This window comes from Mesoplodon mirus (assembly GCF_964341445.2).
Source record: "Mesoplodon mirus genome assembly, contig: HAP1_SCAFFOLD_34, whole genome shotgun sequence".
NCBI lineage: Eukaryota > Metazoa > Chordata > Mammalia > Artiodactyla > Ziphiidae > Mesoplodon > Mesoplodon mirus.
In genome coordinates this window covers 4044137-4116225 of record NW_028295813.1, presented here as the reverse complement: position 1 = coordinate 4116225, position 72089 = coordinate 4044137, and positions in this window count along the sequence as shown.

The window sequence follows — 72089 nt, the reverse complement described above, 5'->3', positions numbered from 1 at the left end:
CCAGAGACAAACACCTCCTCTGCTTTTTGTTCTGTTCCTCATTCTTGGGGTGTTGAGGGTGAAGACCCCTCTTCTGTAACTGCTTCATGCTGTGGTGGGAGCCCTGATACTTCGGGGAAGGGGCAAAACGTCTCCCCACCAGCCTCCAGGTGAGGTTGATTGTCCCAAGGCCTCCTGCCTCACTTCTCGTCCGCCTGAGCACCAGCATTGGAAGTGTTATAGATTCTAATGACCTTTAAGTGTCCAGGAGAGAGATGTGCAGAGATGCTGAGGTGGCAGGTTTCACCCCACCCCACATTTGTTCGGTGACCTTAGGCTGACGGTTTTTGCCAGCCTAGATGCTCTGACCAGTAGTCTGTGCTTTCTTTAATTAGGTCCCTGAATTAATGTACAAACAGCACCATGTGTCAGAACCCTGCCCACGCAACTCCCAGACAATCCAGGGTCAGTGGTGATCCAGGACCATGACGTCCACTGAGTCAACGGCCTTTAGAAGTAGCCAGCAGTCCAGGCGGTCATATTGGCGACCATCACCGCTGTGTCTGTAGGGTTTTCTATGGTGAAAGCGTGATATACGTTTCCCCCGCCAAGCTTATTAGCTCCCCTCTGGGTGCAGTAAGTCCTGCAAGCAGTAGTCTGCTCTTTTGCGGCACAGTCTTGTTGTTTTCTGAGAGAAACTCCAGGTCAAGTGATGGTCACACGAGTCATCTTGGGGGCCCGTTGCCCCCATTTGTCTCTCTGGAGGTTGGAGTTGGAGGGCCTCCTCACTCGAGGTCAGTGTGTCCACAGAGCGACCCCTGCAACTTCAGGGCATGATGGGTGGTTAGGATCACGACGTGGGGTCCTTTTCCCTTAGGAGGGAGCTGGCCTTGTGGGCTGCTGATTTCTAGCTTTTTAGATACCCCAGTATCCTGGCCTGATGAGTCGGTGGGCAAAGCCCTTGGTGACCATAGTTTATCATACCTGAAGGGCATTCTTGTGTTGCTCCATTTCAAGTGGTCCCAGTTTTTGCACTAAGGCTCCAAGGGCAATTAACCTTTGATCGGGTATGTAAAGGTCAAAGGGTTTAGCAAAATTAGGGAGTTCCTGGGCAAGGGTCTGAATTGACTGCTCTTTCCATTCTTGAAAGGCTGCTTCTGGATTCTATACAAAAGGATCATCATCTTTTCGTGTCAGTGTTTCATGTAGAGGCCCAGCTCTTAGACTGTAGTTAGGGATCCAGATGCAGAAAACCTTGGCCTCCCCAGGAACCCCTAAGCTGTCTTCTAGTTTTAGAAGAGGTAAGGCTGCAAATGGCTTCTTCCCTATCCTGGGATGCGTTTCTCTGAATATCTGTGAGAATGAAGCCCAGGCATGTCACCTGAGCCTGGTATATTTGAGCCTTTTTCTTGGACACCTTCTATCCTTTCTTGGCTAGGTAGTTCCGAGGCGTCTTTAGTAGGCCTGGCGATCAGAATGTCATCTGCATATTGAAGGAGGGTTCCCTTTTACAGAGGTAGAACTTTTAGGTCTTTAGAGGACATTTCCCCAATGATGGTGTGGGGATTTTTGAACCATTGGGGCAGGACGGCCCAGCATTATTGCTTGTGTTGCATGTTGTGTCCTGCCACTCACAAGCCAAAAATTCTTGTGACTCTGAGATGAATGGAATACAGAAGAAGGCATCATTGAAGTGTAATACAGAATGCCATGGCCTGGTCGATGGTAGAATCAGCAGCAGGGTGTAGGAAATAGGAGCTACTGGATGTATATCCTCGGTGGCTTCACTGACTGTCCTGATATCCTTTACCAGGTCTCCAGCAGCCCATGGGGCTCTCGTGGTCAGGCCAATCCCAGGATATGGAGCTCACCTGGGCTGCATCCCGCACCCCACAGCCCACGGGGCTCTCGTGGTCAAGTCCTTCCCAGTATATGGAGCACACCTGTGCAGCTACCCAGCAGCCCATGGGGCTCTCATAGTCAGGCCCTTCCCAGGATACAGAACTCCCCTGGGCAGGTACCCCAGCAGGGCTGGACACACAGGAACTGTGCACACAGCCCACCTTGCAGAGAACCCCCAGCTCACCTGTCGCTCACAGCTGACACAGAACACCTCAGAGCAGGACTTGAACTAACACACAGCAGCTCTGACAGGTCTGTGACCCTGGCTATCACTCTGTGCAGCCTCTCTCTGCCTGGTCTTCCAGACACTTCCACTGCAGCCAGGGCACCAGGCCTCTGTCTCCACCCACCATCACTCCTCTCCCTGACTCCTGGGTTCCTCTCATTAGGATACGGTCTTCTTGAAGTTGTTTTACACTCATGGACCAGATAAAATGATAAGAAAACAAGCCGCAGCTGCAGCCCCTTGTCTATCCTGACTCTCAAGAGCCCACACCTCTTCCTTGGGACTGGCCCATTTAACAAGTTACATTTTCTGAAACTGTGAGCCCCTGAGGGGTGAGGATTGGCTGATTTGGCAGCCTGACACTGCCTGCCAGCCCTCCCCATGTGTGCCTGTATTGAGGTCAATATAAACACCTCTCCAGTCAGCAAGAGCCCCTGTAGCTGTGCCTGATGCCATATTCTCTGCCCCGTCAGCAGTGTCGGGGCTGGGGTGGTGGTACGGAGGAAGAGGCTGTGGCTTTGTGGGTGGCCCAGTGTGAGTGGGGCTCTGCTGGACTTTCTGCAGGAGTTGCCAGGCTGCCACCTGCTAAAGAAGAGGATGTGTCATCCATACCTGCCGCTGGAATTTCTCCCCAGGCAGAGGTGAGGAAGTAAAAAAGCAGTGGGGGCCGTGGCAGGAGGGGTATCTCAGGCAGGGAAATGGAAAGATTCCAGAAGAGCATCTGGTGCCAGGACCATCCTGACTGGCCTGCAGGCACCAAGTCGGCCTGCGTGCTGTCGCTGGTGTGGCTCCACAGCCCTTCCTCTAGGCTTGCAAGTGCTTGTACATATTCAGGTGTTTTACCTGGAAAGGGTGGGAAGAGTTCAGCTGCAGCAGGACTGGCACTCAGCTCACATTTACTCACAGACGCCTCGACACAGTCCCCCAGCTTTGCAATGAGGATGCTCCTTGTGGGGGGGAGTGCGGCTGAGTGCATGGGAGACGATTTCCCACCTCTGACCAACTTAAGAATTTTTACCACCTGAGCAAGTGCCCTGATACGATTTTCCTCTGTATAACTGGTGGGTTCTGTTTTTTTTTTTTTTTTTTTTTTTTTTCTTTATTTTCTTTTTGGTTCAAGGTAGATTTTATTTATTCCTCTTTTTTTTTTTAATTTGGAGATATAAACATGGAAATAATGCATTAATATAAAGACATCTATGTGAAGGGAAAAACTTTTTTTCTGTTTTATTTGATTAAATGTTATTAATTTATTTTTAATTTTTTAAAATTTATTTCTTTTATACAGCAGGTTCTTATTGGATATCTATTTTATACATATAAGGGTGCACATGTGAATCCTAGTCTCCCAATTCATCCCACCACCACCCTCACATGGTGTTCCCCCCTTGGTGTCCATATGTTTGTTCTCTACATCTGTGTCTCTATCTCTGCCCTGCAAGCTGGTTCATCTGTACCATTTTTCTAGGTTCCACATATATGCATTAATATACAATATTTGTTTTTCTCTTTCTGACTTATTTCACTCTGTATGACAGTCTCTAGATCCATCAAGGTCTCTACAAATGACCCAATTTCATTCCTATGTATGGCTGAGTAATATTCCATTGTATATATGTGTCAGATCTTCTTTATCCATTCATCTGTTGATGGACACTTATGTTGCTTCCATGTACTGGCTATTGCAAATAGAGCTGCAATGAACATTTTTGTACATAACTATTTTTGAATTATGGTTTTCACAAGGCAAATATCCAGTAGTTGGATTGTTGTGTCGTATGGTACTTCTATTGTTAGTTATTTAAAGGAACCTCCGTAATGTTCTCCCTAGTGCCCATATCAATTTACATTCCCACCCACAGTGCAAGTGTGTGCCCTTTTCTCCAATAAAGGCCTCTCCAGCATTTATTGTTTTGTAGATTTTTTTGATGATTGCCACTCTGACTGCTGTGAGGTGATACCTCACGGTAGTTTTGATTTGCATTTCTCTAATGATTAGTGATGTTCGGCATCCTTTCATGTGTTTCTTGGTAATCTGTATATCTTCTTTGGGGAAATGTCTATTTAGGTCTTCTGCCCGTTTTTGGATTGGGTTGTTTGTTTTTGTGATATTGAGCTACATGCGGTGCTTGTAAAGTTAGGAGATTAATCCTTTGTCAATTGCTTCATTTGAAAATATTTTCTCCCATTCTGAAGGTTGTTTTTGCATCTTGTTTTTGTTTTCCTGTAATGTGTAAAAGCTTTTAAGTTTCATTAGGTCCCATTTGTTGATTTCTGTTTTTATTTCCATTTCTCTAAGTGGTGGGTCAAAAAGGATCTTGCTGTGATTTATGTCATAGAGTGTTCTGCCTATGGTTTCCTCTAAGTGTTTTATAGTGTCTGGTCTTATATTTAGATCTCTAATCAATTTAGAGTTTATTTTTGTGTATGGTGTTATGGAGCATTCTAATTTCATTCTTTTATGTGTAGGGGTCCAGTTTTACCAGCACCAATTACTGAAGAGACTGTCTTTTCTCCATTGTATATCCTTAGCTCCTTTGTCATAGATGAGATAGCCATAGGTATGTAGGTTTATCTCTGGGCTTTCTGTCCTGTTCCATTGATCTGTGTTTATGCCAATCTACATACACTTGATTCCATTATGGAGACATATAAATACATAGGTTTCAAGGTTATTACCAGTCAGATATATTCCTCTTCAGTAAATAGGGTGTTTTGTGTCCAGTTCATTGAGAAAGGAGTAGGTCTTGTCTATTACATATTTGGTATATGGAATGGGATCTGTGCTCATTTCAAACTCTGCTTTTACACATCACCCCACGTCACCTTTCCCCTTAAGGAGGCATAAGTGTGTTTTCTAAATGTGTAACTCTGTTCTCTTTTGAAATTCAGTTCATGCGTAACCATGTTTACATTCCCTCTATAAGTGATATAATACAATAAGTTTCTTTTACTTTGTGGCTCATTTCACTTAGCATCTTCATACCTAAAGCCACTCATTAAGCTGCTATTGGCCTTATGACATTGATTTTATGTCTGAGTGACATTCCATTGTATATAAGTACCACAACATCTATATCTATTTTTTTTTCCTTTCCTGGGATATTTAAAGTGTACTGAAGTCGAGGATCTTGTAAACAGAGCAGCCCTAAAGTTTGGGCTGGCTGTGTGTTATGGATTTTTAGTTTTCCCAAAATACACGCCCATGAGTGGAAGTGTGCTATGCTCTGTAGCTCTGTTTTAGAAAACAACATACAGTTCTCCAGAGAGGCTGTTGGCAATTTACATCCTGTCCATCGTCGTAACCAGGCTCCCTTTTCTCCATGGCCTGTCCTGCATTTGTGGTTTTTACACTATTTGTGGATGGCCCTTTTGACTGGAGGTAAGGGACACTTCTCTGTAGTGTGGATTTGCAATGCCTGATGGCTTGCTTGGACAAAAAGGGCATATGCATTTTTTCCCGAATATATTCAGGAAAATACACATAGTCCCTTTTCAGCCAAGGGCAACATTGTCGAAATTCTGTCGCTTTTCATGTGCTTTAAAGACGACTCCAATCTACCTCTTGAAATCTGTTTCCTTCAATTCTGCCTTGCATTCAAATCCTCTTCACTGCCTTTCCTCAATATATTTCTGGATGATAGTTGTCCTTTATAACTCTGCAAGTTTGTGAATTGCTGTGCCCCTGATTTCCATTTTTCAACTCGCCTCTTTGTGAGCTGGCTGCAGTACCGCAGGATGGCTTTAGGCATTAGTCTGGTTCCAGGGCTTCAGGCTGAGCCTTTGGTTAATTCTTCTTCCTGGTGGGAAACTAGAGTGACATGTGCCCATCCAAACACCTACAGCTAATCTCTCAGTTATTCCCCCTCTTCCTCTTCATCCTCTGCACAATTTGCAAACTGTGCATATCAGGAGGGTAAAGGCGCTGACACTCCAAGTGGGGAGATTTTGAGTAATGCAGATGGAATGGCGAAGCCGAGCACGACAAAAGGAAAAATGAGGTACCTTTTAGAAAACTTTCCCAATTACACAGTGTACCATCCACTGGGTTTCCCATGTATGTTTTAACTGTAGGAAGATTCCATTAAACCTGGAGAGTTGGGACCACTAGAATGGGTAGCACACAGTATTGCTCTAAGTGGTGTTCTTTTGCTCACAAAACCTCAGCAATCTTGTCAGCCCCAAGTGTCCTGTCTTATGTCTCATCCAGCTGTGGGTGTAAAGGTGGTCAATCCAGGTTGCATCACAGGCCCTGAACGAAATTTTTAAGACTTTCTCACTGTTTCGCTGTTTTTGCATTTTGCTTTTGAAATTTATTTTTATAAGTGGGTTTAACTGAATTTCAGTGCTCTGTTCATGCCGTTATACACACACATGATTCCTTTATGGAGACATGAGAATACATATGTATTAAAATACTGAAAGTCAGACATATTCCTTGCAATAAATAGGGGGTGTTGAGTCCAGTTCATTGTGGCGGGATTAGGTGTTGTCTATTACATACTTGGTTTATGTAACGGTATCTGTGCTAATTTAAAACTGTGATTTTATGCATCACCTCACCTCGCCTTTCCCATTAAGCAGGCAGAAGCTGGTTTTCTAAATTTGTGACTCCGTTGTGTTTGTAAATCAGTTCATGTGTAGCCATGTGTACATTCCCGCTATGAGTGATATATTTTGATAAGATTCGTTACTCTGGTATCTTTCCTAAATCAGTTCATGTGAGGCCATGTTTACAGGAACTTCATAAGTCATATCTTATGATAAGTTTCTTTTTCTGTGTGACTTATTTCACTTAGAATCATCGTACCTGAATCCACTCATTTTGCTGCTACTGGCCTTATGAAATTGATTTCATGGCTGAGGGATATACCATCGTACGTAAGTACCACAATTTCTTGAACCATTTTTGTCTTTCCTGGGATATTTAATGTATACCCAAGTTGAGGATCTTGTAAGCAGTGAAGCCCTAAATTTTGTGGTGGCTCTGTCTTATTGATTTTCAGTTTTCCCAAGGTATATTTCCTAGACTGGAAGTGCCCTTGACTCTGTAGCTCTGTTGTTTACTTGTTTTAGGGAACACAATGCACTCCTCCAGAGAGGCAGTTCTCAATTTAAATCCCGCCCATCAGCATAACAAGGCTCCCTGTTCTCCAGGGCCTGTCTTGCCTTTCTGGTTTTTACAAATTTTGCAGATGTCCCTTTCGACCAGTGGGAAGTGATACTTCTTTGTTGTGCAGATTTGCATTGCCCGCTTGCTTGCTTGGCCAAAAAGGGCGTATGCGTGTTCTCCTGCATATATTCAGGAGAAAACGCACACGCACTTTTTGGGCAAGTGCATCATTGTCGAAGTTTTGCCCCTCTTCCTGTGCTTTAAAGGGGATTCCAACGTACCTCTTGAAACCTGTTTCCTGTTATTCTGCCTCGCTTTCAATTCCACCTCGTTGCCTTCCGTCAACAGATTTTTGGACGATAGTTTTCCTTTATTACTCTGCCAGTTTGTGAATTGTTGTGCCCCTGAGCCCCATTATTTAACTCGTTTTTTTGTGAGCTGAACGCAAGTCTAATATTTTGGTTCAAGACATATACTGGTTCCCAGTGGGTTGCTGAGACATTGATTAATTCTTCTTCCTCACGGGAAAAAAGAGTGACATATGCCCGTCCAAATGCCTAACAGCTACTCTTTCATTGGTTCTCCCTCTTCCCTTTCATCGTCTACCAAATTGGGAACCTGTGCGTACCAGGAGGTTAAAGGTGCTGTCTCTCCAAGCTGGGAGATTGACAGTAAATCCATTGGAAAGTCAAACCGGAGCTCCAGTAGAGGGAATATTTGTTGAGTTTTAGAGACCTTTCGTATTCACTGTGTGTCCATTCTCTAGGATTCCCGTATATGTTATAGCTCTAGTAATATTCCCTTCAACCTGGAGACATGGGACCCATGGAATGGGTGCCATGCATTATTGCTTTAAAGGGTCTGCGTTTGCTCACCCAATCTCACCAATCCTCTCAGTCCCATATGTACAGCCTTATGCCACATCCAGCTGTCATTGTAGATAGGGTCATTCCAGGTTTCATTCAGAAACCCTGAAGGAATTGTAAAGAATTTCCCTTTTTTTGTTGTTTTTCAAATTCCTTTATATAGTGGGTTTGAGCTGATTCTCGCTGCCATGTTTATGCCAGTCTAGACACAATTGATTCCCTTACGGTGACATATCAATACATAGGTTTTAAGATTCTTATTAGTCAGATATATTCCTCGGAGGGAAATATGGGGTTTTGAGTCCCTTTCACTGAGGAAGGTGTAGGTATTGTCTATTCCATAGCTGGTTTTTGGAACGGTACCTGTGCTTATATCAAACTCTGGTTTTATGCATCACCCCACCTCTCCTTCCCCCTTAAGCAGGCATAAGAGTGTTTTCTAAATGTGAGACTCTCTTCTCTTTCCTAACTCAGTTCATGTGTAGCCATGTTTACAGGATCTTCATAAGTGATATCTTATGATAAGTTTCTTTTTCTGTGTGACTTATTTCACTTAGAATCATCGAACCTGAATCCACTCATTTTGCTGCTACTGGTCTTATGACATTGATTTCATGGCTGAGGGATATTCCATCGTACGTAAGTAGCACAAATTTTTGAACCATTTTTATCTTTCCTGGGATATTTATGGTGTACCCAAGTTGAGGTTCTTGTAAGCAGAGCAGCACTAAATTTGGGAATGGCACTGTCTTATTGATTTTCAGTTTTCCCAAGGTATATTCCCTAGACTGGAAGTGCCCTTGGCTCTGTAGCTCTGTTGTTTACTTGTTTTAGGGAACACAATGCACTCCTCCAGTGAGGCAGTTGGCAATTTACATCCCACCCAACCGCATAACAAGGCCCCCTGTTCTCCAGGGCGTGTCTTGCCTTTCTGGTTTTACACATTTTGTGGATGTCCCTTTTGACTGTTGGGAAGTGATACTTCTTTGTAGTGCAGATTTGCATTGCCCGCTTGTTTGCTTGGCCAAAAAGGTCGTATGCGTTTTCTCCTGCATATATTCAGGAGAAAATGCATACGCCCTTTTTGGCCAAGTGCATCATTGTCGAAGTTGTGCCCCTCTTCTTGTGCTTTACAGGTGTTTCCAACGTACCTCTTGAAATCTGTTTCCTGCTATTCTGCCTCGCATTCAAGTCTGCCTCGTTGCCTTCCCTCAACAGATTTTTGGATGATAGTTGTCCTTGATTACTCTTCCAGTTTGTGAGTTGCTGTGCCCCTGAGCTCCATTTTTCAACTCGTTTTTTTGTGAGCTGAACGCATGTCCAAAATTTTGATTCAGGAACTATACTGGTTCCCAGTGGGTGGCTGCAACTTTGGTTAATTCTTCTCCCTGCCGGGAAATTAGAATGACATATGCCCGTCCAAATGCCTAACAGCTAATCTCTCATTGGTTCTCCCTCTTCCCTTTCATCCTCTGCCAAATTGGCAACCTGTGAGAACCACGAGGTTAAAGGGGCTGTCTCTACAAGTTGGGAGATTGATAGTAAAGCAGTTGGAAAGTCAAACCGGAGCACAAGGAGAGGGAATATTCGTTGAGTTTTAGAAACCTTTCGTATTCACAGTGTGTCCATTCTCTAGGTTTCCCGTACATGTTATAGCTGTAGTAATATTCCCTTCAACCTGGAGAGTTGGGACCCATGGAAAGGGTGCCATGCATTATTGCATTAAAGGGTCTGCATTTGCTCACACAATCTCAACAATCCTCTCAATCCCAAGTGTCCAGCCTTATGCCACATCCAGCTGTCATTTTAGACATGGTCATTCCAGGTTTCATCAGAGACCCTGAAGGAATTGTAAAGAATTTCCCTGTTTTTGTGTTTTGTTTTTGAAATTCCTTTTTATAGTGGGTTTGAGCTGGTTCTCGCTGCCATGTTTATGCCAGTCTAGACACACTTGATTCCCTTACGGAGACATATCAATAAATAGGTTTTAAGATTCTTACTAGTCAGATATATTCCTCTGCGGGAAATATGGGGGTTTGAATCCCTTTCACTGAGGAAGGTATAGGTATGTCTTGTCTATTCCATAGTTGGTTTTTGGAACGGTATCTGTGCTTATATCAAACTCTGGTTTTATGCATCACCGCACCTCTCCTTCCCCCGTAAACAGGCATAAGAGTGTTTTCTAAATGTGAGACTCTGTTCTCTTTCCTAACTCAGTTCATGTGTAGCCATGTTTACAGGATCTTCATAAGAGATATCTTATGATAAGCTTCTTTTTCTGTGTGACTTATTTATTTAGAATCACCGTAACTGAATCCTCTCATATTGATGCTACTGGTCTTATGACATTGATTTCATGGCTGAGGGATATTCCATCGTACGTAAGTACCACAATTTTTGGAGCCATTTTTATATTTCCTGGGATATTTAAGGTGTACCCAAGTTGAGGTTCTTGTAAGCAGTGCAGCCCTAAATTTGGGGGTGGCTCTGTCTTATTGATTTTCAGTTTTCCCATGGTATATTTCATAGACTGGAAGTGCCCTTGGCTCTGTAGCTCTGTTGTTTACTTCTTTTACGCAACACAATGCACTCCTCCAGTGAGGCAGTTGGCAATTTACATCCCGCCCATCAGCATAACAAGGCTCCCTGTTCTCCAGGGACTGTCTTGCCTTTCTGGTATTTACACATTTTGTGGATGTCCCTTTTGACCGGTGGGGAGTGATACTTCTTTATAATGCAGATTAACATTGCCCCCTTGCTTGCTTGGCCAAAAATTGCGTATTCGTTTTGTCCTTAACATATTCAGGAGAAAACGCATACGCCATTTTTGGCCAAGTGCATCTTTGACGAAGTTGTGCCCCTCTTCATGTGCTTTACAGATGATTCCAACGTACCTCTTGAAATCTGTTTCCTGCTATTCTGCCTCGCCTTCAATTCCCCCTCATTGCCTTCCCTCAACAGATTTTTGGACGATAGTTGTCCTTTAATACTCTGCCAGTTTGTGAATTGCTGTGCCCCTTAGCTTCATTTTTCAACTCGTTTTTTGTGAGCTGAACGCAAGTCCACAATTTTGATTCAGGACGTAATCTGGATCCCGGGGGGTGGCTGAGACTTTGGTTAATTCTTCTTCTTGCCGGGAAATTAGAGTGACATATGCCCGTACAAATGCCTAACAGCTACTCTCTCATTGGTTCTCCCTCTTCCCTTTTATCCTCTGCCAAATTGGCAACCTGTGCGAACCAGGAGGATAAAGGGGCTGTCTCTCCAATTTGGGAGATTGATAGTAAAGCAGTTGGAAAGTAAAACCGGAGCACCAGGAGAGGGACTATTAGTTGAGTTTTACAAACCTTTCGTATTTACTGTGTGTCCATTCTCTAGGTTTCCCGTACATGTTATAGCTGTAGTAATATTGACTTCTACCTGGAGAGTTGGGACAAATGGAATGGGTGCCACACATTATTGCTTTAAAGGGTGTGCATTTGCTCAACCAATCTCACCAATCCTCTCAGTCCCAAGTGTCCAGCCTTATGCCATATCCAGCTGTCATTGTAGATAGGGTCATTCCAGGTTTCATTAGAGCCCCTAAAGGAATTGTAAAGAATTTCCATGTTTTTTGTTTTTTGTTTTTGAAATTACTTTTTATAGTGGGTTTGAGCTGATTCTCACTGCAATGATTATGCCAGTCTAGACACACTTGATTCCATTATGGAAACATATCAATACATAGGTTTTAAAATTCTTACTAGTCAGATATATTCCTCTGTGGGAAATATCGTGTTTTGAGTTCCTTTCACTGAGGAAGGTGTAGGTTTTGTGTATTCCGTAGTTGGTTTTTGAAATGGTACGTGTGGTTATATCAAACGCTGGTTTTCTGCAGCACACCACCTCATATTCCCCCTTAAGCAGGCATAAGAGTTTTTTCTAAATGTGAGTCTCTGTTCGCTTTCCTAACTCTGTTCATGTGTAGCCATGTTTAGAGGACCTTCATAAGTGATATCTTATGATAACTTTCTTTATCTGTGTGACTTATTTCAGTTAGAATCATCGTACCTGAATCCACTCATTTTGCTGCTACTGGTCTTATGACATTGATTTCATGGCTGAGGGATATTCCAATATATGTAACTACCAAAATATTTTAAACCATATTTATATTTCCTGGGATATTTATGCTGTACCCAAGTTGAGGTTCTTGTAATCAGTGCAGCCCTAAATTTTGGGGTGGCTCTGTCTTATTGATATTCTGCTTTCCCAAGGTATATTCCCCAGACTGAAAGTACCCTTGGCTCTGTAGCTCTGTTGTTTACTTGTTTTAGGGAACACAATGCACTCCTCCAGAAAGGCAGTTGGCAATTTACATCCCGCCCATCAGCATAACAAGGCTCCCTGTTCTCCAGGGCCTGTCTTGCCTTTTTGGTTTTTACCCATTTTGTGGATGTACCTTTTGACAAGTGTGAAGTGATACTTTGTAGTGCAGATTTGCATTGCCAGCATGCTTGCTTGGCCAAAAAGGGCGTATGCGTTTTCTCCTGAATATATTCAGGAGAAAACGCATACGCCCTTTTTGGCCAAGTGCATCATTGTCGATGTTGTGCCCCTCTTCCTGTGCCTTAAATGCGATTCCAACGTACCTCTTGAAATCTGTTTCCTGCTATTCTGCCTCGCTTTCAAGTCTGCCTCGTTGCCTTCCCTCAACAGATTTTTGGACGATAGTTGTCCTTTATTACTCTGCCTGTTTGTGAATTGTTGTGCACTGAGCTACATTATTTAACTCGTTTTTTTTGTGAGCTGAACGCACGTCTAATATTTTGGTTCAGGACCTATACTGATTCCCGGTGGGTGGCTGAGACTTTGGTTATTTCTTCTTCTTCCCGAGAAGTAAGAGTGACATGTGCCCGTACAAATGTCTAACAGCTACTCTCTCACTGGTCTCCCTCTTCCCTTTCATCCTCTGCCAAATTGGCAACCTGTGCGAACCAGGAGGTTAAAGGTGCTGTCTCTCCAAGTTGGGAGATTGATAGTAAAGCAGTTGGAAAGTCAAACGGGAGCACCAGGAGAGGGACTATTCATTGAGTTTTAGAAACCTTTCGTATTCACAATGTGACCATTCTCTAGGGTTCCCGTTCATATTATAGCTGTAGTAATATGACCTTAAACCTGGCCTGTTGGGACCCATGGAATGGGTGCCACACATTATTGCTTTAAAGGGTGTACATTTGCTCACCCAATCTCACCAATCCTCTCAGTCCCAAGTGTCCAGCCTTATGCCACTTCCAGATGTCGTTTTAGATAGGGTCATTCCAGGTTTCATCAGCGACCCTGAAGGTATTGTGTAAGAATTGTTCTGTTTTTATGTTTTGTTTTGAATTTCATTTTTATATTGGGTTTGAGCTGATTCTCCCTGCCATGTTTATGTCATACTAGACACACTTAGTTACCTTATGGAGACATATCAATACATAGGTTTTAAAATTCTTACTAGTCAGATATATTTCTCTGGGGGGAATAGGGATGTTGAGTTCCGTTAACTGAGGAAGGTGTAGGGCTTGTATCTTTTGTTTTTGGATTATGGAACGGTACATTTGCTAATATCAATCTTTTGTTTTGTGCATCTCCCCACCTGTCTTTCCCCTTAAGCAAGCGTTAGAGTGTTTTCTAAATCTGAGACTCTGTTCTCTTCCCTAAATCAGTTCATATGTAGCCATGATTACATTCCCTTCATAAGTGATATCTTATGTCAGAATGCACCATGGCCCTTGTCATAATAATGCTTCATGACCCCTGTCATCACAATGATCCATGCCCTGGTTATCAAAATGCTCCATGTCCCTTGTCATCAAAATTCTCCACATACTTGTCATCACAATGCTACATGACACTTCTCATCAAAATGTTACATGCTCTTGTCATCACAATTCTCCATTCTCTTGACATTGCAATGATCCATGCCCTTGTCATCACAATGCTCCATGCCTTTGTCATCACATTGCTCCATGACCCCTGTCATCACATTGCTCCCTGACAACTGTCATCACAATGCTTCATGCCCCTTGTCATTACAGTGCTCCATGATGCTCAACATCACAATTACCCAAGGTCTTCTCATCACAATGCTCCACGGTTTTGCCATCACCATGCTCCATGCCTTGTCATCTCAAATCTCAATGTCCCTTGTCCTCACAATTCTCCAAGTCCTTGTCATTACAATGCTCCATGGTATTTCACATCACAATGTTATATGCTCTTGTCATCACAATACTCCATGCACTTGTCATCGCAATGCACCATGACCCCTGTCATAGGAAGCTCCATGTGCTTTTCATCAAAATGTTTTACGACCAGGGCATTAAAATTCTCAATGGCCCTTGATATCACAATGCTCCATGCCCTTGTCATCACAATGCTCCTTTACTTTGTCACAACGATCCTCCATAACAATTGGCATCACAATGCTCCATGATATTGTCATCAAACTGGAACATGACATATTTCATCACAATGCTCCCTGACACCTTTCTTCACAATAATCCATGACCTTGTCATCACAGTGCTCCATGACCTTGTCATCACAATGTGCCATGCCCATTCTTATCACAATAATCCAAGAAACATGTCAGACCAATGCTCCATGACACTTTTCATCACAATGCTCCATGAACGCTGTCATCAAAATGCACCATGCCCATCATCATAATGCTTCATGCTATTGTCATCACAATGAAATCAAAAAGCTCCATGACATCTGTCACCACAATGCTGCAAACCCTTGTGATCACAATGTCCCATAACACTTGTCACCACAATGCCACATGACACTGGTCACCACAGTTATCCATGGGCTTCTCATCACAATGCACCATGAATTTTGTCAACACAATGTTCAATACCCTTGTCAACACAATGCTCTCTGACTATTGACCTCAGTATGCACCGTGCACTCTTTCATGGCAAGGCTCCATGCCTATTTCATCACAATGATCCATGCCCTTTTCATCAAAATGTTCCAAGACACCTCTGATCACAATGCTCCTTGCACTTGTCATCACAATGCTCCATGACGAATGTCATCAGAATGCTCCATGGCCTTCTCATCATAATGTTCCATGCCCTTGTCATCACAATGCTCCAAGATCCCTGTAATCAAAATGATCCCCGCGCCTTTTCATGAGAATGCTCCATGAGACTTGTCATCGCAAGGTTCCATGGTCTTCACATCACAGTGCTCCAGGACCTTGTCATCACAGTGCTCCATTCCCTTGTCATCACAATGCTCAATGACCCCTGTCATCACAATAATCCATGAACATTTTCAGCCCAATGCTCTACGAAATTCTCATCACAATGCTCCATAGCCCATATCACCACAATGCTCCATGACCACTGTCATCAGAACACTCCATGACACCTGACAACACAATGATCCGGGACACTTGTCATCACAATGCTACATTCCCTTGTCATCACAATGCTCCATGACCCCTGTCATCACAACACTCCATGAACATTTTCAGCCCAGTGCTCCTTGACTCTTGTCATCACAATGATCCATGCCCTTTTCATCCCAATGCTCCATGACCCCTGTATTCACAATGCTCAGTAACGCTTGTCATCAGAGTGCTTCTTGACACCTGTCATCACAATGCTCCATGCCTTTGTCAGCAAAATGCTACATGACCTTGTCATTACAATACTCTATGCACTTGTCATCACAATACTCCATTTCCATTGTCATCACAATCCTCCATGAACCTTGGGATCACATTGCTTCCTGTCATTGTCATCACAATGCTCCATGCTCCTTGAAATCAAAATGATCCATGACTTCTGTCATCACAATGCTCCAAAACCTTGTGATCACAATGTTCCATAACACTTGTCATCCCAACGCTCCATGATGCCTGTCATCACAATACTCCATGCCCTTTTCATCACAATGCTCCATGACCTTTGTCATCACAATTCTCAATACACTTGTCATCAAAATGCTCCCTGACACTTGTCATCAGAATGCTCCTTGAAACCTGTCACGAAAAGGCTCCATGCCGTTTTCATCACAATGCCCCATGCCGTTTTCATCACAATGGTCCAGGCCATTTTCATCAAAATCCTCCACAAGCTTGTCATCAGAATGCTCCATGACCCTTCTCATCACAATTCTCCATGCACTTGTCAGCACAATGCTCCCTGAACCTTGTCCTCACAATGCTCCAAGCCATTGTCATCACAATGCTCCATTACATTTGTCATCAGAATTCTCCATGACACTTGGCATCACAATGCTCCATGCCATTTTCATCACAATGGGCCATTCCAAATGTCATTGCAATAATCCATGAAACATATTAGACCAATGTTCCATGCCCTTGTCATCACAATGCTCCATGCCCTTGTTATCACAATGCTCCATGACCCCTGTCATCACAATGCTCCATGACTCCCGTCATCACAATGTTTCATGACCTTTGTCATCACAATGGTCCATCCCGTCGTCATCAACAGTCTCTGACAATTTTAACCACAATGCTCCATGAAATTTTCATCACAATGCTCTTTGACCCTTGTCATCACAATGCTCCATGCGCTTGTCAGCACAATGCCTCATGACACGTCATCACAGGGCACCATACGCTTGTCATCACAGTGCTCCACAATCTTGTCATCACAATGCTCTTTAAAATTTGTCATCACAATGCTCCATGCTCTTCTCATCAAAATGCTCTCTCACCACTGATATCACAATGCTACATCACTATTTGTCACAATACTCCCTCACCCCTGTCATCACAATGTTCCATGACTCCTGTCTTCCCAATGCTACATGCACTTATCATCACAGTGTTCGTTGACCCGTGGCATCACAATGTTCCATAACACCTGTCATCAAAATGATCCATGACACTTTTCATTAAATTGCTCCATGACCCTGTCATCAGAATGCTCCAAGCCTTTCTCATCACAATGCACAACGACCTTGTCATCAAAATGTTCCCTGACTGTTGTCATCACAAAGATCCATGACCCTTGGCATCACAATGCTCCATGTCATTGTCATCACAATGCCCAATGAACGCTCTCATCACATTGCTCCATGCCCTTGTCTTCACAAAGCTCCATGACACATGTCATCAGAATGCTCCATGTCCTTCTCATCACAATGCTCCATGCCCTTGCCATCACAATGCTCAATTACCCCAGACGTCACAATGCTCCATGACCCCTGCCATCACAATGTTTCATGGCCTTGTCATCACAAAGCTCCATGACACTTCTCATCTCAATGCTCCAAGAACCCTGTAATCACAATGCTCTTTGCCCCTTTTCATCTCAATTATCCATGAACACTGTCATCACAATGCACCATGCCCATCATCATAATGCTTCATGCTATTGTCATCACAATGAAATCAAAATGCTCCATGACCTCTGTCATAACAATGCTCCAAACCCTTGTGATCACAATATTCTCTATCACTTGTCATCACAATGCCCCATGTCACTCGTCATCACAATTATCAATGGTCTTCTCATCACAATGCTCAATACACTAGTCATCAAAATGCTCCCTGACACTTCTTGTCTCTATGCTCCTTGAACCCTCTCATGACAAGGCTCCATGCCTTTTTCATCACAATGATCCATGCCCTTTTCATCACAATGCTCCAAAACCCATGTAATCACAATGCTCCATGCCCTTGTCATGACAAAGCTCAATGACACATGCCATCAGAATGCTCCTTGGTCTTCTCCTCACAATGATCCATGCCCTTGTCATCACAATGTGCCAAGACCGCTCTAATCAAAATGCTCCATGCCCCTTTTCATCAGTATGCTCCATGAGACTTGTCATCACAAGGCTCCATGGTTTTGCCATCACAATGCTCCAGGACCTTGTCATCACAATGCTTCTCGACCTTGTCATGAAAATTTTCAATGGCCCTTGAAATCATAATGCTCCAATCCCTAATCATCAAAATGCTCCATTATTTTTGTCATCACAATTCTCCATTACATTTTGCATCACAATGCTCCATGCCAATGTAATCGCAATGAACCATGACATATGTCATCACAATGCTCCTTGACAACTGTCTTCACAATATTCCATGACGTTCTCATCAAAATGCTCCAGGCCCTGGTCATCACAATGCACCATGCCCAGTGTCATCACAATAATCTATGAAACTTGTCAGACCAATGCTCCGTGCCCCTGTCATCACAATGCTCCATGCCCTTGTCATCACAAAGCTACATGACCCCTGTCTTCACAATGCTCCGTGACTCCAGTCATCACAATGTTTCATAACGTTTGTCATCACAGTGGTCAAGCCCACGTCATCACAAGGCTCTGTGACCTTTGTAACCAAAATGCTCCCTGAAATTTTCATCACAATTCTCTGTGACACTTGTCATCATAATGCTCCATGTCTTTTTCAGAACAATTCTCCATGACCATTGCCATCACAATGTGCCACGTGCATTTCATCACAACGGTCCACAACTTTGCCATTGCAATGTTTCCTAAACCTTGTAATCACAATGCTCCATGCACTTCTCATCAAACTGCTCTCTCACACGAGATATCACAATGTTCCATCACTAGTAATCACAATACTCCCTCAGCACTGTAATCACAATGTTCCGTGAACCTGTCATCACAATGCTACATCCCCTTATCATCACAATGTTCCATGACCCCTGACATCACAATGTTCCATAACCCCTGTCATCAAAAGGCTCCATGACGCTTTTCATCCCAAAGCTCCAAGACCCCTGACGTCACAATGTTCTATAACCCCTGCCATCAAAAGGTTCCATTACACTCTTCATCAAATTGCTGCATGACAGGGTCATCAAAATGCTCCCTGCCCTTCTCATCACAATGCACCATGCCCTTTTCATCAAAATGCTCCATGACTTGTCATCACAAAGCTCCATGACCCTTGGCATCACAATGCTCCATGTCATTGTCATCACAATGCTCCATAAACCCTCTTATCACATTGCTCCATGCCCTTGTCATCACAAAGATCCCTGATACTTGTCATCACAATGCTCGATGCCCTTCTCATCATAATGCTCCATGCCCTTGTCATTACCATCCTGAATGACCCATGTATCACAGTGATCCGTGCCCTTGTCATCACAATGCTCCATGCCCACTCTCATCACAATAATCCATGAAATATTGCAGACCAATGATCCATGCACTTCTCATCAAAATGCTCCATTAACCCTGTCATAACAATGCACCATGACCCTTGCCATCAAAATGTTCCACGGCCTAGTCATCACAAGGTTCCATGACACTTGTCATCACAATGCTGAAGACCCCTGAAATCACAATGCTCCATGACGTTCTCATCACAAAGCTCCATGACACATGTCATCAGAAGGTTTCATGGCCTTTTCATCACAATGCTCCATGCCCTTGTCATCACAATGCTCCTTGACCCTTGTAATCACAATGCTCCATGACCCTTTTCATCTCAATGCTCCATGAACCCTGTCATCACAATGCACCATGCCCATCATCATAATGCTTCAGGCTATTGTCATCACAATGAAATCAATATTCTCCATGACCTCTGTCATCATAATGCTCCAAACACTTGTGATCACAATGTTCCATAACACTTATCATCACAACACCCCATGACGCTCATCATCACAATTATCCATGGTCTTCTCATCACAATGCTCCATGATCTTTGTCATCAAAATGCTCAATACACTTGTCGTCACAATGCTCCCTGACACTTGTCGTCAGTATGCTCCTTGAACCCTGTCATGACAAGGTTCCATCCCTTTTTCATAACAATGATCCATGCCCTTTTCATCACAATGCTCCAAGATCCCTGTAATCACAATGCTCCATGCACATATCATCAAAATGCTCTCTCAACAGAGATATCACAATGTTCCATCACTAGTCATCACAATACTCCCTCACCCCTGTAATCACAATGTTCCATTACCCTGTCATCACAATGCTACATCCCCTTATCATCACAATGTTCCATGACCCCTGGCATCACAATGTTCCATAACCCCTGTCATCAAAATGCTCCATGACCCTTTTCTTCCCAAAGTTCCAAGACCCCTGACATCACAATGTTTTATAACCCCTGCCATCAAAATATTCCTTTACACTTTTCATCAAATTGCTGCATGAACCGGCCATCAACATGCTCCCTGCCTTTCTCATCACAATGCACCATGCCCATGTCATCAAAATGCTCCATGACTGGTCATCACAAACTCCATGACCCTTGGCATCACAATGCTCCATGTCATTGTCATCACAATGCTCCATGAACCCTCTTTTCACATAGCTCCATGCCCTTGTCATCACAAAGCTCCCTGATACTTGTCATCACCATGCTCGATGCCCTTCTCATCACAATGCTCCATGCCTTTGTCATTACAATCCTGCATGACCCATGTATCACAGTGCTCCGGGCCCTTGTCATCAGAATGCTCCATGCCCACTTTCATCACAATAATCCATGACATATTTCAGACAAATGTTCCATGCGCTTCTCATCAAAATGCTCCATTAACCCTGTCATAACAATGCACCATGACCCTTGCCATCAAAATGTTCCACGGCCTAGTCATCACAAGGTTCCATGACACTTGTCATCACAATGCTGAAGACCCCTGAAATCACAATGCTCCATGAACTTGTCATCACAAAGCTCCATGACGCATGTCATCAGAAGGTTTCATGGGCTTTTCATCACAATGCTCCATGCCCTTGCCATCACAATGTTCCATGACCCTTGTAATCACAATGCTCCATGCCCCTTTTCAACTCAATGCTCCATGGACCCTGTCATCACAATGCACCATGCCCAACATCATAATGCTTCAGGCTATTGTCATCACAATGAAATCAGTATTCTCCATGAACTCTGTCATCATAATGCTCCAAACACTTGTGATCACAATGTTCCATAACACTTATCATCACAACACCCCATGACGCTCATCATCACAATTATCCATGGTCTTCTCATCACAATGCTCCATGATCTTTGTCATCACAATGCTCAATACACTTGTCGTCACAATGCTCCCTGACACTTGTCGTCAGTATGCTCATTGAACCCTCTCATGACAAGGTTCCATGCCTTTTTCATAACAATGATCCATGCCCTTTTCATCACAATGCTCCAAGATCCCTGTAATCACAATGCTCCATGCACATCTCATCAAAATGCTCTCTCAACAGAGATATCACAATGTTCCATCACTAGTCATCACAATACTCCCTCACCACTGTAATCACAATGTTCCATGACCCTGTCATCACAATGCTACATCCCCTTATCATCACAATGTTCCATGACCCCTGGCATCACAATGTTCCATAACCCCTGTCATCAAAATGCTCCATGACCCTTTTCTTCCCAAAGTTCCAAGACCCCTGGCATCACAATGTTTTATAACCCCTGCCATCAAAATATTCCTTTACACTTTTCATCAAATTGCTGCATGAACCGGCCATCAACATGCTCCCTGCCTTTCTCATCACAATGCACCATGTCCTTGTCATCAAAATGCTCCATGACTGGTCATCACAAACTCCATGACCCTTGGCATCACAATGCTCCATGTCATTGTCATCACAATGTTCCATGAACCCTCTTATCACATTCCTCCATGCCCTTGTCATCACAAAGCTCCCTGATACTTGTCATCACAATGCTCGATGCCCTTCTCATCACAATGCTCCATGCCTTTGTCATTACAATCCTGCATGACCCATGTATCACAGTGCTCCGGGCCCTTGTCATCACAATGCTCCATGCCCACTCTCATCACAATAATCCATGAAATATTTCAGACCAATGTTCCATGCCCTTCTCATCAAAATCTTGCATTACCCTGTCATAAAAATGCACCATGACCTTTGCCATCAAACTGTTCCAAGGCCTAGTCATCACAAGGTTCCATGACATTTGTCATCACAATGTTTAAGACCACTGAAATCACAATGCTCCATGCCCTTGTCATCACAAAGCTCCATGACACATGTCATCAGAATGTTCCATGGCCTTTTCATCACAATGCTCCATGCCCTTGTCATCACAATGTTACAAGACCCTTGTAATCACAATGCTCCATGCCCCTTTTCATCTCAATGCTCCATGAAACCTGTCATCTCAATTCACCATGCCCATCATCATAATGCTTCAGGCTATTGTAATCACAATGAAATCAATATTCTCCATGAACTCTGTCATCATAATGCTCCAAAACCTTGTGATCACAATGTTCCATAATACTTATCATCACAACACCCCATGATGCTCATCATCACAATTATCCATGGTTTTCTCATCACAATGCTCCATGATCTTTGTCATCACAATGCTCAATACACTTGTCATCACAATGCTCCCTGACACTTGTCTTCAGTATGCTCCTTGAACCCTGTCATGACAAGGCTCCATGCATTTTTCATAACAATGATCCATGCCCTTTTTATCACAATGCTCCAAGATGCCTGTAATCACAAGGCTCCATGCAGTTGTCATCACAAAACTCCATGACACATGTCATCAGAATGCTCCATGGCCTTCTCCTCACAATGCTCCATGCCCTAATCATCACAATGCTCCATGGCCAATATCATCACAATGCTGCATGACCACTGTCATCACAACACTCCATGACACTTGACAACACAATGATCTGGGACTCTTGTCATCACAATGCTCCATTCCCTAGTCATCACAATGCTTCATGACCCCTGTCATCACAATGATTCATGACCACTGTCATCACAACACTCCATGAACTTTTTCAGCCCAGTGCTCCATGACCCTTGTCATCACAATGCTCCATGACCCCTGTATTCACAATGCTCCGTGACGCTTGTCATCACAGTGCTCCATGACACATGTCATCACAATGCTCCATGTCTTTGTCAGCAAAATGCTACATGACATTGTCATTACAATGCTCTATGTGCTTGTCATCACAATACTCTATTTCCATTGTCATCACAATCCTCCATGAACCTTGGGATCACATTGCTTCATCCCTGTCATCAAAATTCTCCATGCTCCTTGAAATCAAAATGATCCATGACCTCTGTCATCACAATGCTCCAAACCCTTGTGATCACAATGTTCCATAACACTAGTCATCACAATGCTCCATGATGCCTGTCATCACAATACTCCATGCTCTTTTCATCCCAATGCTCCATGACCTTTTTCATCACAATTCTCAATACAATTGTCATCACAAAGCTCCCTGACACTAGTCATCAGAATGCTCCTTGAACCCTGTCACGAAAAGGCTCCATGCCTCTTTCATCACAATGCCACATGCCATTTTCATTTCAATGCTCCATGCCATTGTCATCCAAATACTCCACAAGCTTGTCATCAGAATGCTCCATGACCTTTGTCATCACAGTTCTACATGCACTTGTCAGCACAATGTTCCCTGACCCTTGTCATCACAATGCTCCAAGCCATTGTCATCACAATGCTCCATTACCTTTGTCATCAGAATCTTCCATGACACTTGGCATGACAATGCTCCATGCCATTGTCATCACATTGGGCCATTACATATGTCATCACAATGCTCCCTGACACCTGTCTTCACAATACTGCATGACCTGGTCATCACAATGCTCCATGCCCTTGTCATCACAATGTTCCATGCCCTTCTCATCACAAAACACCATGACGCATGTCATCAGAATGCTCCATGTCCTTCTCATCACATTGCTCCATGCCCTAGTCATCACATTGCTCCAAGAACACTGTAATCACAATGCTCCATGCCCCTTTTAATCACAATGCTCCATGAGATTTGTCATCAAAAGTCTCCATGGACTTTTCATCAAAATGCTCCAGGACATTGTCATCACCATGCTCCATTCCCTTGTCATCATAATGCTCCATGACCACTGTCATCACAACACTCCATGACACCTGACAACATAATGATCCTTGAAACTTGTCATCACAATTCTCCATTCCCTAGTCATCACAATGCTGCATGACACGTGTCATCACAACACTCCATGAACATTTTCAGCCCAGGGCTCCATGACCTTTGTCATGACAATATTCCATGCCCTTGTCATCCCAATGGTCCATGACCCCTATATTCACAAATCTCCGTGATGCTTGTCATCACAGTGCTCCATGACACATGTCATCACAATGTTCCATGCCATTGTCAGCAAAATGCTACATGACCTTGTCATTACAATGCTCTATGCGCTTGTCATCACAATACTCCATTTCCATTGTCATCACAATCCTCCATGAACATTGGGATCACATTGCTTCATGCTCTTGTCATTACAATGCTCCATGCTCCTTGAAATCAAAATGATCCATGACCTCTCTCATCACAATGCTCCAAACCCTTGTGATCACAGTGTTCCATAACACTTGTCATCAAAATGCTCCATGATGCGTGTCATCAAAATACACCATGCCCTTTTCATCACTATGCTCCATGCCATTGTCTTCAAAATACTCCACAAGCTTGTCATCAGAATGCTCCATGACCCTTGTCATCACAATTCCCATGCACTTTTCAGCACAATGCTCCCTGTCCCTTGTCATCACAATGATCCTAGCCATTGTCATCACAATGCTCCATTACCTTTGTCATCAGAATCCTCCATGACACTAGGCCTCACAATGCTCCATGCCATTGTCATCACAATGGGCCATTACATATTTCATCACAATGCTCCCTGACACCTCTCTTCACAATAGTGCATGACCTGGTCATCACAATGCTCCATGCCCTTGTCATCACAATGCACCATTCCAACAGTCATCGCAATAATCCATGAAACATATTAGACCAATGATCCATGCCCTTGCCTCACAATGCTCCATTACCACAGTCATAATAATGCTCCATGACCCCTGCCATCACGATGTTCCATGGCCTTGTCATCACAAAGCTCCATGAACCTTCTCATCACAATGCTCCAAGAACCCTGTAATCACAATGCTCTATGCCACTTTTCATCTCAATGATCCATGAACCCTGTCATCACAATGCACCATGCCCATCATCATAATGCTTCATGCTATTGTCATCACAATGAAATCAAAATGCTCCATGACCTCTGCAATAACAATGCTCCAAACCCTTGTGATCACAGTATTCCATAACACTTGTCATCACAATGCCCCATGACGCTCGTCATCACAATTATCAATGGTCTTCTCATCACAGTGCTCCATGACCTTTGTCATCACAATGCTCAATTCACTTGTCATCAAAATGCTCCCTGACACTTGTTGTCTGTATGCTCCTTGAATCCTGTCATGACAAGGCTCCATGCCTTTTTCATCACAATGATCGATGTCCTTTTCTTCACAATGCCCCAAGAACCATGTAATCTCAATGCTCCATGCCCTTGCCATCAGAAAACTCAATGATATATGCCATCAGAATGCTCCTTGGTCTTCTCCTCACAATGCTCCATGCCCTTGTCATCACAATGTTCCAAGACACCTGTAATCACAATGCTCCATGCCCTTGTCATCAAAAAACTCCAGGACGCATGTCATCAGAATGCTCCATGGCATCTCATCACAATGTTCCATGCCCTATTCATCAGAGTGCTCCAAGACCCCTGTAATCACAATGCTCCATGCCCCCTTTTCATCAGAATTCTCCATGAGCCTTGTATTTACAACTCTCCATGGTCTTCTCATCACAATGCTCCAGGACCTTGTCATCACCATGCTCTGTTCCCTTGTCATCAATATGCTCAATGAACCCTGTCATCACAATAATCCATGAACAATTTCAGACCAATGCTCCACGACCTACTCATCAGAATGCTCCATGGCCAATATCATCACAATGCTCCATGACCACTGTCATCACATCACTCCATGAACATTTTCAGCCCAGTGTTCCATGACCCTTGTCATCACAATGATCCATGCCCTTGTCATCCCAATGCTCCATGACCCCTGTATTCACAATGCTCCGTGACGCTTGTCATCACAGTGCTCCATGACACATGTCATCACAATGCTCCATGCCTTTGTCAGCAAAATGCTACATGACCGTATCATTACAATGCTCTATGTGCTTGTCATTACAATACTCCATTTCCATTGTTATCACAATCCTCCATGAACATTGGGATCACATTGCTTCATAACATTGTCATCACAATGCTCCATGCTCCTTGAAATCAAAATGATCCATGACCTCTGTCATCACAATGCTCCAAACCCTTGTGATCACAATGTTCCATAACACTTGTCATAACAATGCTCCATGATGCCTGTCATCACAATACTCCATGCATTTTTCATCCCCATGCTCCATGACATTTGTCATCACAATGCTCAATACACTTGTCATCACAAAGCTCCCTGACACTTGTCATCAGAATGCTCCTTGAACCCTGTCATGAAAAGGCTCCATGCCTTTTTCATCACAATGTCCCATGCCGTTTTCATCACAATGCTCCATGCCATTGTCATCAAAATACTCCACAAGCTGGTCATCAGAATGCTCCATGACCCTTGTCATCACACTTCTCCATGCACTTGTCAGCACAATGCTCCCTGACCCTTTTCATCACAATGCTCCAAGCCATTGTCATCACAATGCTCCATTAACTTTGTCATCAGAATCCTCCATGACACTAGGCCTCACAATGCTCCATGCCATTGTCATCACAATGGGCCATTACATATTTCATCACAATGCTCCCTGACACCTCTCTTCACAATAGTGCATGACCTGGTCATCACAATGCTCCATGCCCTTGTCATCACAATGCACCATTCCAACAGTCATCGCAATAATCCATGAAATATATTAGACCAATGAGCCATGCCCTTGCCTCACAATGCTCCATTACCCCAGTCATAATAATGCTCCATGACCCCTGCCATCACGATGTTCCATGGCCTTGTCATCACAAAGCTCCATGAACCTTCTCATCACAATGCTCCAAGAACCCTGTAATCACAATGCTCTATGCCACTTTTCATCTCAATGATCCATGAACCCTGTCATCACAATGCACCATGCCCATCATCATAATGCTTCATGCTATTGTCATCACAATGAAATCAAAATGCTCCATGACCTCTGCAATAACAATGCTCCAAACCCTTGTGATCACAGTATTCCATAACACTTGTCATCACAATGCCCCATGACACTCGTCATCACAATTATCAATGGTCTTCTCATCACAGTGCTCCATGACCTTTGTCATCACAATGCTCAATTCACTTGTCATCAAAATGCTCCCTGACACTTGTTGTCTGTATGCTCCTTGAATCCTGTCATGACAAGGCTCCATGCCTTTTTCATCACAATGATCGATGTCCTTTTCTTCACAATGCCCCAAGAACCATGTAATCTCAATGCTCCATGCCCTTGCCATCAGAAAACTCAATGATATATGCCATCAGAATGCTCCTTGGTCTTCTCCTCACAATGCTCCATGCCCTTGTCATCACAATGTTCCAAGACACCTGTAATCACAATGCTCCATGCCCTTGTCATCAAAAAACTCCAGGACGCATGTCATCAGAATGCTCCATGGCATCTCATCACAATGTTCCATGCCCTATTCATCAGAGTGCTCCAAGACCCCTGTAATCACAATGCTCCATGCCCCCTTTTCATCAGAATTCTCCATGAGCCTTGTATTTACAACTCTCCATGGTCTTCTCATCACAATGCTCCAGGACCTTGTCATCACCATGCTCTGTTCCCTTGTCATCAATATGCTCAATGAACCCTGTCATCACAATAATCCATGAACAATTTCAGACCAATGCTCCACGACCTACTCATCAGAATGCTCCATGGCCAATATCATCACAATGCTCCATGACCACTGTCATCACATCACTCCATGAACATTTTCAGCCCAGTGTTCCATGACCCTTGTCATCACAATGATCCATGCCCTTGTCATCCCAATGCTCCATGACCCCTGTATTCACAATGCTCCGTGACGCTTGTCATCACAGTGCTCCATGACACATGTCATCACAATGCTCCATGCCTTTGTCAGCAAAATGCTACATGACCGTATCATTACAATGCTCTATGTGCTTGTCATTACAATACTCCATTTCCATTGTTATCACAATCCTCCATGAACATTGGGATCACATTGCTTCATAACATTGTCATCACAATGCTCCATGCTCCTTGAAATCAAAATGATCCATGACCTCTGTCATCACAATGCTCCAAACCCTTGTGATCACAATGTTCCATAACACTTGTCATAACAATGCTCCATGATGCCTGTCATCACAATACTCCATGCATTTTTCATCCCCATGCTCCATGACATTTGTCATCACAATGCTCAATACACTTGTCATCACAAAGCTCCCTGACACTTGTCATCAGAATGCTCCTTGAACCCTGTCATGAAAAGGCTCCATGCCTTTTTCATCACAATGTCCCATGCCGTTTTCATCACAATGCTCCATGCCATTGTCATCAAAATACTCCACAAGCTGGTCATCAGAATGCTCCATGACCCTTGTCATCACACTTCTCCATGCACTTGTCAGCACAATGCTCCCTGACCCTTTTCATCACAATGCTCCAAGCCATTGTCATCACAATGCTCCATTAACTTTGTCATCAGAATCCTCCATGACACTAGGCCTCACAATGCTCCATGCCATTGTCATCACAATGGGCCATTACATATTTCATCACAATGCTCCCTGACACCTCTCTTCACAATAGTGCATGACCTGGTCATCACAATGCTCCATGCCCTTGTCATCACAATGCACCATTCCAACAGTCATCGCAATAATCCATGAAATATATTAGACCAATGAGCCATGCCCTTGCCTCACAATGCTCCATTACCCCAGTCATAATAATGCTCCATGACCCCTGCCATCACGATGTTCCATGGCCTTGTCATCACAAAGCTCCATGAACCTTCTCATCACAATGCTCCAAGAACCCTGTAATCACAATGCTCTATGCCACTTTTCATCTCAATGATCCATGAACCCTGTCATCACAATGCACCATGCCCATCATCATAATGCTTCATGCTATTGTCATCACAATGAAATCAAAATGCTCCATGACCTCTGCAATAACAATGCTCCAAACCCTTGTGATCACAGTATTCCATAACACTTGTCATCACAATGCCCCATGACACTCGTCATCACAATTATCAATGGTCTTCTCATCACAGTGCTCCATGACCTTTGTCATCACAATGCTCAATTCACTTGTCATCAAAATGCTCCCTGACACTTGTTGTCTGTATGCTCCTTGAATCCTGTCATGACAAGGCTCCATGCCTTTTTCATCACAATGATCGATGTCCTTTTCTTCACAATGCCCCAAGAACCATGTAATCTCAATGCTCCATGCCCTTGCCATCAGAAAACTCAATGATATATGCCATCAGAATGCTCCTTGGTCTTCTCCTCACAATGCTCCATGCCCTTGTCATCACAATGTTCCAAGACACCTGTAATCACAATGCTCCATGCCCTTGTCATCAAAAAACTCCAGGACGCATGTCATCAGAATGCTCCATGGCATCTCATCACAATGTTCCATGCCCTATTCATCAGAGTGCTCCAAGACCCCTGTAATCACAATGCTCCATGCCCCCTTTTCATCAGAATTCTCCATGAGCCTTGTATTTACAACTCTCCATGGTCTTCTCATCACAATGCTCCAGGACCTTGTCATCACCATGCTCTGTTCCCTTGTCATCAATATGCTCAATGAACCCTGTCATCACAATAATCCATGAACAATTTCAGACCAATGCTCCACGACCTACTCATCAGAATGCTCCATGGCCAATATCATCACAATGCTCCATGACCACTGTCATCACATCACTCCATGAACATTTTCAGCCCAGTGTTCCATGACCCTTGTCATCACAATGATCCATGCCCTTGTCATCCCAATGCTCCATGACCCCTGTATTCACAATGCTCCGTGACGCTTGTCATCACAGTGCTCCATGACACATGTCATCACAATGCTCCATGCCTTTGTCAGCAAAATGCTACATGACCGTATCATTACAATGCTCTATGTGCTTGTCATTACAATACTCCATTTCCATTGTTATCACAATCCTCCATGAACATTGGGATCACATTGCTTCATAACATTGTCATCACAATGCTCCATGCTCCTTGAAATCAAAATGATCCATGACCTCTGTCATCACAATGCTCCAAACCCTTGTGATCACAATGTTCCATAACACTTGTCATAACAATGCTCCATGATGCCTGTCATCACAATACTCCATGCATTTTTCATCCCCATGCTCCATGACATTTGTCATCACAATGCTCAATACACTTGTCATCACAAAGCTCCCTGACACTTGTCATCAGAATGCTCCTTGAACCCTGTCATGAAAAGGCTCCATGCCTTTTTCATCACAATGTCCCATGCCGTTTTCATCACAATGCTCCATGCCATTGTCATCAAAATACTCCACAAGCTGGTCATCAGAATGCTCCATGACCCTTGTCATCACACTTCTCCATGCACTTGTCAGCACAATGCTCCCTGACCCTTGTCATCACAATGCTCCAAGCCATTGTCATCACAATGCTCCATTAACTTTGTCATCAGAATCCTCCATGACACTTGGCATCACAATGTTCCATGCCATTGTCATCACAACGGGCCATTACATATGTCATCACAATGATCCCTGACACCTCTCTTCTCAATACTGCATGACCTGGTCATCACAATGCTCCATGCCCTTGTCATCACAATGCGCCATTCCAAATGTCATCACAATTATCCATGAAACTTATTAGACCAATATTCCATGCCCTTGTCCTCACAACGCTCCATGCCCTTGTTATCACAATGCTCCATGACTCCTGTCATGACAATGCTCCGTGACTCCAGTCATCACAATGCTTCATTACCTTTGTCATCACAATGGTCCATGCCCTTGTCATCAACAGTCTCTGTGACCATTTTAACCACAATGCTCCATGAACTTTCCATCACAATGCTCTTTGACAATTGTCATCACAATGCTCCATTCGCCTGTCAGCACAATGCTCCATGACACATGTCATCAAAAAGGACCATGCGCTTGTCATCACAGTGCTCCACTATCTTGTCATCACAATGCTCCTTAAAATTTGTCATCACAATGCTCCATGCACTTCTCAACAAAATGCTCTCTCACCACTGATATCACAATGCTACATCAGTATTTGTCAAAATACACCCTCACCCCTGTCATCACAATATTCCATGACTCCTGTCATCACAATGCTACATGCACTTATCATCACAATGTTCGATGACCCCTGACATCACAATGTTCCATAACACCTGTCATCAAAATGTTCCATGACACTTTTCATCAAATTGCTCCATGACCCTGTCATCAGAATGCTCCCTGCCCTTCACATCACAATGCACAACGCCCTTGCCATCAGATTGCTCCATGACCTTTGTCATCACAAAGATCCATGACCCTTGGCATCACAATGCTCCATTTCATTGTCATCACAATGCTGCATGAACGCTCTCATCACGTTGCTCCATGCCCTTGTCTTCACAAAGCTCCATGACACATGTTATCAGAATGCTCCATGGCCTTCTCATCACAGTGCTCCATGACCTTGCCATCACAATGCTCCATTACACCAGTCATAGCAATGCTCCATGACCCCTGCCATCACGATGTTCCATGGCCTTGTCATCACAAAGCTCCATGAACCTTCTCATCACAATGCTCCAAGAACCCTGTTATCACAATGCTCTATGCCACTTTTCATCTCAATGATCCATGAACCCTGTCATCACAATGGACCATGCCCATCATCATAATGCTTCATGCTATTGTCATCACAGTGAAATCAAAATGCTCCATGACATTTGTCATAACAATGCTCAACACCCTTGTGATCACAATATTCCCTAACACTTGTCATCACAATGACCCATGACACTCGTCATCACAATTATCAATGGTCTTCTCATCACAATGCTACATGACATTTGTCATCACAATGCTCAATGCACATGTCATCAAAATGCTCCCTGACACATGTTGTCTGTATGCTCCTTGAACCCTGTCATGACAAGGCTCCATGACATTTTCATCACAATGCTCAATGCCCTTGTCATCACAATGTTCCAAGACCCCTGTAATCACAATGCTCCATGCCCTTGTCATCAAAAAACTCCATGACGCATGTCATCAGAATGCTCCATGGCCTTCTCTTCACAATGCTCCATGCCCTAGTCATCACAATGCTCCAAGACCCCTGTAATCACAATGCACCATTTCCCTTTTCATCAGAATGCTCCCTGAGACATGTCATCACAATTCTCCATGGTTTCTCATCACAATGCTCCAGGAACTTGTCATCACCATGCTCCATTCCCTTGTCATAACAATGCTCCATGAACACTGTCATCACAATAAACCATGAATATTTTCAGCCCAATGTTCCACGACCTACTCATCACAATGCTCCATGGCCAGTATCATCACAATGCTCCATTCCCTAGTCATCACAATGCTCCATGACCCCTGTCATCACAACACTCCATGAACATTGTCAGCCCAGTGCTCCATGACACTTGTCATCACAATGATCCATGCCCTTGTCATCCCAATGCTCCATGACCTCTGTATTCACAATGCTCCGTGACGCTTGTCATCACAGTGCTCCATGACACATGTCATCACAATGATCCATGCCTTTGTCAGCAAAATGCTACTTGACCTTGTCATTACAATGCTCTATGCGCTTGTCATCACAATACTCAATTTCCATTGTCATCACAATTCTCCATGAAACTTGGGATCACATTGTTTCATGTCCTTGTCATCACAATGCTCCATGCTCCTTGAAATCAAAATGATCCATGACCGCTCTCATCACAATGCTCCAAAAGCTTGTGATCACAGTGTTCCATAACACTTGTCATCACAACGCTCCATGATGACTGTCATCACAATAATTCATGCCCTTATCATCACAATGCTACATGAACTTTGTCATCACAATTCTCAATACACTTGTCCTCACAATGCTCCCTGACACTTTTTAATCAGAATGCTCCTTGCACCATGTCACGAAAAGGCTCCATGCCTTTTTCATCACAATGCCCCATGCGGTTTTCATCAAAATGCTCCAAGACATTGTCATCAAAATACTCCACAAGCTTGTCATTACAGTGCTCCATGACCCTTGTCATCACAATTCTCCATGCACTTGTCAGCACAATGCTCCCTGGCCCTTGTCATCACAATGCTCCAAGCCATTGTCATCACAGTGCACCATTACCTTTGTCTTCAGAATCCTCCGTGACACTTGGCATCACAATGCTCCATGTCATTGTCATCACAATGCTCCATGAACGCTCTCATCACATTGCTCCATGCCCTTGTCTTCACAAAGCTCCATGACACATGTCATCAGAATGCTCCATGGCCTTCTCATCACAATTCTCCACGCCCTTGCCGTCAGAATGCTCCATTACACCTAACATAACAATGCTCCATGACCCCTGCCTTCACGATGTTCCATGGCCTTGTCATCACAAAGCTCCATGAACCTTCTCATCACAGTGCTCCAAGAACCCTGTAATCACAATGCTCTATGCCCCTTTTCATCTCAATGATCCATGAACCCTGTCATCACAATGCACCATGCCCATCATCATAATGCTTCAGGCTATTATCATCACAATGAAATCAAAATGCTCCATGACCTCTGTCATAACAATGCTCCAAACCCTTGTGATCACAATATTCCATATCACTTGTCATCACAATGCCCCATGACGCTCGTCATCACAATTATCAATGGTCTTCTCATCACAATGCTCCATGAAGTTTGTCCTCACAATGCTCAATACACTTGTCATCAAAATGCTCCCTGACACTTGTTGTCTGTATGCTCCTTGAATCCTGTCATGACAAGGCTCCATGCCTTTTTCATCACAATAATCCATGTCCTTTTCATCACAATGCTCCAAGACACATGTAATCTCAATGCTCCATGCCCTTGTCATCACAAAGCTCAATGTCGCAAGCCATCAGAATGCTCCTTGGTCTTCTGCTCTCATTGCTGCATGCCCTTGTCATCACAATGTTCCAAGACCCCTGTAATCACAATGCTCCATGCACTTGTCATCAAAAAACTCCATGAAGCATGTCATCAGAATGCTCCAAGGCCTTCTAATCACAATGCACCCTGCCCTAGTCATCACAGTGCTCCAAGACCCCTGTATTCACAATGCTCCATGCCCCTTTTCATCAGAATGCTCCATGAGACTTGTCATCACAAGTCTCCATGGTCTTCTCATCACAATGCTCCAGGAACTTGTCATCACCATGCTCCATTCCCTTGTCATCACAATGCTCCATGACCCCTGTCATCACAATAATCCATGAACATTTTCAGCCCTATGCTTCACCACTTACTCATCACAATGCTCCATGGCCAATATCACAAATCTCCATGACCACTGTCATCACAACACTCCATGACTCCTGACAACACAATGATCCGGTACTCTTGTCATCACAATGCTCCATTCCCTAGTTATCACAATGCTCCATAACCCCTGTCATCACAACACTCCATGAACATTTTCAGCCCAGGGCTCCATGAACCTTGTCATCACAATGATCCATGCATTTGTCATCCCAATGCTCCATGACCCCTGTATTCACAATGCTCCATGACACTTGTCATCACAATTCTCGATGCCCTTCTCATCACAATGTTGCATGCCCTTTTCATTACAGTCCTGCATGACACATGTATCACAGTGTTCCGTGCACTTGTCATCACAATGCTCCATGCCCATTCTCCTCACAATAATCCATGAAACATTTCAGACCAGTATTCCATACCCTTCTCATCACAATGCTCCATTACCCCTGTCATAACAATGCACCATGACAACCGCCATCACAATGTTCCACGGCCTAATCATCACAATATTCCATGACACATCTCATCACAATGCTCAACACCCCTGAAATCACAATGCTCCATTCCCTTGTCATCACATAGCTCCATGACGCAAGTCATCAGAATGTTCCATGACCTTCTCATGACAATGCTCCATGCCCTTGTCATCACAATGCTCCAAGACCCTTGTAATCACAATGCTCCTTGCCGCTTTTCATCTCAATGCTCCATGAACCCTGTAATCACAATGCACCATGCCCATCATCATAATGCTTCAGGCTATTGTCATCACAGTGAAATCAATATTCTGCATGACCTCTGTCATCATAATGCTCCAAACCCTTGTGATCACAATGTTGCATAACACTTATCATCAAAACACCCCATGACGCTCATCATCACAATTATCCATGGTCTTCTTAACACAATGCTCCATGATCTTTGTCATCACAATGCTCAATACACTTGTCATCACAATGCTCCCTGACCCTAGTCATCAGTATGCTCCTTGAACACTATCATGACAAAGCTCCATGCCGTTTTCATCAAAATGATCCATGACCTTTTCTTCACAATGCTCCACGATCCCTGTAATCGCAATGCTCCATGCCCTTGTCATCACAAAACTCCATGACGCATGTCATCAGAATGCTCCATGGCCTTCTCATCACAATGCTCCATGCCCTAGTCATCACAGTGCTCCAAGACTCTTGTAATCACAATGCTCCATGACAATCTTCATCAGAATGCTCCATGAGACTTGTCATCACAAGTCTCCATGGACTTCTCATCACAATGCTAAAGGGTCTTGTCATCACGATGCTCCATTTCCTTGTCATCACAATGCTCCATGACCCCTGTCATCACAATAATCTATGAATATTTTCAGCCCAATGCTCCATGACACTTGTCATCACAATGATCCATGCCCTTGTCATCCCAATGCTCCATGATCCCTATATTCACAATGCTACGTGACGCTTGTCATCACAGTGCTCCATGACACCTGTCATCACAATGCTCCATGCCTTTGTCAGCAAAATGCTACATGACCCTGTCATTACAATGCTCTATGCGCTTGTCATCACAATACTCCATTACCATTGTCATCACAACCCTCCATGAACTTTGGGATCACATTGCTTCATGCCCTTGCCATCACAGTGTTCCATGCTCCTTGAAATCAAAATGATCCATGACCTCTGTCATCACAATGCTCCAAACACTTGTGATCACAATGTTCCATAGCCCTTGTCATCACAACGCTCCATGATGCCTGTCATCACAATACTCCATGCCCTTTTCATCACAATGCTCCATGACATTTGTCATCACAATTCTCAATACACTTGTCACCACAATGCTCCCTGACACTTGTCAGAATGCTCCTTGAACCCTGTCACGAAAAGGCTCCATACCTTTTTCATCACAATGCCCCATGCCGTTTTCATCACAATGATCCATGCCATTGTCATCAATATACTCCTCAAGATTGTCATCAGAATGCTCCATGACCCTTGTCATCACAATTCTCCATGCACTTTTCTGCACAATGCTCCCTGACACTTGTCATCATAATGTTGCAAGCCATTGTCATCACAATGATCCATGACATTTGGCATTACAATGCTCCATGCCATTGTCATCACAATGGGCCATTACATATGTCATCACAATGCTCCCTGACACGTGTCTTCACAAAACTGCAACACCTGGTCATCACAATGCTCCATGCACTTGTTATCACAATGTTCCATGACCCCTATCATCACAATGCTCCGTGACTCCAGTCATCACAATGCTTCATGACTTTTTCATCACAATGGTCCATGCGCTCATCATCAACAGTCTCTGTGACATTTTAACCACAATGCTCCATTAACTTTTCATCACAATGCTCTTGGACCCTTGTCATCACAATGCTCTATGCCTTTCTCAGCACAATGCACCTTGACGCATGTCATCACAATGCTCCATGGCATTCTCCTGACAACGCTCTTTGCCCTTGTCATCACAGTGCTCCAAGACCCATATAATCACAATTCTCCATGCCCCTTTTCATCAGAATGCTCCATGATACTTGTCACCACAGGTCTCCATGGTCATGTCATCACAATGCTCCAGGAACTAATCATCACAATGCTCCATGACTCCAGTCATCACAATGCTTCATAATATTTGTCATCACAGTGGTCCATGCCCGCGTCATCACAAGGCTCTGTTACATTTGTAACCACAATGCTCCATGAACATTTCATCACAATGCTCCGTGACAATTGTCATCACAATGCTCCATGCCTGTGTCACAAATATGCTCCATGACCATCGTCATCACAATGTGCCACGTGCTTTTCATCACAATGGTCCACAAATTTGTCATCACAATGCTCCATAAAACTTGTAAGCACAATGCTGCATGCCCTTCAAATCACAATGCTCCATTACCCCTGTCATAACAATGCTCCATGACCCCTGTCATCACAATGTTCCACGGCCTTGTCATAACAACGCTCCATGACACTTTTCATCACAATGCTCCAAGACCCCATTAATCACAATGCTCCATGCTGTTGTCATCACAAAGCTTCATGACATATGTCATCAGAATGTTCCATGGACTTCTCATCAAAATGCTCCATGCCCTTGTCATCACAATGCTCCAAGACCCCTGTAAACACAAAGCTCCATGCCCCTTTTCATCTCAATGCTCCATGACCCATGTCATCACAATACTCCATGAACATTTTCAGCCCAATGCTCCATGACTTTCTCTTCACAATGCTCCATGACCAATATCATCACAATGCTCCATGACCAATGTCATCACAACACTCCATGACACCTGACAACACAATGATCCGGGACTCTTGTCATCACAATGCTCTATTCCCTAGTCATCACAATGCTCCATGACCCCTGTCAGCACAGTACTCCATGAACATTTTCAACCCAATGCTCCATGACGCGTGTCATCACAATGATCCATGCCCTTGTCATCCCAATGCTCGATGACCACTGTATTCACAATGCTCCGTGACACTTGTCATCACAGTGCTCCATGACAACTGTCATCACAATGCTCCATGCCTTTGTCAGCAAAATGCTACATGACCTTGTCATTACAATGCTCTAGGCGCTTGTTATCACAATACTCCATTACCATTGTCATGACAATCCTCCATGAACCTTGGGATCACATTGCTTCATGCTCTTGTCATCACAATGCTCCATGCTCTTTGAAATCAAAATGATCCAAGACGTCTGTCATCACAATGCTCCAAACCCTTGTGATCACAATGTTCCATAACGCTTGTCATCACAGCACTCCATGATGCCTATCATCACAATACTCCATGCCCTTTTCATCACAATGCTCCATGACCTTTGTCATCACAATTCTCAATACACTTGTCATCACAATGCTCCCTGACACTTGTTGTCAGAATGCTCCTTGAACCCTGTCACGAAAAGGCTCCATGCATTTTTCAACACAAAGCCCCATGCCATTTTCATCACAATGCTCCCTGCCATTGTCATCAAAATACTCCACAAGCTCGTCATCAGAATGCTCCATGACCTTTGTCATCACAAAGCTTCATGACCCTTGGCATCACAATGCTCCATGACATTGTCATCAAAATGCTCCATGAACCCTCTCATCACATTGCTCCATGACCTTGTCATCACAAAGATCCATGACACTTGTCATCACAATGCTCGATGCCCTTCTCATCACAATGCTCCATGCCGTTGTCATTACAATCTCCCATGACCCATGTATCACAGTGTACCGTGCCCTTCTCATCACAATGCTCCATGCCCACTCTCATCACAATAATCCATGAAACATTTCAGACCAATGTTCAATGCCCTTCTCATCACAATGCTCCATTACCTCTGTCATAACAATGCTCCATGACCCCAGCCATCACAATGCTCCACGGCCTTGTCATCACAAGGCTCCATGACCCTTGTCATCACAATGCTCCAAGACCCCTGTAATCACAATTCTTCATGCCCTTGTCTTCACAAAGCTCCATGACACATGCCATCAGAATATTCCATGGCCTTCTCATCACAGTGCTCCATGCCCTTGTCATGACGATGCTGCAAGACCCCTGTAATCACAATGCTCCATGCCCCTTTTCATCTCAATGCTCCATGAACCCTGTAATCAAAATGCACCATGCCCATCATCATAATGCTTCAGGCTCTTGTCATCACAATGAAATCAAATTTCTCGATTACCACTGTCATCATAATGCTCCAAACCCTTGTGATCACAATGTTCCTTAACACTTATTATCACAACACCCTATGACGCTCATCATCACAATTATCCATGGTCCTCTCATCACAATGCTCCATGATCTTTGTCATCACAATTCTCAATACACTTGTCATCACAATGCTCCCTGACACTTGTCGTCAGTATGCTCCTTGAACCATGTAATGACATGGCTCCATGCCTTTTCATCACAATAAACCATGCCCTTTTCATCACAATGCTCCAAGACCCCTTTAATCACAATGCTCCACGCCCTTGTCATCACAAATCTCCATGACGCATGTCATTAGTATGCTCCATGGCCTCCTCCTCACAATGCTCCATGCACTTGTCAGCACAATGCTCCCTGACCCTTGTCATCACAATGCTCCATTACCTTTGTCACCAGAATCCTCCATGACACTTGGCATCACAATGCTCCATGCCATTGTCATCACAATGGGCCATTACATATGTCATCACAATGCTCCCTGATAACTCTCTTCACAATACTGCATGACCTGGTCATCACAATGCTCCAAGCCATTGTCCTCACAATGCTCCATTACTTTTGTGATCAGAATCCTCCATGACACTTGGCATCAAATTGCTCCATGCCATTGTCATCACAATGGGCCCTTATAAATGTCATCACATTGCTCCCTGATACCTCTCTTCACAATACTGAATGACCTGGTCATCACAATGCTCCATGCCCTTGTCATCACAATGCGCCATTCCTACTGTCATCACAATAATCCATGAAACTTATTAGACCAATGGTCCATGCCCTTGTCATCACAATGCTCCATGCCCTTGTTATCACATAGTTCCAACACCCCTGTAATCAGAATGCTCCATACCCCTTTTAATCAATATGCTCCATGAGACTTGTCATCACAAGGCTCCATGGTCATCTCATCACAATGCTCAAGGACCATGTCATCACCATGCTCCATTCCCTTATCATCACAATGCTCCATGACCCCTGTCATCACAATGTTCCGTGACTCCAGTCATCACAATGCTTCATAACGTTTGCCATCACAACGGTCCATGCCCGCATCATCACAAGGCTCTGTGACCATTGTAACCACAATGCTCCCTGAACTTTTCATCACAATGCTCCGTGATCCTTGTCATCACAATGCTCCATGCCTGTGTCAGTACAATGCTCCAGGACCCTTGTCATCACAATGTGCCATGCGCTTTTCATCACAATGATCCACAACCTTGTCATCGCTATGCTCCATGAATCTTGTAATCACAATGCTCCATGCACTTCTCATTCATATGCTCTCTCTCATGAGATATCTCAATGTTCCATCACTAGTCAACACAATCCTCGCTCACCCCTGTTATCACAATGTTCCATGACCCCTATCATCACAATGCTATATCCCCTTATCAGCACAATGTTCCATGACCCGTGACATCACAATGTTCCATAACCCCTGTCATCAAAGTGCTCCATGACACTTTTCATCCCAAAGCTCCATGAACCATGGCATCACCATGTTCTATAACCACTGTCATCAAAATATTCCATTACAATTTTCATCAAATTGCTGCATGACCCTGTCATCAAAATGCTCCCTGCAATTCTCATCACAATGCACCACACACTTGTCATCAAAATGCTCCATGACCTATGTCATCACAAACTCCATGACCGTTGGCATCACAATGCTCCATATCATTGTCATCACGATGCTCCATGAACCCTCTCATCACATTTCTCCATGCCCTTGTCATCACAAAGCTCTATGACACTTGTCATCACAATGCTCGATGCCCTTCTCATCACAATGCTCCATGCCCTTGACATTACAATCGTCCATGACCCAAGTATCACATGGTTCCGTGCCCTTCTCTTCACAATGCTCCATATCCAATCTCATCACAATAATCCATGAAATATTTCAGACCAATCCTCAATGCCCTTCTCATCACAATGCTTCATTACCTCTGTCATAACAATGCTCCATGACCCGCGCCATCACAAGGTTCCACGGCCTTGTCATCACAAGGCTCCATGACCCTTGTCATCACAATGCTCCAAGACCCCTGTAATCACAAAGCTCCATGCCCTTGTCATCACAAAGCTCCATGACACAGGTCATCAGAATGTTCCATGGCCTTCTCCTCACAATGCTCCATGCCCTTGTCATCACAATGCTCCAAGACCCCTGTAGTCACAGTGATCCATGCACCTTTTCATCAGAATGTTCCATGAGATTTGTCATCACAATTCTCCATGGTCATCTCATCACAGTGCTGCAGGACATTGTCATCACCATGCTCCATGCACTTGTCATCACAATGCTCCAAGACCCCTGTAATCACAATGCTCCATGCCCCTTTTCATCAGAATGCTCCATGAGACTTGTCATCACAAGTCTCCATGGTCTTCTCATCACAACGCTCCAGGATATTGTTATCACCATGCTCCATTCCCTTGTCATCACATTGCTCCATGACCCCTGTCATCACAATACTCTATGAATATATTCAGCCAAATGCTCCATGACATTCTCATCACAATGCTCCATGACCAATATCCTCACAATGCTCCATGACCACTGTCATCACAACACTCCATGACACCTGACAACACAGTGATCAGGGACTCTTGTAATCACAATGCTCCAAGTCCCCTGTAATCAGAGTGATCCATGACCCCTGTCATCACAATAATCCATGAACATTTTCAGCCCAATGCTCCATGACCCTTGTCATCACAATGATCCATGCCCTTGTCATCCCCATGCTCCATGACCCATGTATTCACAATGTTCCGTGATGCTTTTCATCACAGTGCTCCATGACACCTGTCATCACAATGCTCCATGCCTTTGTCAGCAAAATGCTACATGACCTTGTCATCACAATGCTTCACGACCTTGTCATGAAAATTTTCAATGGCCCTTGTCATCATAATGCTCCAAGCCCTAGTCATCACAATGCTCCATTATATTAGTTATCACAATCCTCCATTACATTTGGCATCACAATGCTCCATGCCATTGTCATCGCAATGGACCATGACATATGTCATCACAATGCTCCCAGACACCTGTCTTCACAATACTCCATGACCTTCTCATCACAATGATCCATGCCATTGTCCTCACAATGCACCATGCCCACTGTCATCACAATAATCTATGAAACTTGTCAGACCAATGCTCCATGCCCCTGTCATCACAATGCTCCATGCCCTTGTCCTCACAATGCTCCATGACCCCTTTCATCACAATGCTCCATGACCCCAGTCATCACAATGCTTCATAACGTTTGTCATCACAATGGTCCCTGCCCGCATAAACACAAGGCTCTGTGACCTTTGTAACCACAATGCTCCATGAACATTTCATCACAATTCTCTGTGACCCTTGTCATCACAATGCTCCATGTCTTTGTCAGAACAAGGCTCCATGACCATTGTCATCACGATGTGCCCCGGGCATTTCATCACAACGGTACCCAAACTTCTCATTACAATGCTCCATAAACATTTTAATCACAATGCTCCATGCACTTCTCATCAAAATGCTCTCTCACCATTGATATCACAGGGTTCCATCCCTAGTCATCACAATACACCCTCACCCCTGTAATCACAATGTTCCCTGACCCTGTCATCACACTGCTACATCCGCTTATCATCACAAAGTTCCATGACCCCTGACATCACAATGTTCCATAACCCCTGTCATCAAAATGCCCCATGACCCTTTTCATCCCAAAGCTCCAAGACCCCTGACATCACAATGTTCTATAACCCCTGCCATAAAAATGTTCCATTACACTTTTCATCAATTTGCTGCATGACACGGTCATCAAAATGCTCCCTTCCCTTCTCATCACAATGCACCATGCCCTTGTCATCAAAATGCTCCATGACTTGTCATCACAAAGCTCCATGACCCTTGGCATCACAATGCTCCATGTCATTGTCATCACAATGCTCCATAAACACTTGGCATCACAATGCTCCATGTCATTGTCATCACAATGCTCCATAAACCCTCTCATAACATTGCTCAATGCCCTTGTCATCACAAAGCTCCATGACACTTGTCATCATAATGCTCGATGCCCTTCTCATCACAATGCTCCAGGCACTTGTCATTGCAATCCCGCATGACCCATGTATCATAGTGTTCCGTACCCTTGTCATCACAATGCTCCATGCCCACTCTCATCACAATAATCCATGAAACATTTCAGACCAATGTTCCATGCCATTCTCATCACAATGCTCCATTACCTCTGTCATAACAATGCACCAGGACACCTGCCATCACAATGTTCCACGGCCTAGTAATCACAAGGCTCCATGACACTTGTCATCACAATGCTGAAGGCCCCTGTAATCACAATGCTCCATGCCCTTGTCATCACAAAGCTCCATGACGCATGCCATCAGAATGTTCCATGTCCTTCTCATCAAAATGCTCCATGCCCTTGTCATCACAGTGCTCCAAGACCCCTGTAAACACAATGCTCCATGCCCCTTTTCATCTCAATGCTCCATGAACCCTGTCATCACAATGCACCATGCCCATCATCATAATGCTTCAGGCTATTGTCATCACAATGAAATCAATATTCTCCATGACCTCTGTCATCATAATGCTCCAAACCCTTGTGATCACAATGTTCCATAACACTTATCATCACAACACCCCATGACGCTCATCATCACAATTATCCATGGCCTTCTCATCACGATGCTCCATGATCTTTGTCATCACAATGCTCAGTACACTTGTCATCAAAATGCTCCCTGACTCTTGTCATCAGTATGCTCCTTGAACCCTGTCATGACAAGGCTCCATGCCTTTTTCATCACAATAATCCATGCCCTTTTCATCACAATGCTCCAAGATCCCTGTAATCACAATGCTCCATGCCCTTGTCATCACAAAGCTCCATGACGCATGTCATCAGAATGCTTCATGGCCTTCTCATCACAATGCTCCATGTCATTGTCATCACAATGCTCCATGAACACTCTCATCACATTGCTCCATGCACTTATCTTCACAAAGCTCCATGACACATGTCATCAGAATGCTCCATGGCCTTCTCATCACAATGCTCCATGCCCTTGCCATCACAATGCTCCATTACCCCTCTCATAACAATGCTCCATGACCCCCGCCATCACGATATTCCATGGCCTTGTCATCACAAGGCTCGATCACCCTTCTCATCACAATGCTCCAAGAACCCTGTAATCACAATGCTCTATGGCCCTTTTCATTTCAATGATCCATGAATCCTGTCATCACAATGCACCATGCCCATCATCATAATGTTTCATCTATTTTCATCACAATGAAATCAAAATGCTCCATGACCTCTGTCATAACAATGCTCAAAACCCTTGTGATCACAATATTCTATAACACTTGTCATCACAATGACCCATGACGCTCGTCATCACAGTTATCCATGGTCTTCTCATCAGAATGTTCCATGACCTTTGTCATCACAATGCTCAATACCCTTGTCTTCAAAATTCTCCCTGACACTTGTTTTATGTAAGTTCCTTGAAACCTGTCATGACAAGGCTCCATGCCTTTTTCATCACAATGATCCATGCCCTTTTCATCACAATGCTTCAAGACCACTGTAATCACAATGCTCCATGCCTTTGTCATCACAAAGCTCAATGACACATGTCATCAGAATGCTCCTTGGCCTTCTGCTCACAATGCTCCATGCCCTTGTCATCACAATGCTCCATGCCCTTGTCATCACAAAGCTCAATGACACATGTCATCAGAATGCTCCTTGGCCTTGTGCTCACAATGCTCCATGCCCTTGTCATCACAATGTGGCAAGACCCCTGTAATCACAATGCTCCATGCCCCTTTTCATCAGTATGCTCCATGAGACTTGTCATCACAAAGCCACATGTTTCTCTCATCACAATGCTCCAGGATCTTGTCATCACAATGCTTCACGACCTTGTCATGAAAATTCTCAATGGCCCTTGTCATCATAATGCTCTAAGCCCTAGTCATCACAATGCTCCAGTATATATTTGTCATCACAATCCTCCATTACATTGGGCATCACATAACTCCCTGCCATTGTCATCGAAATGGACCATGACATATGTCATTCCAATGCTCCCTGACACCTGTCTTCACAATACTCCAAGAGCTTCTCTTCACAATGCTCCATGCCATTGTCATCACCATGCACTATGTCCACTGTCATCACAATAATCTATGAAACTTGTCAGACCAATGCTCCATGCCCAGGTCATAACAATGCTCCATGTCCCTGTCATCATAATGCTCCATGCCCTTGTCATCACAATGCTCTATGATTTTTCATCACAAAGCTCCTTGACCCATGACCCATGTATCACAGTGTTCCGTGCGCTTGTCATCACAATGCACCATGCCACTCTCATCACAATACTCCATGAAATGTTTCAGACCAATGTTCCATGCCCTTCTCATCAAAATGCTCTATTATCCCTGTCATAACAATGCTCCATGACCCCTGCCATCACAATGTTACACGGCCTTGTCATCACAAGGCTCCATGAAACTTGTCATCACAATGCCCCATGACGCTCGTCATCACAATTATCCATGGACTTCTCATCACAATGTTCCATGATCTTTGTCATCACAATGCTCAAAACACTTGTCATCACAATGCTCCATGACAGTTGTCGTCAGTATGCGCCTTGAACCATGTCATTACAAGGCTCCATGCTTTTTTCATCACAATAATCCATGCCCTTTTCATCACAATGCTCCAAGATCCCTATAATCACAATGCTTCCTACCCTTGTCATCACAAAGCTCCATGACGCATGTCATCAGAATGCTCCATGGCCTTCTCATCACCATGATTCATGCCCTTGTCATCACAATGCTCCAAGACCCCTGTAATCACAATGCTCCATGCCCCTTTTCAACAGAATGCTCCATGAGACTTCTCATCAAAAGTCTCCATGGTCTTCTTATCACAATGCTCCAGGACATTGTCATCACCATGCTCCATTCCCTTGTCATCGCAATGCACCATGACCAATATCATCACAATTCTCCATGACCACTGGCATCACAACACTCCATGACACCTGACAACACAATGATCCGAGACTGTTGTCATCACAATGCTCCATTCCCTAGTCATCACAATGCTCCATGACACTTGTCATCAAAATGATCCATGCCCTTGTCATCCCAATGCTTCATAAACCCTGTATACACAATGATCTGTGACGCTTGTCATCACAGTGCTCCATGACACCTGTCATCACAATGCTCCATGCCTTTGTCAACAAAATGCTACATGACCTTGTCATTACAATGCTCTATGTGCTTGTCATCACAATACTCCATTTCCATTGTCATCACAATCCTCCATGAACCTTGGGATCACATTGCTTTATGCCCTTGTCATCACAATGCTCCATGCTCCTTGAAATCAAAATGATCCATGACCTCTGTCATCACAATGCTCCAAACTCTTGTGATCACAATGTTCCATAACACTTGTCATCTCAACGCTCCATGATGCCTGCCATCACAATACTCCATGCTCTTTTCATCACAATGCTCCATGACCTTTGTCATCACAATGCTCAATACACTTGTCATCACAATGCTCCGTGACACTTGTCGTCAGAATGCTCCTTGAACCCTGTCACGAAAAGGCTCTATGCATTTTCATCACAATGCCCCATGCCGTTTACATCACAATGCTCCATTGCATTGTCATCAGAATACTCCAAAAGCTTGTCATCAGAATGCTCCATGACCCTTGTCATCACAAATCTCCATGCACTTGTCAGCACAATGCACCCTGACACTTGTCATCACAATGCTCCAAGCCATTGTCATCACAATGCTCGTTTACATTTGTCATGAAAATCCTCCATGACACTTGGCATCACAATGCTCCATGCCATTGTCATCACAATGGGCCATTACATATGTCATCACAATGCTCCCTGACAACTGTCTTCACAATACTGCATGACCTGGTCATCACAATGCTCCATGCCCTTGTCAACACAATGCGCCATTCCAAATCTCATCGCAATAATTCATGAAAATTATTAGACCAGTGTTCCATGCTCTTGTGATCACAATGCTCCATGCCCTTGTTGTCACAATGCTCCATGACCCCTGTCATCACAATGCTCCGTGACTCCAGTCATCACAATGCTTCATGACCTTTGTCATCACAATGGTCCAGGCCCTCGTCATCAACAGTCTCTGTGACCATTTTAACCACAATGCTTCATGAACTTTTCATCTCAATGTTCTTTGACCCTTGTCATCAAAATGCTCTCTGCCTTTCTCAGCACAATGCTCCATGACCCTTCTCATCACAATGCTCCAGGCGCTTGTCAGCACAATGCTCCATGACACATGTCATCACAATGCACCATGCGCTTGTCATCACAGTGCTCCACCATCTTGTCATCACAGTGCTCCATAAAGCTTGTAATCATAATGCTCCATGCACTTCTCATCAAAATGCTCTCTCACCACTGATATCACAATGCTACATCACTATTTGTCACAATACTCCCTCACCCCTGTCATCACAATGTTCCATGACTCCTGTCATCACAATGCTACATGCACTTATCATCACAATGTCCGATGACCCATGACATCACAATGTTCCATAACACCTGTCATCAAAATGCTCCATGACCCTTTTCATCAAAATGCTCCATGACCCCTGATATCACAATGTTCCATAACACCTGTCATCAAAATGTTCCATGACACTTTTCATTAAATTGCTCCAAGACCCTGTCATCACAATGATCCCTGCCCTTCTCATCAAAATGCACAGCGCCCTTGCCATCAAAATGCTCCCTGACCTTTGTCGTCACAAATATCCATGACCCTTGGCATCACAATGTTCCATGTCATTGTCATCACACTGCTCCATGAATGCTCTCATCACATTGCTCCGTGCACTTGTCTTCATAAAGCTCCATGACACATGTCATCAGAATGATCCATGGCCTTCTCATCACAATTCTCCATGCCCTTACAATCACAGTGCTCCATTAAACCTGTCATAAAAATGCTCCATGACCCCTGCCATCACGATATTCCATGGCCTTGTCATCACAAGGCTCCATGACCCTTCTCATCACAATGTTCCAAGACCCTTGTAATCACAATGCACTATGCCCCTTTTCATCTCAATGATCCATGAACCCTGTCATCACAATGCACAATGCCCATCATCATGCTTCATGCTATTGTCATCACAATGAAATCAAAATGCTCCATTACCTCTGTCATAACAATGTTCCAAACACTTGTGATCACAATATTCCATAACACTTGTCATCACAATGCCCGATGAAGCTTGTCATCACAATTATCCATGGTTTCTCATCACAATGCTCCATGACTTTTGTCATCACAATCCTCAATACACTTGTCATCAAAATGCTCCCTGACACTTGTTGTCTGTATGCTCCTTGAACCCTGTCATGACAAGCCTCCATGCATTTTTCATCACAATGTTCCATGCCCTTTTCATCACAATGCTCCAAGACCCCTGTAATCACAATGCTCCATGCCCTTGTCATCACAAAGCTCAATGACACATGTCATCAGAATGCTCCTTGGCCTTCTGCTCACAATGATCCATGCCCTTGTCATCAAAATGTGCCAAGACCCCTGTAATCACAATGCTCCATGCCCTTTTTCATTAGTATGCTCCATGAGACTTGTCATCACAAGGCTCCATGGTTTTCTCATCACAATGCTCCAGGACATTGTCATCACAATGCTTCACAACGTTGTCATGAAAATTCTCAATGGCCCTTGTCATCATAATGCTCCAAGCCCTAGTCATCACAATGCTCCATTATATTTGTCATCACAATCCTCCATTACATTTGGCATCACAATACTCCCTGCTATTGTCATCGCAATGGACCATGACCTATGTCATCACAATGCTCCCTGGCACCTGTCATCAAAATACTCCATGACCTTCTCTTCACAATGATCCATTCCCTTGTCATCAAAATGTAGTATGTCCACTGTCATCACAATAATCTATGAAAATTGTCAGACCAATGCTCCATGCCCCTGTCATAACAATGCTCCATGCCCCTGTCATCACAATGCTCCATGCCCTTGTCATCACAATACTCCATTACTTGCCATCACAAAGCTTCATAACCCCTGACCCATGTATCACAGTGTTCCATGCCGTTGTCATCACAATGCTCCATTACACCTGTCATAACAGTGCTTCATGAACCCTGCCATCACAATGATCCACGGCTTTGTCATCACAAGGCTCCATGACACTTGTCATCACAATGCCCCATGACGCACGTCATCACAATTATCCATGGTCTTCTCATCACAATGTTCCATGATCATTGTCATCACAATGCTCAATACACTTGTCATCACAATGATCCCTGACACTTGTCGTCAGTATGCTCCTTGAACCCTGTCATGACAAGGCTGCATGCCTTTTTCATCACAATGATCCATGCCCTTTTCATAACAATGCTCCAAGACCACTGTAATCACAATGCTCCACGCCCTTGTCATCACAAAGCTCCATGACGCATGTCATCAGAATGCTCTATGGCCTTCTCATCACCATGATCCATGCCCTTGTCATCACAATGCTCCAATAACCCTATAATCACAATGGTCCATGCCCCTTTTCAACAGAATGCTCCATGAGACTTCTCAACAAAAGTCTCCATGGTCTTCTCATCACAATGCTCCAGGAATTTGTCATCACCATGCTCCATTCCCTTGTCATCGCAATGCACCATGACCAATATCATCACAATTCTCCATGACCCCTGTCATCACAACACTCCATGACACCTGACTACACAATGATCTGGGACACTTGTCATTACAATGCTCCATTCCCTACTCATCACAATGCTCAATGACACTTGTCATCACAATGATCATTGCCCTTGTCATCCCAATGTGCCATAACCCCTGTATTCACAATGCTCCATGACGCTTGTCATCACAGTGTTCCATGACACCTGTCATCACAATGCTCCATGCCTTTGCAGCAAAATGCTACATGACCTTGTCATTACAATGCTCTATGTGATTGTCATCAAAATATTCCATTACCATTGTCATCACAATCCTCCAAGAACCTTGGGATCACATTGCTTCATTCCCTTGTCATCAAAATGTTCCATGCTCCTTGAAATCAAAATGATCCATGACCTCTGTCATCACAATGCTCCAAGCCCTTGTGATCACAATGTTCCATAACACTTGTCATCACAACGCTCCATGATGCCTGTCATCACAATAATCCATGCCCTTTTCATCACAATTCTCCATGACCTTTGCCATCACAATTCGCAATACACTTGTCATCACAATGCTCCCTGACACTTGTCGTCAGAATGCTCCTTGAACCCTGTCACGAAAAGGCTCCATGCCTTTTTCATCACAATGTCCCATGCCATTTAAATCACAATGCTCCATGCCATTGTCATCAAAATACTAGACAAGTTTGTCATCAGAATGCTCCATGACCCTAGTAATCACAAATGTCCATGCACTTGTCTGCACAATGCTCCCTGACCCTTGTCATCACAATGCTCCAAGCCATTGTCATCACAATACTCCATTACATTTGTCATTAGAATCCTCCATGACACTTGGCATCACAATGCTCCATGGCATTGTCATCACAATGGGCCATGACATATATCATCGCAATGCTCGATGACATCTGTCTTCACAATACTGCATGACCTGGTCATCACAATTCTCCATGCCCCTTTCATCACAATGTGCCATTCCCACTGTCATCACAATAATTCATGAAACTTATTTGACCAATGTTCCATGCCCTTGTCATCACAATGCTCCATGCCCTTGTTATCACAATGCTCCATGACCACTGTCATCACAATGCTCCGTGACGCCAGTCATAACATTGCTTCATGACCTTTGTCATCAAAATGGTCCATGTCCTCATCATCAACTCTCTCTGTGACCTTTTTAACCACAAATCTCCATGATTTTTCATCACAATGCTCTTTGACCCTTGTCATCAAAATGCTCTATGCCTTTCTCAGCACAATGCTCCATGACCCTTGTCATCACAATGCTCCATGCACTTGTCAGCACAATGCTCCATGACACAGATCATCACAATGCACCATGCGCTTGTCATCACAGTGCTCCACAATTTGTCATCACAATGCTCCATGCACTTCTCATCAGAATGCTCTCTCACCTCTGATATCACAATGCTACATCACTATTTGTCACAATACTCCCTCAACCATGTCATCACAATGTTCCATGACTCCTGTCATCACAATGCTACATACACTTATTACCATAATGTTCGATGACCCCTGATATCACAATGTTCCATAACACCTGTCATCAAAATGTTCCATGACACATTTCATCCAATTGCTCCATGACCATGTGTTCACAATGCTCCCTGCCCTTCTCATCACAATGCACAACGCCCTTGCCATCAAAATGTTCCATGACCTTTGTCATCACAAAGATCCATGCCCCTTGGCATCACAATGGTCAATGTCATTGTCATCACAATGCTCCATGTACGCTCTCATCACATTGCTCCATGCCCTGGTCATCACAAAGCACCATGACACTGGTCATCAGAATGCTCCATGGCCTTCTCATCACAATGATCCATGCCCTTGCCATCACAATGCTCCATTACAACTGTCATAACAATGCACAATTACCCCTGCCATCACGATGATCCATGGCCTTGTCTTCACAAGGCTCCATGACCCTTCTCATCACAATGCTCCAAGAACCCTGTAATCTCAATGCTGTATGCCCTTTTTCATCTCAATGATCCATGAACCCTGTCATCACTATGCACCATGCCCATCATCATAATGCTCCATGCTATTGTCATCACAATGAAATCAAGATTCTCCATGACCTCTGTCATAACAATGCTCCAAACCCTTGAGATCACAATATTCCATAAGACTTGTCATCACAATGCCCCATGACGCTCGTCATCACAATTATCCATGGTCTTCTCATCACAATGCTCCATGACCTTTGTTATCACAATGCTCAATACACTTGTCATCAAAATGCTCCCTGACACTTGTTGTCTGTATGCTCCTTGAACCCTGTCATAACAAGGCTCCATGCCTTTTTCATCACAGTGATCCATGCCATTTTCATCAAAATGCTCCAAGACCCATGTAATCACAATGCTCCATGACCTTGTCATCACAAAGCTGATTGATGCATGCCATCAGAATGCTCCTTGGTCTTCTGCTCACAATGCTCCATGCCCTTGTCATCACAATGTTCCAAGACCCCTGTAATCACAATGCTCCATGTCCCTTTTCATCAATATGCTCCATGACACTTGTCATCACAAGGCTCCATGGTTTTGTAATCACAGTGCGCCAGGACCTTGTCTTCACAATGCTTCACCACATTGTCATGAAAATTCTCAATGGCCCTTTTCATCATAATGCTCCAAGCCATAGTCATCACAATGCTCCTTTATATTTGTCATCACAATCCTCCATTACATTTGGCATCACAATGCTCCATGCCATTGTCATCGCAATGGACCATGACATATATCATCACAATGCTCCCTGACACCTGTCTTCAAAATACTCCATGACCATCTTATCACAATGCTCCACGCCCTTGTCATCACAAGGCACCATGCCCACTGTCATCACAATAATCTATGAAACTTGTCAGACAAATGCTCCATGCCCCTGTCATCACAATGCTCCATGCCCTTGTCCTCACAATGATCCATGACCCCTGTCATCACAATGCTCCATGACCCCAGTCATCAGAATGCTTCATAAAGTTTGTCATCACAATGGTCCATGCCCGTGTCATCACAAGGCTCTGTGACCTTTGTAACCACAATGCTCCATGAACTCTTCATCACACATCTCTGTGACCCTTGTCATCACAATGCTCCATGTCTTTGTCAGAACAATGCTCCATGACCATTGTCATCACAATGTGCCACGCGCATTTCATCACAACGGTCCACAACTTTCTCATTGCAACGCTCCATAAACCTTGTACTCACAATGCTCCATGCACTTCTCATCAAAATGCGCTCTCACCAGAGATATCACAGTGTTCCATCGCTAGTCATCACAATACTCCCTCACCCCTGTAATCACAATGATCCATGACACTGTCATCACAGTGCTACATCCCCATATCATCACAATGTTCCATGACCCCTGACATCACAATGTTCCATAACCACTGTCATCAAAATGCACCATGACCCATTTCATCCCAAAGCTCCAAGACCACTGACATCACAATGTTCTATAACCCATGCCATCAAAATGTTCCATTATACTTTTCATCAAATAGCTGCATGACCCGGTCATCAAAATTCTCCCTGCCCTTCTCCTCACAATGCAGCATGCCCTTGTCATCAAAATGCTCCGTGACTTGTCATCACAAAGCTCCATGACCCTTGGCATCAAAATTCTCCATGTCATTGTCATCACGATGCTCCATGAACCCTCTCATAACATTGCTCAATGCCCTTGTCATCACAAAGCTCCATGACATTTGTCATCACAATGCTCGATGCCCTTCTCATCACAATGCTCCAGGCCCTTGTCATTAAAATCCTGCATGACCCATGTATCATAGTGTTCCGTACCCTTGCCATCACAATGCTCCATGCACACTCTCATCACAATAAACCATGAAATATTTCTGAACAATGTTCCATGTCCTTCTCATCACAATGCTCCATTACCTCTGTCATAACAATGCACCATGACCCCTGCCATCACAATGTTCCACGGCCTAGTCATCACAAGGCTTCATGATACTTGTCATCACAATGCTGAAGGCCTCTGTAATCACAATGCTCCTTGCCCTTGTCATCACAAAGCTCCATACGCATGTCATCAGAATGTTCCATGGCCTTCTCATCACAATGCTCCATGACCTTGACATCACAATGCTCCAAGACCCCTGTAAACACAATGCTCCATGCCCCTTTTCATCTCAATGCTCCATGAACCCTGTCATCACAATGCACCATGCCCATCATCATAATGCTTCAGGCTATTGTCATCACAATGAAATCAATATTCTCCATGACCTCTGTCATCATAATGCTCCAAACCCTTGTGATCACAATGTTCCATAACACTTTTCATCACAACACCCCATGACGCTCATCATCACAATTATCCATGGACTTCTCATCACAATGCTCCATGATCTTTGTCATCACAATGCTCAATACACTTGTCATCACAATGCTCCCTGACACTTGTCGTCAGTATGCTCCTTGAACCCTGTTATGACAAGGCTCCATGCCTTTTTCATCACAATAATCCATGCCCTTTTCATCACAATGCTCCAGGATCACTGTAATCACAATGATCCATGCCCTTGTCATCAAAAAGCTCCATGACACATGTCATCAGAATGCTTCATGGCCTTCTCATCACAATGCTCCATGTCATTGTCATCACAATGCTCCATGAACAATCTCATCACATTGCTCCATGCACTTATCTTCACAAAGCTCCATGACACATGTCATCAGAATGCTCCATGGACTTCTCATCACAATGCGCCATGCCCTTGCCATCACAATGCTCCATTACCCCTCTCATAACAATGCTCCATGACCCCTGCCATCACGATATTCCATGGCCTTGTCATCACAAGGCTCCATCACCCATCACATCACAATGCTCCAAGAACCCTGTAATCACAATGCTCTATGCCGCTTTTCATTTCAATGATCCATGAACCCTGTCATCACAATGCACCATGCCCTTCATCATAATGCTTCATGCTATTGTCATCACAATGAAATCAAAATGCTCCATGACCTCTGTCATAACAATGCTCAAAACCCTTGTGATCACAATATTCCATAACACTTGTCATCACAATGACCCATGACGCTCGTCATCACAATTATCCATGGTCTTCTCATTACAATGTTCCATGACATTTGTCATCAAAATGTTCAATACACTTGTCATCAAAATTCTCCCTGACACTTGTTTTCTGTATGCTCCTTGAAACCTGTCATGACATGGTTCCATGCCTTTTTCATCACAATGCTCCATGCCCTTGTCATCACAAAGCTCAATGACACATGTCATCAGAATGCTCCTTGGCCTTCTGCTCACAATGCTCCATGCCATTGTCATCGCAATGGACCATGACATATATCATCACAATGCTCCCTGACACCTTTCTTCAAAATACTCCATGACCATCTTATCACAATGCTCCACGCCCTTGTCATCACAAGGCACCATGCCCACTGTCATCACAATAATCTATGAAACTTGTCAGACAAATGCTCCATGCCCCTGTCATCACAATGCTCCATGCCCTTGTCCTCACAATGATCCATGACCCCTGTCATCACAATGCTCCATGACCCCAGTCATCAGAATGCTTCATAAAGTTTGTCATCACAATGGTCCATGCCCGTGTCATCACAAGGCTCTGTGACCTTTGTAACCACAATGCTCCATGAACTCTTCATCACACATCTCTGTGACCCTTGTCATCACAATGCTCCATGTCTTTGTCAGAACAATGCTCCATGACCATTGTCATCACAATGTGCCACGCGCATTTCATCACAACGGTCCACAACTTTCTCATTGCAACGCTCCATAAACCTTGTACTCACAATGCTCCATGCACTTCTCATCAAAATGCGCTCTCACCAGAGATATCACAGTGTTCCATCGCTAGTCATCACAATACTCCCTCACCCCTGTAATCACAATGATCCATGACACTGTCATCACAGTGCTACATCCCCATATCATCACAATGTTCCATGACCCCTGACATCACAATGTTCCATAACCACTGTCATCAAAATGCACCATGACCCATTTCATCCCAAAGCTCCAAGACCACTGACATCACAATGTTCTATAACCCATGCCATCAAAATGTTCCATTATACTTTTCATCAAATAGCTGCATGACCCGGTCATCAAAATTCTCCCTGCCCTTCTCCTCACAATGCAGCATGCCCTTGTCATCAAAATGCTCCGTGACTTGTCATCACAAAGCTCCATGACCCTTGGCATCAAAATTCTCCATGTCATTGTCATCACGATGCTCCATGAACCCTCTCATAACATTGCTCAATGCCCTTGTCATCACAAAGCTCCATGACATTTGTCATCACAATGCTCGATGCCCTTCTCATCACAATGCTCCAGGCCCTTGTCATTAAAATCCTGCATGACCCATGTATCATAGTGTTCCGTACCCTTGCCATCACAATGCTCCATGCACACTCTCATCACAATAAACCATGAAATATTTCTGAACAATGTTCCATGTCCTTCTCATCACAATGCTCCATTACCTCTGTCATAACAATGCACCATGACCCCTGCCATCACAATGTTCCACGGCCTAGTCATCACAAGGCTTCATGATACTTGTCATCACAATGCTGAAGGCCTCTGTAATCACAATGCTCCTTGCCCTTGTCATCACAAAGCTCCATACGCATGTCATCAGAATGTTCCATGGCCTTCTCATCACAATGCTCCATGACCTTGACATCACAATGCTCCAAGACCCCTGTAAACACAATGCTCCATGCCCCTTTTCATCTCAATGCTCCATGAACCCTGTCATCACAATGCACCATGCCCATCATCATAATGCTTCAGGCTATTGTCATCACAATGAAATCAATATTCTCCATGACCTCTGTCATCATAATGCTCCAAACCCTTGTGATCACAATGTTCCATAACACTTTTCATCACAACACCCCATGACGCTCATCATCACAATTATCCATGGACTTCTCATCACAATGCTCCATGATCTTTGTCATCACAATGCTCAATACACTTGTCATCACAATGCTCCCTGACACTTGTCGTCAGTATGCTCCTTGAACCCTGTTATGACAAGGCTCCATGCCTTTTTCATCACAATAATCCATGCCCTTTTCATCACAATGCTCCAGGATCACTGTAATCACAATGATCCATGCCCTTGTCATCAAAAAGCTCCATGACACATGTCATCAGAATGCTTCATGGCCTTCTCATCACAATGCTCCATGTCATTGTCATCACAATGCTCCATGAACAATCTCATCACATTGCTCCATGCACTTATCTTCACAAAGCTCCATGACACATGTCATCAGAATGCTCCATGGACTTCTCATCACAATGCGCCATGCCCTTGCCATCACAATGCTCCATTACCCCTCTCATAACAATGCTCCATGACCCCTGCCATCACGATATTCCATGGCCTTGTCATCACAAGGCTCCATCACCCATCACATCACAATGCTCCAAGAACCCTGTAATCACAATGCTCTATGCCGCTTTTCATTTCAATGATCCATGAACCCTGTCATCACAATGCACCATGCCCTTCATCATAATGCTTCATGCTATTGTCATCACAATGAAATCAAAATGCTCCATGACCTCTGTCATAACAATGCTCAAAACCCTTGTGATCACAATATTCCATAACACTTGTCATCACAATGACCCATGACGCTCGTCATCACAATTATCCATGGTCTTCTCATTACAATGTTCCATGACATTTGTCATCAAAATGTTCAATACACTTGTCATCAAAATTCTCCCTGACACTTGTTTTCTGTATGCTCCTTGAAACCTGTCATGACATGGTTCCATGCCTTTTTCATCACAATGCTCCATGCCCTTGTCATCACAAAGCTCAATGACACATGTCATCAAAATGCTCCTTGGCCTTCTGCTCACAATGCTCCATGCCCTTGTCATCACAATGTGGCAAGACCCCTGTAATCACAATGCTCCATGCCCCTTTTCATCAGTATGCTCCATGAGACTTGTCATCACAAAGCTCCATGGTTTTCTCATCACAATGCTCCAGGATCTTGTCATCACAATGCTTCACGACCTTGTCATGAAAATTCTCAATGGCCCTTGTCATCATAATGCTCTAAGCCCTAGTCATCACAATACTCCATTATATTTGTCATCACGATCCTCCATTACATTTGGCATCACAATAAACCCTGCCATTGTCATCGCAATGGACCATGACATATGTCATCACAATGCTCCCTGACACCTGTCTTCACAATACTCCATGACCTTCTCTTCACAATGCTCCATGCCATTGTCATCACAATGCACTATGTCCAATGTCATCACAATAAACTATGAAAATTGTCAGACCAATGCTCCATGTCCCTGTCATAACAGTGCTCCATGTCCCTGCCATCACAATGCTCCATGCCCTTGTCATCACAATGCTCCATGACTTGTCATCACAATGATCCTTGATCTTTGTCATCACAATTCTCAGTACCTTTGTCATCACAATGATCCCTGACACTTGTCGTCAGTATGCTCATTGAAACCTGTCATGACAAGGCTGCATGCCTTTTTCATCAGAATGTTCCATGCCCTTTTCATAACAATGCTCCAAGACCCCTGTAATCACAATGATCCATGCCCTTCTGATCACAAAGCTCCATGACGCATGTCATCAGAATGCTCCATGGCCTTCTCATCACCATGATCCATGCCCTTGTCATCACAATGCTCCAAGACCCCAGTAATCACAATGCTCCATTCCCCTTTTCAACAGAATGCTCCATGAGACTTCTCATCAGAAGTCTCCATGGTCTTCTCATCACAATGCTCCAGGACTTTGTCATCACCATGCTCCATTCCCTTGTCATCACAATGCTCCATGACCAATATCATCACATTTCTCCATGACCACTGTCATCACAACACTTCATGACACCTGACAACACAATGATCCGGGACTCTTGTCATCACAATGCTCCATTCCCTAGTCATCCCAATGCTCCAGGACACTTGTCATCAAAATGATCCATGCCCTTGTCATCCCAATGCTCCATAACCCCTGTATTCACAATGCTCCATGACACATATCATCACAGTGCTCCATGACACCTGTCATCACAATGCTCCATGCCTTTGTCAGCAAAATGCTACATGACCTTGTCATTACAATGCTCTATGTGCTTGTCATCACAATACACCATTAACATTGTCATCACAATCCTCCATGAAACTTGGGATCACATTGCTTCATTCCCTTGTCATAACAATGCCCCATGCTCCTTGAAATCAAAATGATCCATGACCTCTCTCATCACAATGCTCCAAGACCTTGTGATCACAATGTTCCATAACACTTGTCATGACAATGCTCCATGATGCCTGTCATCACAATACTCCATGCCCTTTTCATCACAGTGCTCCATGACCTTTGTCATCACAATTCTCAATACACTTGTCATCACAATGCTCCCTGACACTTGTCGTCAGAATGCTCCTTGAATCCTGTCACGAAAAGGCTCCATGCCTTTTCATCACAATGCCCCATGCCGTTTACATCACAATGTTCCATGCCATTGTCATCAAAATACTCCACAAGCTTGTCATCAGAATGTTTCATGACCCTTGTCATCACAATTCTCCATGCACTTGTCAGCACAATGCTCTCTGACCCTTGTCATCACAATGCTCCAAGCCATTGTCGTCACAATGCTCCATTACCTTTGTCATCAGAATCCTCCATGACACTTGGCATCACAATGCTCCATGCCATGTTGATCACAATGGGCCATTTCATATGTCATCACAATGCTCCCTGACGCCTGTCTTCACAATACTGCATGACGTGGACATCACAATGCTCCATGCCCTTGTTATTACAATGCTCCATGTCCCCTGTCATCACAATGCTCCGTCACTCCAGTCATCACAATGATCCATGACCTTTGTCATCACAATGGTCCATTCCCTCATCATCAACAGTCTCTGTGACCTTTTTAACCACAATGCTCCTTGAACATTTGATCACAATGCTCTTTGACCCTTGTCATCAAAATTCTCTATGCCTTTCTCAGCACAATTCTCCATGACCCTTGTCATCACAATGCTCCATGCGCTTGTCAGCACAATGCTCCATTGCACATGTCATCACAATGCACCATGCGCTTGTCATCACAGTGCTCCACCATCTTGTCATCACAATGCTCCATAGAACTTGTCATCACAATGCTCCATGCACTTCTCATCAAAATGCTCTCTCACCACTGATATCACAATGCTACATCACTATTTGTCACAGTACTCCCTCATCCCTGTCATCACAATGTTCCATGACTCCTGTCACCACAATGCTACATGCACTTATCATCACAATGTTCGATGACCCCTGACATCACAATGATCCATAACACCTCTCATCAAAATGCTCCATGACCCTTTTCATCAAAATGCTCCATGACCCCTGACATCACAATGTTCCATAACTCCTGTCATCAAAAAGTTCCATGACACATTTCATCCAATTGCTCCATGACCCTGTCATCACAATGTTCCCTGGCCTTCTCATCACAATGCACAACGCCCTTGCCATCAAAATGCTCCCTGACTTTTGTCATCACAAAGATCCATGACCCTTGGCATCACAATGCTCCTTGTCATTGTCATCACAATGCTCCATGACACATGTCATCAGAATGCTCCATGGCCTTCTCATCACAATGTTCCATGCCCTTGCCATCAAAATGCTCCATTACCACTGTCATAACATTGCTCCATGACCCCTGCCATCACGATTACCATGGCTTTTTCATCACAAGGCTCCATCACCCTTCTCTTCACAATGCTCCAAGAACCCTGTAATCACAATGCTCTATGCCCCTTTTTATCTCAATGATCCATGAACACTGTCATCACAATGCACCAAGTCCATCATCATAATGCTTCATGCTATTGTCATCACAATGAAATCAAAGTGCTCCATGACATCTGTCATAGCAATGCTACAAACCCTTGTGAATACAATATTCCATAACACTTGTCATAACAATGCCTCATGACGCTCGTCATCACAATTTTCCATGGTCTTCTCATCACAATGCTCCATGACCTTTGTCATCACAATGCTCAATACACTTGTCATCAAAATGCTCCCTGACACTTGTTGTCTGTATGCTTCTTGAACACTGTCATGACAAGGCTCCATGCCTTTTTCATCACAATGATCCATGCCCTTTTCATCACAATGCTCCAAGACCCATGTAATCACAATGCTCCACGCCCTTGTCATCACAAAGCTCAATGACGCATGCCATGAGAATGCTCCTTTGTCTTCTCCTCAAAACGCTCCAAGCCCTTGTCATCACAATGTGGCAAGACCCCTGTAATCACAATGCTCCATGCCCCTTTCCATCAGTATGCTCCATGAGACTTGTCATCACAAGGCTCCATGGTTTTGTCATCACAATGCTCCAGGACATTGTCATCACAATGCTTCACGACCTTGTCATGAAAATTTTCAATGGCCCTTGTCATCATAATGCTCCAAGCCCTAGTCATCACAATGCTCCATTATATTTGTCATCACAATCCTCCATTACATTTGGCATCACAATGCTCCATGCCATTGTCATCGCAATGGACCATGACATATGTCATCACAATGCTCCCTGACACCTGTCTTCACAATACTCGATGACCTTCTCATCACAATGCTCCATGCCCTTGTCATCACAGTGCACCATGCCCAATGTCATCACAATAATCTATGAAACTTGTCAAACCAATGCTCCATGCCACTGTAATCACAATGCTCCATGCCCTTGTCCTCACAATGCTCCATGACCCCACTTATCACAATGATTCATAACGTTTGTCATCACAATGGTCCATGCTCGCGTCATCACAAGGCTCTGTGACCTTTGTAACCACAATGCTCCATGAAATTTTCATGACAATTCTCTGTGACCCTTGTCATCACAATGCTCCATGTCTTTGTCAGAACAATGCTCCATGACCATTGTCATCACAATGTGCCACACGCATTTCATCACAACGGTCCACAACCTTGTCATTGCAATGCTCCATAAACCTTTTAATCACAATGCTCCATGCACTTCTCATCAAAATGCTCTCTCACCAGAGATATCACAGTGTTCCATCACTAGTCATCACAATACTCCCTCACCCCTGTAATCACAATGTTCCATGACCCTGTCATCACAGTGCTAAATCCCCTTATCATCACAATGTTCCATGACCGCTGACATCACAATATGCCATAACCCCTGTCATCAAAATGCTCCATGACCCTTTTCATCCGAAAGCTCCAAGACCCCTGACATCACAATGTTCTATAACACCTGACATCAAAATGTTCCATTACACTTTTTATCAAATTGCTGAATGACCCGGTCATCAAAATGCTCCCTGCCCTTCACATCACAATGCACCATGACCTTGTCATCAAAATGCTCCATGACTTGTCATCACAAAGCTCCATGACCCTTGACATTACAGTGCTCCATGTCATTGTCATCACAGTGCTCCCTGAACCCTCTCATTACATTGTTCAATGCCCTTGTCATCACAAAGCTCCATGACACTTGTCATCACAATGCTCGATGCCCTTCTCATCACAATGATCCGTGCCCTTGTCATTACAATCCTACATGACCCATGTATCATAGTGTTCCGTACCCTTGTCATCACAATGCTCCATGCCCACTCTCATCACAATAATCCATGAAACATTTCAGACCAATGTTCCATGTCCTTCTCATCACAATGTTCCATTACCTCTGTCATAACAATGCACCATGACCCCTGCCATCAAAATGATCCACGGCCTAGTCATCACAAGGCTCCATGACACTTGTCATCACAATGCTGAAGGCCCCTGTAATCACAATGATCCATGCCCTTGTCATCACAAAGTTCCATGACGCATGTCATCAGAATGTTCCATGGCCTTCTCATCACAATGCACCATGCCCATCATCATAATGCTTCAGGCTATTGTCATCACAATGAAATCAATATTCTCCATGACCTCTGTCATCATAATGCTCCAAACCCTTGTGATCACAATGTTCCATAACACTTATCATCACAACACCCCATGACGCTCATCATCACAATTATCCATGGCCTTCTCATCACAATGTTCCATGATGTTTGTCATCACAATGCTCAAAACACTTGTCATCAAAATGCTCCCTGACACTTGTCGTCAGTATGCTCCTTGAACCCTGTCATGACAAGGCTCCATGCCTTTTTCATCACAATAATCTATGCCCTATTCATCACAATGCTCCAAGATCCCTGTAATCACAATGCTCCCTTCCCTTGTCATCAAAAAGCTCCATGACCCATGTCATCAGAATGCTTCATGTCCTTCTCATCACAATGCTCCATGTCATTGTCATCACAATGCTCCATGAACGCTCTCATCACATTGCTCCATGCACTTATCTTCACAAAGTTCCATGACACATGTCATCAGAATGTTCCATGGCCTTCTCCTCACAATGCTCCATGCCCTTGTCATCACAATGCTCCATGACACCTGTCATCACAATACTCCATGAACATATTCAGCCCAGTGTTCCATGACCTTCTCATCACAATGCTCCATTACCAATATCATCACAATGATCCATGACCACTGTCATCACAACACTCCATGACACCTGACAATACAATGATCCGGGACTCTTGTCATCACAATGCTCCAAGACCCCTGTAATCACAATGCTCCATGACCCCTGTCATCACAATACTCCATGAACATTTTCAGCCCAATGTTCCATGAAGCTTGTCATCACAATGATCCATGCCTTGTCATCACAAAGCTCCATGACACATGTCATCAGAATTTTAGATGGCCTTCTCATCACAATGTTCCATGCCCTTGTCATCACTCTGCTCCATGCACTTGTAATCACAATGTGCCTTGACCCCTGTAATCACAATGCTCCATGCCCCTTTACATCAGTATGCTCCATGAGATTTGTCATCACAAGGCTGCATGATTTTCTCAACACAATGCTCCAGGACCTTGTCATCACAATGCTTCACGACCTTGTCATGAAAATTCTCAATGGCCCTTGTCATCATAATACTCCAATCAGTAGTCATCACAATGCTCCATTATATTTGTCATCACAATCCTCCATTACATTTGGCATCACAATACTCCCTGCCGTTGTCATCTCAGTGGATCATGACATATGTCATCACAATGCTCCCTGACACCTGTCTTCACAATACTCCAAGACCTTCTCTTCACAATGCTCCAAGCCCTTGTCATTACAATCCTGCATGACCCATGTATCATAGTGTTCTGTACCCTTGTCATCAGAAGGCTCCATGCCCACTCTCATCACAATAATCCATGAAACTTTTCAGACCAATGTTCCATGCCCTTCTCATCACAATGCTCCATTACCTCTGTCATAACAATCCACCATGACCCCTGCCATCACAATGTTCCCCGGCCTAATCATCACAAGGTTCCATGACACTTGTTATCACAATGCTGAAGACCCCTGTAATCACAATGCTCCATGCCCTTGTCATCACAAACCTCCATGACTGATGTGGTCAGAATATTCCATGGCCTTCTCATCACAATGCTCCATGCCCTTGTCATCACAATGCTCCAAAACCCATGTAAACACAATGCTCCATGCCCCTTTTCATCTCAATGCTCCATGAACACTTTCATCAGAATGCACCATGCCCATCATCATAATGCTTCATGCTATTGTCATCACGATGAAATCAATATTCTCCATGACCTCTGTCATCATAATGCTCCAAAACCTTGTGATCACAATGTTCCATAACACTTATCATCACAACACCGCATGACACTCATCATCACAATTATCCATGGTCTTCTCATCACAATGCTCCATGATCTTTGTCATCACAATGCTCAATACACTTGTCATCACAATGCTAACTGACACTTGTCGTCAGTATGCACCTTGAACCCTGTCATGACAAGGCTCCATGCATTTTTCATCACAATAATCCATGTCGTTTTCATCACAATGCTTCAAGATACCTGTAATCACAATGCTCCATGCCCTTGTCATAAAAAAGCTCCATGACGCATGTCATCACAATGCTTCATGGCCTTCTCCTCACAATGCTCCATGCCCTTGTCATCACAATGCTCCAAGACCACTGTACTCATAATGCTCCATGTCCTTTTTCATCAGAATGCTCCATGTGAGTTGTCATCACAAGTCTCCATGGTCTTCTCATCACAATTCCCCAGGACCTTGTCATCACCATGTTCCATTCCCTTGTCATCACAATGTTCCATGACCCCTGTCATCACAATAATCCATGAGCATTTTCAGCCCAATGCTCCACGACCTACTCATCACAATGCTCCATGGCCAATATCATCACAATGCTCCATGACCACTGTCATCACAACACTCCATGACACCTGACTACACAATGATCCAGGACTCTTGTCATCACATTGCTCCATTCCGTGGTCATCACAATGCTCCATGACCCCTGTCATCACAACACTCCATGAACATTTTCACCTCAGTGCTCCATGAACCTTGTCATCACAATGATCCATGCCCTTGTCATCCCAATGCTCCATGACCCGTGTATTCACAATGCTCCGTGACGCTTGTCATCACAGTACCCCATGACACATGTCATCACAATGCTCCATGCCTTTGTCAGCAAAATACTACATGACCTTGTCATTGCAATGCTCTATGCGCTTGTCATCACAATACTCCATTTCCATTGTCATCACAATCCTCCATGAACCTTGGGATCACATTGCTTCATGCCCTTGTCATCACAGTGCTCCATGCTCCTTGAAATCAAAATGATCCGTGACCTCTGTCATCACAATGCTCCAAACCCTTTTGATCACAATGTTCCATAACACGTGTCATCACAACGCTCCATGATGCCTGTCATCACAATACTCCATGCCCTTTTCATCACAATGCTCCATGACCTTTGTCATCACAATTCTCAATACACTTGTCATCACAGTGCTCCCTGACACTTGTCATCAGAATGCTCCTTGAACCCTGTCACGAAAAGGCTCCATGCCTTTTTCATCACAATGCCCCATGCTGTTTTCATCACAATGCTCCATGCCATTGTCATCAAAATACTCCACAAGCTTGTCATCAGAATGCTCCATGACCCTTGTCATCACAATTCTCCATGCACTTGTCAGCACAATGCTCCCTGACCTTTGTCATTACAATGCTCCAAGCCATGGTCATCACAATGCTTCATTACCTTTGTCATCAGAATCCTCCATGACACTTGGCATCACAATGCTCCATGCCATTGTCATCACAATGGGCCATTACATATGTCATCACAATGCTCCCTGACACCTGTCTTCACAATACTGCATGACCTGGTCATGACAATGCTCCATGCCCTTGTCATCACAATGCGCCATACCAACTGTCATCGCAGTAATCCATGAAACATATTAGACCAATGTTCCATGCTTTTGTCATCACAATGCTCCATGCCCTTGTTATCACAGTGTTCCATGACCCCTCTCATCACAATGCTCTGTGACTCCAGTCATCCCAATGCTTCATGACATTTGTCATCAAAATGGTCCATGCCCTCATCATCAATAGTCTCTGTGACCTTTTTAACCACAATGCTCCATGAACATTTCATCACAATGCTCTTTCACCCTTGTCATCACAATGATCTATGCCTTTCTCTGCACAATGCTCCATGACCCTTGTCATTACTATGCTACATGCGCTTGTCAGCACAATGCTCCATGACACATGTCATCACAATGCACCATGCGCCTGTCATCACAGTGCTCCACAATCTTGTCATCACAGTGCTCCAAAAAGATTGTCCTCACAATGCTCCATGCACTTCTCAACAAAATGCTCTCTCACCACTGATATCACAATGCTACATCAGTATTTGTCACAATACTCCCTCACCCCTGTCATCAGAATGTTCCATGACTCCTGTCATCACAATGCTACATGCTCTTATCATCACAATATTCTATCAACCATGACATCACAATGTTCCATAATACCATTCATCAAAATGTTCCATGACACTTTTCATCCAATTGCTCCATGACCCTGTCATCACAATGCTCCCTGCCCTTCTCATCACAATGCACAACGCCTTTGCCATCAAAATGCTCCATGACCTTTGTCATCACAAAGATCCATGACCCTTGGCATCACAATGCTCCATGTCATTGTCATCACATTGCTCCATGCCCTTGTCTTCACATAGCTCCATGACACAAGTCATCAGAATGCTCCATGGCCTTCTCATCACAATGCTCAATGCCCTTGCCATCACAATGCTCCATTACCACTGTCATAATAATGCTCCATGACCCCTGCCACCACGATGTTCCATGGTCTTGTCATCACAAAGCTCCATGACCCTTCTCATCACAATGCTCCAAGAACACTGTAGTCACAATGCTCTATGCCCCATTTCATCTCAATGATCCATGAACCCTGTCATCAAAAGGCACCATGCCCATCATCATAATGCTTCATGCTATTGACATCACAAAGAAATCAAAATGATCCATGACCTCTGTCATAACAATGCTCCAAACCCTTGTGATCAAAATATTCCATAACACTTGTCATCACTTTGCCACATGACGCTCGGCATCACAATTATTCATGGTCTTCTCATCACAATGCTCCATGACCTTCGTCATCACAATGCTCAATACAATTGTCATCAAAATGCACCCTGACACTTGTTGTCTGTATGCTCCATGAACCCTGTCATGACAAGGCTCCATGCCTTTTTCATCACAATGATCCATGCCCTTTTCATCACAATGCTCCAAGACCCATGTAATCACAATGCTCCATGCCATTGTCATCACAAATCTCAATGACACATGCCATCAGGATTATCCTTTGTCTTCTACTCACTATGCTCGATTATCTTGTCATTACAATGTTCCAAGACCCCTGTAATCACAATGCTGCATGCCCCTTTCCTTCAGTATGCCCCATGAGACTTGTCATCACAAGACTCCATGGTTGTGTCATCACAATGCTCAAGGACATTGTCATCACAATGCTTCACGACTTTGTTATGAAAATTTTCACTGGCCCTTGTCATCATAATGCTCCAAGCCCTAATCATCACAATGCTCTATTATATTTGTCTTCACAATTCTCCATTACATTTGGCATCACAATGCTCCGTGCCATTTTCATCGCAATGGCCCATGACATATGTCATCAGAATGCTCCCTGACACCTGTCTTCACAATACTCCATGACCTTCTGATCAAAATATTCCATGCCCTTGTCATCACAATGCACAATGCCCACTCTCATCACAATAATCTATGAAACTTCTCAGACCAATGCACCATGCCCGTGTCATCACAATGCTCCATGACCCCTGTCATCACAATGCTCCGTGACTCCAGTCATCACAATGCTTCATAACGTTTGTCATCACAATGGTCCATGCCCGTGTCATCACAAGGCTCTGTGACCTTTGTAACCACAATGCTACATGAAATTTTCATCACAATTCTGTGACAATTGTCATCAAAGTGTGCCATGTCTTTGTCAGAACAATGCTCCATGCCCTTCTTATCACAATGCTCCATGACCCCTGTCATCAAAATGTTCCGTGACTACAGTCATCAAAATGATTCATGACCTTTGTCATCACAATGGTCCATGCCCTCATCATCAACAGTCTTTGTGACATTTTTAACCACAATGCTCCATGAACTTTTCATCACAATGCTCTTTCGCCCTTGTCATTGCAATGCTCTATGCCTTTCTCAGCACAATGCTCCATGACCATTGTCATCACAATGCTCCATGCACTTGTCATCTCAGTGCTCCACAATCTTGTCATCACAATGCTCCATAAACCTTGTCATCACAATGCTCCATGCGCTTCTCATCACAATGCTCTCTCACAACTGATATCACAATGTTACATCACTATTCGTCACAATACTCCCTCACCCCTGTCATCACAATGTTCCATGACTCCTGTCATCACAATGCTACATGCATTATCATCACAATGTTCGATGACCACTGACATCACAATGTTACATAACCACTGTCATCAAAATGCTCCATGACCATTTTCATCAAAATGCTCCATAACCCATGACATCACAATGTTCCATAACCCCTGTCATCAAAATATTCCATGACCTTTTTCATCAAATTGCTCCATGACCATATCATCACAATGCTTCCTGCCCTTCTCATCACAATGCAAAACGCCCTTGTCATCAAAATGCACCATGACCTTTGTCATCAGAATGATCTATGACCCTTGGCATAACAATGCTCCAAGTCATTGTCATCACAGTGCACCATGAACGCTCTCATCACATTGCTTCATGCCCTTGTCATCACATAGCTTCATGACACATGTCATCAGAATGCTCCATGGCCTTCTCATCACAGTGTTCCTTTCTCATGCCATCACAATTCTCCATTACCCCTGTCCTAACAATGCTCCATGACCCCTGCATTCACAAGGTTCCACGGCCTTGTCATCACAAGGCTACATGACACTTGTCTCCAAAATGATCCAAGACCCCTGTAATCACAATGATCCACGCCCCTTTTCAACACAATGCTCCATGAACCCTGTCATCACAATGCCTCATGCCCATCATCATAATGCTTCATGCTATTGTCAGCACAATTAAATCAAAATTCTTCATGACTTCTGTCATAACAATGATCCAAACACTTTGATCACATTATTCCATAACACTTGTCATCACAATGCCCCATGACGCTCGTCACCACAATTATCCATGGTCTTCTCATCACAATGCTCAATACACTTGTCATCACAATGCTCCCTGACACTTGTCATCACAATGCTCCCTGACACTTGTCATCAGTATGCTTCTTCAACCCTGTCATGACAAAGCTCCATGCCTTTTTCATCACAATGATAAATGCCCTTTTCATCACAATGCTCCTAGAACCCTGTAATCACAATGTTCCATGCCCTTGTCATCACAAAGCTCAATGATGCATATCTTCAGAATTCTCCTTCGCCTTCTCCTCACAATGCTCCATACCCATGTCATCACAATGTTCCAAGACCCCTGTAATAACAATGCTCCATGCCCCTTTTCATCAGTATGCACCAAGAGATTTGTCATCACAGTGCTCCATGGTTTTCTCATCACAGTGCTCCAGGACATTATCATCACAATGCTTCACGACATTGTCCTGAAAATTCTCAATGGCCCTTGTCATCATAATGCTCCAAGCCCTAGTCCTCACAATGCTCCATTATATTTGTCATCACAATCCTCCATTACATTTGGCATCACAATGCTCCCTGCCTTTGTCATCGCAATGGACCATGACATATGTCATCACAATGCTCCCTGATACCTATCTTCACAATACTCCATGACCTTCTCATCACAATGATCCATGTCCTTGTCATCACAATGCACCATGTCCCCTGTCCTCACAATAATCTATGAAACTTGTCAGACCAATGATCCATACCCCTGTCATCAAAAGGCTCCGTGCCATTGTCATCACAATGCTCCATGCCCTTGTCATCAGAGTACTCCATGACCCCTGTCATCACAATTCTCCGTGACTCCAGTCAACACAATGCTTCGTAAGATTTGTCATCACAATTGTCCATGCCCGCATCATCACAAGGCTCTGTGACCTTTATAACCACAATGTTCCATGAACTTTTCATCACAATGCTCCGTGACCTTTGTCATCAACATGCTCCATGCCTTTGTCAGAAAAATGCTCCTTCACCCTTGTCATCACAATGTGCTATGCACTTTTCATCACAACGGTCCACAAATTTGTCATGGTAATGCTCCATAAACCTTGTAATCAAAATGCTCCATGCCCTTCTCATCACAATGCTCCATTACCCCTGTCATAACAATGCTCCATGACCCCTGCCATCACAATATTCCACGGCCTTGTCATCACAAGGCTCCATGACACTTGTCATCACAATGCTCCAAGACCCCTTTAATCACAATGCTCCATGCCCTTGTCATCACAAAGCTCCATGACACATGCCATCAGAATGTTCCATGTCCTTCTCATCAAAATGCTCCATACCCTTGTCATCACAGTGCTCCAAGACCCCTGTAATCACAATGCTCCATTCCCGTTTTCATCTCAATGCTCCATGAACCCTGTCATCACAATGCACCATGCCCATCCTCATAATGCTTCCGGCTATTGTCAGCACAAAGAAATCAAAATGCTCCATGACCTCTGTCATCACAATACTCCATGAACATTTTCAGCCCAATGCTCCATGACCATTGTCATCACAATGATCCATGCCCTTGTCATCCCAATGCTCCATGACCCCTCTATTCACAATGCTCGGTGATGCTTGTCATCACTGTGCTCCATGACACATGTCATCACAATGCTCCATGACTTTTTCAGCAAAATGCTATATGACCTTGTCATTACAATGCTCTATGTACTTGTCATCACAATACTCCATTACCATTGTCATCACAATCCTCCATGAACCTTGGGGTCACATTGCTTCATGCCCTTGTAATCACAATGCTCCATGCTCTTTGAAATCAAAATGATCCATGACCTCTGTCATCACAATGCTCCAAACCCTTGTGATCACAATGTTCCATAACACTTGTCATCACAACGCTCCATGATGCCTGTCATCACAATACTCCATGCACTTTTCATCACAATGCTCAATGACCTTTGTCATCACAATTCTCAATACAATTGTCATCACAATGCTCCCTGACACTTGTCGTCAGAATGCTCCTTGAAACCTGTCATGAAAAGG